General features: G+C 38.3%; 4 protein-coding genes across 4 annotated transcripts; 2 read left to right on the top strand and 2 right to left on the bottom strand.

Annotated features, from left to right (window-relative positions):
- Nucleotides 1–38,654: 38,654 nt before the first annotated feature.
- On the bottom strand, nucleotides 38,655–39,914 carry K441DRAFT_565300 (arsenical-resistance protein; the record flags this gene model as incomplete). The annotated part of the gene is made up of 4 exons (XM_067643693.1): nucleotides 38,655–39,311; nucleotides 39,363–39,449; nucleotides 39,514–39,656; nucleotides 39,710–39,914. 4 exons carry the CDS (start codon nucleotides 39,912–39,914, stop codon nucleotides 38,655–38,657), a joined length of 1,092 nt encoding a protein of 363 aa, XP_067503032.1.
- Nucleotides 39,915–40,522: 608 nt separating this feature from the next.
- On the top strand, nucleotides 40,523–41,354 carry K441DRAFT_661445 (uncharacterized protein). Its single transcript, XM_067648872.1, has 3 exons — nucleotides 40,523–40,846; nucleotides 40,900–41,014; nucleotides 41,092–41,354. Exons 1-3 carry the CDS (start codon nucleotides 40,655–40,657, stop codon nucleotides 41,271–41,273), a joined length of 489 nt encoding a protein of 162 aa, XP_067503031.1. The 5' UTR covers nucleotides 40,523–40,654; the 3' UTR covers nucleotides 41,274–41,354.
- Nucleotides 41,355–41,828: 474 nt separating this feature from the next.
- Nucleotides 41,829–43,300, top strand: K441DRAFT_661443 (arsenate resistance ArsH). The gene is made up of 3 exons (XM_067648871.1): nucleotides 41,829–42,252; nucleotides 42,338–42,536; nucleotides 42,665–43,300. Exons 1-3 carry the CDS (start codon nucleotides 41,948–41,950, stop codon nucleotides 43,001–43,003), a joined length of 843 nt encoding a protein of 280 aa, XP_067503030.1. The 5' UTR covers nucleotides 41,829–41,947; the 3' UTR covers nucleotides 43,004–43,300.
- A 3-nt stretch (nucleotides 43,301–43,303) lies between these two features.
- On the bottom strand, nucleotides 43,304–45,228 carry K441DRAFT_697101 (uncharacterized protein; the record flags this gene model as incomplete). The annotated part of the gene is made up of 3 exons (XM_067652948.1): nucleotides 43,304–44,864; nucleotides 44,915–44,988; nucleotides 45,045–45,228. 3 exons carry the CDS (start codon nucleotides 45,226–45,228, stop codon nucleotides 43,710–43,712), a joined length of 1,413 nt encoding a protein of 470 aa, XP_067503029.1. The 3' UTR covers nucleotides 43,304–43,709.
- Between the last annotated feature and the right edge of the window lie 26,861 nt (nucleotides 45,229–72,089).

Here is a 72,089-nt window from a genome sequence, read left to right as displayed (position 1 = left end):
ATATAAGGGCGTTATATATAGTGATTTTATAGAGGTAGTGTTATATAAGTTCTTTAGTAAAGAGGCGTTTATTTATTAAAATATTTATAAAGATAATTATAAAGGTGTATGTAGAAGACGATTATAAAACGCTACTTATAAAAATAATTATAGAGACTTTTATTAAGATATTTATAGAGATATTTTATAAAGGTAATTATAAAGGCGTTTACAGAGATATTTATAGAAATATTTTATATAAGCATTCTTAAAGACCCCTCTAATATACCAATTATAATATATTATAAAGGCTTTAAAGCTACTATATAAAGCTTTATAGTAGAGCTTTTTATAAGATTTAAGGACCAAGAATTTAAGTTTTTAAGGCTTTTAGATTTTAGGCTGAGTAGTTTGTGTTTAGTTGTATGTAGCCTCATATAGTATTATAAAGCGTCTGTTAGTATGACTTAAATTTTTAAAGACACTATATAATTTATACGTAATTATGATGTTATACGATTTTATTCGTATATCTTATTTTGACCATCTTTTTTTAGAGTACTTATTTGTAGGGTAGTTTATAATACCACTTATTTTTTTTATTATTATCTTATATTTAAGCCATAGGTTAAACCTCTGTTATTAATTAACAGGTATGGAGCTAATTGTATAGAAGTTTTAATTAATTTTTAGTGAAAATTATTTCTATATAGATTAGTTATAAGGTACTGAGAAGCTAGTTCCTTGTACCTACCTTTATTAATACTTTAAAGGGCACATTTAAAGAAATATATTTAGGGTTATATATACTAATTAAGGTAAATAGTAGGCTGCTTATATGATAAGCTCTAAATCTGTCTAATGTTCGGGTAGTATTATGTAGTATTGTTGAATGTTCGTGTATATCGTTATTATACGCCTTCTTAGATACCTCCTGTAAGTTAATCTATAGATATAGGCGTAGTAGTTTGTTTTATTAATGGATTTGCGTTATAGGATAAGGAGATAAATAAGTCGGAAGTTGATAAGGTAGATTGCCTGTTAGGAGAAGGCCCTAGTTAAGAAATATTAAAACGTAAAGAAGATTTAGAAGGTAGAGCTTAGTACTAATGTATATGACTAATAGGTAATATAGTTAGTTAGTTTATGTATACTAGTGCGCCTATTAATAGAGTAGGAAGAATCTGTGTGTTATTAGTATCTACTTGTTATATAATATAGAATCTGTTAGATGTATAGTAGTACATATAGTATTAGGTAATCTATTAATCTATTATAGATAGGGCTATATATTGAAGGATAAAGCGATTACTGAAGCTAATTACTACGGTACTTACTTAAACGTAGAAGTCGAATATTTCTATAGATGACTTAACTAGTAGTAGGCTTAAATGTCTTTTTCTTTAGCTTACTTCATTTTAATCTAATTAAAGCTTTTTTTTGAACTATTGAACTAGTAGCTATATACTTATTACTTTAACAGTCTAGATTATTTCGTAACTCTTAGCAACTTTTTGTACATATAGTAGTAGCTAAGCAAGAGATTTAATAAAGTGGTAAAAATGGTATTTCTTATAAGTAGGTTAATCTAAGTAGTATAGTATAGATTATAGTATATTTAGATAAAGGGAAGAATGAGATTATATAAAGCGCCGTATCTAATTAATATTATCTAACTAAGCCTATTATATATACTTGCATATCTTACAGCAGGTATATTACTTGTTAACGTCAAATTAACCCTACTTTAGTAGATATATAGGTTAGAAAGCTAGATAATAGCTTTATAGCTCTTTAACAGAGACGCTAAGATTACTATTTAATTATTTAATATTACTGTTAGTAGGGCTACTAAGTAGTAAGCTAGTAGAAGATATATTTAAAATTAAATAGTAAAGATTAATAGNCGCTTTAGAGAATAGAATAAAATTTAATAGAGTACCCTATAAAGAAGGTATTAAAGAAGATTTTATATTTAGTATANNATCTACTATAAAATAATTAGTNGTAATAATTAGNAATATAAAAGAAAGTATTACTACTTNTATNGTATTTTATACCTATTATAATATATACTAGTTTTACTACTAGTTTTACTACTATATCTAGTTTATTAAAAGCTACTATACTATTAATACTAATAGTTTTTGTCAGGTGAAACCTAAGTAAATAGCTATATAGCTGCGAGGTACAGGCAACCCGCAGGCAACTCGCCTATAAGGCACGTGCGCTGCACATGCCTATAGAAACCCCTTACCGCACCTCAGACTCCTCCTTCTCCCTTAAGGATTCGTCTACCTATACAATATACCCTATTATTCTATCATTGGACTCCCTATCCACATCCTTACCTTATATTTTTACTATTAAATATAATTAGCTAATAATTATACAACTATAATATAAGTCTCTTATTATTACTATTATTAGAAAGGAGAGCTTATTAATTAATTTATACTATAAGAATTACTTTAATAGTACTTACAGCTACCTAGAGATATATTTATATATATATCCTCCTTATTCTATAGATATTTACTATACTTAATCTTTAATAATAAAGATAGACCTAATATATTAAGTATAGCCTTTTTCTATTCTATTACGTCTAATTAACGCGCTAAATAATAGAGTTGTATTAGGTAACACTTTAATTTAAATTTAAGATAGTATATAATATTATACTTTTTATTCTTATAGTATTATTAAAGGTAGTAATAGCGTTTAGATAGTATATATAGTTATGCTATTTAGTAGTTATAAGGGATATTATTGCGGACACCTCGGGTTGCCCTCAGGACAACCCCCGGACGCCCCTCGGATAGTCGCCGGTTACGTGCTAGAGGCATATACCCGTAGTATATAGTCTTTACAATCCTAGAGGCCTTACCTCCTTAAGGATTTGTCTCTCTTACTAATCTATCCTGTTCTAATCGTGTTCTTATAGCCCCCTGTTTACAAGATCCCCTTACATTTAAATCCTTCCTACTCTTTTTTAGAAGGGTAGTCGGCTTTAAGAACCAGATTATTTATTTACATCTTTTATTTATAACCACTATTCTCCCTTAAAAATCTCGCGATAACCTAAATAGAAACCCCATGGATACCTTATAGAAAGCCGTTGCGTAAAGGCAGGAAGGTCCCTTTAATAGCAAGAGATTGCGACAATATAACCCTCTAGGTAAGACGGCTAAATAAGCCCTAATACCTAGATGCTCTAGGAGCTCAAAGACTCTTATATACCTATAATCACCGCTAAGGAAAACGCAGATACCCTCTATAATAGTTATAACGCTACTAAAAAGCAACCGGAACCCCTCTGGCCCCACCTAGGCCAATTAAAAGATTAAATGCTAAAGGTAACTTTAAGATCTTCCCCTAAGCTAGAAATGCTAAAGGAATATACTAATATATCTAACTAGGGAACCAACCGGAACCCTCCCGGAAGACCACCGGCCTATAATCGGCATAGTAGTGGTGTATAAACTGCTTACGAGCTAAGCGGGCCTACCCCTTTAGGTAATCTAAGCTAATTACTAACTTAGGACCCGAGCCTTATTAGGAAGCCCACACTAGCTACTAGTACTAACACTACCTCTATAGCAGGAGCCTCCTTAGGCCCAAGTTTAGAAGGTTAAGAGCCCTATACCAATCTCCTTTAAGACGGATATCGGGAAGCTGTCGCAAGGCTCTCGGAAGCCATGCGGGAGGAAGCTATTAATAAACATATTAGAACCCTCTAAGGGCAAATTTAGATCTAGTAGGGTCTAATCTAAGCTAGGTAAATTCTTTTATAACCTAGTTAAGGCTAAGGGCTTCCTAGGAGCTACTTAGTACCTACCTAAAGAGGTATAGAAGACTTAGAGAGTTATCTATACTATAAACGGAAAAAGGATATAAACTAACTAGCTAAGGCCTCCGGTAGTCTAGAACTCCGCTATAAACCCAACGCCTAATAGTTGGACGATTAGGTTTATAAGGTAGACAACTTCTTTAAGATACTAATAATATAAGATAATACCAAAGAGCGTACACGCTAGATTATTAGCAAGATTAAAGACCGATCACTAAACTAGATTGCACTTAATTAGCTTAATAAAGAGTAAATTACTATATAGCCACAGCTGTAAACCTTCCTAAAGAAATAGACTTAAGATCTGTATATTATATAATACAATAATATAGAGCTATTTTGGAATGGGATATAGCTAGACCGCTATAACTTCCGCTAGTTTATAAACTTTGTAAAAACTTATACTTAATAAATAAATCCAGAGCCCTTTAAAAACAAGGACGGTAGCATCCATAAAAAGAAGAAGATTGGGTTTATCTAGGCTAGAATTAAGTTAGTAATTTATAATAAAATAAAGCGCGTAGGAGCCCTATTGCGGATCACTATATATATAGATTTTAAACGAGCAGTTCTAAACGCTAAAGACGCAGTAAGGAACCAGACCTCTTCCAGTAGGAAGCTAAGGGGTCACCAGAAGCGCGGGCACTCTAATAGTAATATAGGGCAGACCTAACCTTTAAAAAAGCCGTTCTTAAAGAGAACTTTAGAAGGGTTAAAGTTAGAAACCTTAAACAACGGGAAAAACTCCTAGGGCCAACCTAATACCCGTTTGGCACCTTTACGGGAACACTCTAAGAAGTTAAGAAAAAACTCTAGAGGCAGATCTTATTAGAAAAATAAATAGGGCAATAACCGCACTAATAATCTAAAAAAAGAAAAGCCCTAGTTGCGGACCTCTCCTGGCTATAACTAGGGTAAGATATAGAAGGAGAGACTTTCCGTATTGCTATTAAGCTAGAAATAACACTCCCTATAGGTAAGGTATAACAGTTCCAAGCACTATATAACAGCGGCGCCAAAATTAATCTTATATAATATAATTTAGTAAAAGAGTATAAACTTATCCCATTATAAAGGTGGCTATTGGTACTAATTTAATGGTATAAGTAAGTCGTGTCTAGGGGCACGAAATACGTATAGTATCGTATGCTCATTTAAACGGTGGTGACTGTCTCTTATATTAAAGCAGACTACGGGGTCTATATACTGATGCGCCTCCCCTAATTAGTCAGTGCCTTATAAGCAGATAGTTGGTGCACCAACGCGTAAGCAGTAGTTAGTACACCGAACGCGTAAACGCGTACTTAGTATACCAAGCGCGTAAGCACGCGGCTCGTACAACAGGTGCTATAATTAGACACTGGCGATACTTAAAAATGGAACCACCTGTATACAGCCTCCGTAATTGCTTTAATAAAACTGTAAAACGCAAAAGAAAATACATAGGAAATCTCCCCCAAGGTGCCGTCTAGGCTGCTTTCCAAACGGTGCTTCAAGCTAGTCGTAGGTCCACTAAGTTCCACCATAGCTTTCCACCGTTTTCCACCTGTACCGTATAACGAGCCGTACAGCCCTCTAACGGGCCGTAGACGTACCGTAGGTGCGTCGTTAGTCCCGTTCCACCCATTCTATAACTTCTAGGTTAAGCTTATTCGTGTTAATTAGGGTTTTAAGGGCTTAACACGGCTTTGCCTTAGTCATAACGTCTACTAGGTTATTTCCGCCGCTAATCCATTTAACCTCCATAATCTCGCGTCGTTTGTAGGCCTAACGTAAGCACATTAGGTCGACCATAAGCCTCTTCTCTTATGTTATACCTAGCTTGACTAAGCAGTCGTAGAGGGACTTTAAATCGGTGCATAAGACTAGGGGTAACTACTCCAGTTATAGGATCTTCTGGACTATTAATTTGATTGCGGCTGCTATATTAAAGCCATAAGCTAGTATATATAGTTCGGAAGCCAGAACGCTGCGGGTTACTCGTTTACACTTAATTAAAGACTAGTGCAGTATATTTGCGTCCTAGTTACGGTCCATAAGTACAAGTATAAAACCGATTTATAATAATAGGTCCCTATTATTAGCGAAGAAAGCGTCCGTAAATACTAGTAGGCTAAGGAAGTTCAGGTCTAGTGGTACAAAAGTAAGTCCCCTTATTGCATTGTCAATTTGCCACTAAATACGCTTATTAAGCTGCTTGACATTTTCCTCTTACAGATCTACTGCCTGGGCCGCAAAGGACAAATCATAGGCAGATTTGGGTTGACAGACCGTGGCAATATAGGCACCTCTTGCGCGCTGTGCAACGTATTAGTCCTTTATATTTACGGTCTTACGGGTCTCTCTGTGGGAGCTAGTAAGGTCTACAGGCCTTACTATAATAGGCCTTAAGTTTTAAGCTTGGCGTTCCTGAGTTAGCTTAATTAGGTTACCCTTTTGGGTAATTAAGCCTCTATTAAACTTAATCGGATTTTACTTAGTTAGCTGCTCTTACGGCTTTACTAAGAACTTTACCTTTTGTAGTTTAGTCTCTTTAGCGTCCGTAAAGGTTTAGTCTACTAGGAAAAGGGTATCGTCTGTTTAGAGTCTAACGATACCAAGGCTATTTAATTGGGTGTATAGGAGGCAGGGGTCGTAGGTTAACTGTTCCATTTTAAGTCTACTAATATAGTGCTAGTAGTACGTCTTAAACCAGTGGTTCCCGGCTTCCGGTACTCCGTAAAGAGGTTTTACGACCCATAAAATTATTCCTAGTTATAGGTTAAGCTCATAGGGTGGTCGTATAAAGATGTCTCTGCTTAGGTAGGTACTAGACTGTATATAGGCTTGTGAGATATCCCGTAAGTACAAAGCTATAGGTTTAATTTGCTGTAGGCTAGGTGTAAGTACAAGTATGATCCGTTGGCTAACTCATTAAATTATAGGCAATTGCGTAAGGACTAAGTCCTTTCCTTAGTCGTTATAAGCTTATACGACAAGCCTTAACTTTTTAAAGGCTTTATTAGTACTAGGGTGCTTAATTTCATTAATAAAGCGTAAGTTAAATATATGGACGCCTTGCGGAACATCCTTTTCTACTATAACTACAAAGACGCCTTTCTTAAGTAGTCCGTTAATCTCTTTATGTCGTGAGGCCGTAAACGGGGCTTCCTATATTAGAACTAATATATCCGCATGCGGAGATTGCCTTACGGGTATACCTACGGAGCTTATGGATATGCCTGCGGAGCTTGCGGATATACCTACAGAGGTTATATGGTTCTCCATCGCAGGGTTCTTATTTATAGGGTGCTTCTGGGGGCATCCTCAACCGCGCTTTATAGTCGGCTTAACAGGTTTAGTAAGTTCCTTAGGGACTTCTAGGGTAGACGGGGGTGCTTCTAATTCGTCTGGTTTGGCGGTTGCTTCTAGTTCGTCTGGCTTAACGTCGTGGGTGTTTTCGGGCCGAAAGTAGGGTTTTACGGACGTGCTTCTAAACCTAATTAGCCCACTAGGGAGCTATACGCAGCACGTCTCGTTTTCCACAGCTAGCAAACGGTAGGGTCCGGTCCACTTGCCGCTTTTACGCCATATAAGGACTTTAGAGTTAAGCGGGAGGTCGTGTACTAAGGTCGTGTTAGGTCCGTTGCGGTAGTATAGGGCGTTATTAACAGCTTATTTAGCCCGTAGTTTAACTATCTCGGCCATTGCCTTCTGTATTGTAGCTGCTCGTTCCGTAATAGACGGGGCAGGGGGGTCTAGGTTACTTATCCTTGGGTAGGCTCCGTAGACCAAGAGGGTAGGTACCAGTCCGTTAGGGCTGGTGGTGTTATTAACGGCTTTTACGGCCATCTGTAAAGCTAGTTCCTTTTAGATATTCTTACACTCGTCTATAATAATCTGGTAAGCTCTCCGTAAAGCTAGGTAAGCTTGCTTAATAAGCCTAACGGACTAGTACGCCTTAACTAGAACGGCTTTTGTTAATATAGCTATAGCCATAGCATACTGCTAGAATTCCTTGCTAATAAAGTTCCTACCAGCGTCGTGGGTGATATACTCAGGAGGCCCAAGGTATATGTCAATCTAGTAGGTCCGTAAAATGTCCTAAGTATGTTTTGCGGATATATTTTACAACCAACGGGCGGCTTAATAGTAGGTTGCCTCGTCAATTATATATAATACTAGACTGCCGTTAATATACATAATATCTACGTACACTAAGTGGTTGAAATTAAGGTCCTTATAAAGGGTGAACTTGAATCTGCCTGGGGAACGTCCGTATTTCTGGCAGAAAGAGCAGTATTTAGTTAGGTGGTCAATTGCCTTCCTATTAACGTTATTATGTCTAGAACGTTTAAGGACTCTATATAGCTTTTCAGCTAACAGGTAGCCGAAGCGGCGGTGTAGGCGGTGGATCTCAGTACTAGTAAGGTAACACGGGTTGTAGTTAAAAGACTCTTAAATGTACGTCCGTAAGGTCTCTCCCTATATAAGAAACGGGTGTCCAAATTGTTGTGTAATTGGCAGGGTAACATGTTTACTTCCTAGGGCAGTTTCTGGGCCAATTAGGGTGTCCGTAACGTTATTATAGTACACCTATAACCTATCTATGTCTGTAAGATAAAGTAGGAAGGGGGTGTCCGCTTTTACCACGTGGAATTTAACTAGGCTAATTAGAGTCTTAACTGCAATTGATCCAATTAATGCGGTTAAGCCGATGCCAAACTGGACGTTTACGGCCCCAGTCTGCGTAGTGTCAATATCTACATTATTATTTGTGGTGGCCTTATATACAAGGTATTGCCCATAGCCTACAGTAGACTTCTTAGAGGCACCTGTATCAATTATAACGCCGTAGAATTCCTTGGGGGTATAGCGTTCTGTAGTGATATATACAAATGGGTCCTATTTATGGTCCGTAACGTCCATAACGGGGGTACTTACGGAATAGTTTTTGGGCGCAACTAAGTATATAAAGGAACGGTCGGCTAATACGGTTATAATATTAAAGGCTTAGCTGTCCGTAAAAGGTCTAAAAGTGGTTAGAAATGTCTCTAAGGTCTCTTATTCCTAAGCGTCTAATTTAAAGTTAATTATAAGGGCTTCTATTAACTTATTAGGGGGCTCTTCTGCTTCCTCTCCTTCGTATTCCAAAATAAACTAATTAATACGGTTATTAAGTCTCTTCCTAGACTTGTTACGTTCTTCCTAGGTATACCTTATAGACTAATATCCTTCCTTGCCGCATATAAAGCACTTCTGGCTGGTTTATCTGTGGGGGTATGTTTTCGTACAGGGGTTGCTGCGGGGGTTGCGGGTAGGACTTGGTCGGTACGGGTACTACTAGCAGTAGCGGCGGTCCGTAAAGTAGACGTCTAAGTCTGTTTACGGATATTGAATATCTATAGTAAAGGCTTAAGTGTTGCCTAGTAGGTTTAAGACTTTATACGTTACAATAAAGGAGCGTAGATCGTTAATAAGGCCAGCTAAGGTATCTATAGGCTTATAATAGGCGTACTTATAGGGCTCTACTTCCTAGCAGGCCGTAATGAGTTTATTATATAGGAAGTCGTCTGTTTAAAGCTTAGCGTCAAGGCCGTGCTGTAGATGCCGGAGGTCCTTAATGAGTATTTACAGACACTCTATAATCGATTTTTCGGTGTTCTTGTCAATTACGGTCCGTAGCTTAGTCGCATTCCATTAGGTAAGGATATTACGCTTATATTCTGGTCCTTTAAAGTAGTTACGTATAGCTTCGCATAGCTTATTAAAGAGAACACCGAGGGGTTTGCTCTTAAGGTTGGTATAGTAGTAGTTAAGGGCTAGGCCGCGCAGCATGGTTAAGTAGGCTTAGCTAAGTACCTATTTAGGAATATTAGCCTTCTAACAGAGGTCCGTAAAGATAGTTAGTTTAAAGTTAAAATTATCGTTTTCACTGCTATATTTAGACTTGTCAGTATAGAGCTTAGCTAGGTTAGCTAGCTCCTTGCTATAGGTCTTCACTTAGGTAGGTTGCAGATCTATAACTTACGGATTTATAGCTTGCGGATATATAGCTTACGGATTTATAGCCTACGGATATATGGCTTGCAGATCTGTAGCTTGCGGATATATAGCTTGCGGATCTATAGCTTGCGGATATATAGCTTGCGGATCTATAGCTTAAACAACGGAAGTAATCTGGTCCGTATTTTAGGTTATAGGGGTGTTATAGTCCATAGCTTGGGTATTAGGTGTATTTTAGCCAGTAAGGTTAGTTCTAAAGCCGCTTGTGTTTATAGGACAAATTTAGTTAAGTGGGTTAGGTATAAGGCTAGCAATTACATTAAGTTTGGGACAAGTAAAGAGTTCCTTAGTAGTATTATACTCGTCTAGGAGTTCTTCCTTAGTCCATTCTATTTAGTCCTCCTCATGTGTTGTGTTATATAGGGACTGTGCAACAGTAACTCATTTATTCCTTTTAACCCATACGCCTTGGTTACGTAGGAGGGTCCGTAGGTTGCGGATAGTAGTAGGGTTGCATGCTTTAAAGATAGCCTCCATAAAGTCCGCGAAGTCCTCCTAGTATTGCTCCTATAGGTCGACGTTTATAAACTTAAAGTATCCGTACTTAAGGGTTTTGAATTTAATATAGTTATTAATATTAGGTATAGACGTAAGGTCAACTCCCTACCTCCACTTATCCTAACCTTTATCGACTTGCTTTCTAATATCTGCTATACTTATATAGGGTAGTATATAGCGGGTGGAAGGGTCTTATAGTTGTCCGTAAAGGTAGTTAACAGGTCCGTAACGGTTTATAAAAGGGTAAGAGGTCTCCATAAGGGGTCAAAAAGGAGGCCAAGGTATTAAGGTAGGGTGTAGTAAGAGTCAGGGTTTAAGGTGGTCGTATTAACTACTGGTACAGTGGTTAATATATCTAATTAAGGTAGAGCGTAAACGTCTTCTAAAACCAGGGTAGATTTAGGGTAGTTCTAGATAAGGTGGAGCGTTAGACGTCTTCTAAATCTAGAGTACTTTAATTCTCTTCAACTAAAATAGGGGCTTGTAAGGTGGAGCGTAAACATCTTCTAAGCGAGTGCGTATTTCCTAATCTATACGCGCTCACTAATCAGTGTTGGTACCAATTTAATGGTATAAGTAAGTCGTGTCTAGGGGCACGAAATACGTATAGTATCGTATGCTCATTTAGACGGTGGTAACTGTCTCTTGTATTAAAGCAGACTACGGGGTCTATATACTAATGCGCCTCCCCTAATTAGTCAGTGCCTTGTAAGCAGATGGTTGGTGCACCGACGCGTAAGCAGTGGTTAGTACACCGAACGCGTAAACGCGTACTTGGTGTACCAAGCGCGTAAGCACGCGGCTCGTACAACAGGTGCTATAATCAGACAGTGGCGGAAACCTATTATAGGCTTTCTAGATAAGTATTGGATTAAGCTATATAGTGCCTATAAGCTTATAGTATTAGTGGCCGATATACATAACTGCACTAAGGCGGTCGGCCCACAACCCTTCTAGGCGGCTAACTTTGTAGGTTACAACCTTATCCTTAGATACCCTTAGCTTATAAAAGCAGATCCTAAGATACGCTTTAAAACAGGAGCCTTTAAATAGTGGAATAATAAAGATTTAAAAGGGCGTATATTACTAATAAGCCTAAAGGACATCCTAGAGAATATAGCCCTAGGCGAAATAGTATACGCTCTATACCCAAAGGAGTATTAAATCTAACCCCTATTTAATAGCAAGATAGGTATAGAGCTTAGTATAGGTAATAACCCCTCTATAATAAAGACCCTATAGGGAACTACCGGATAGGTCGTAGAGACATTATAGGGAGGCGGCGATCTTAAGGATCTTATAAGATACTTTAACCGCTATAAGTTACTTTAGCTTAAGCAATATACAGAGAGTATGCTACGGCACCTTAAACACTGCGTTAAGGAGTTCCCTACCCTCTATTAGCTACTGTATAAAACGGTTTAATATACGGTGGCAACCATATATAAGCAACTACTATAGCGTATAACGCTGCCGGTAAGTATCCTAAGAGAGCTCTAAAACCTACTTAATAATAACGCAGAGGACAAACGCAACCCTAATTTATTAAATATTCTAGTAGGCCTAAAGGACTTATTAAGGGTATTTTCGGGCAGAAGAGCTAAAGTCCTACTATAAAACTCGGAATACGATCACGTAATTAATCTAAAAGAAGGCAAATAACCGCTAAACCTTCCTATCTATAACCTCTTACGTAAAGAGCTTAAGATCCTACAGGAGTACCTTAATGGCTTACTGGAAAAGGGATAAATCTAGCCTAATAAGTCGCCGTTAGGCGCGCTAATCCTTTTTATCCCAAAACTAGATAGAACCATAAGGCTATATATAGACTATTACAGTCTTAATAAGATTATAATTAAGAACCGTTACCCACTACCACTAGTTAGTAAAATGCTAGATTAACTATTTAGGGCGAAGATCTTTACAAAGTTAGATCTATAAGACGCCTATTATAGGCTCCGTATTAAAGAAGGGGATAAGTAAAAGACCGCTTTTAAGACCTAATACGGCCACTTTAAGTATCTGGTAATGCCTTTTAGGCTAGCTAATGCGCCTATAATATTCCAATTGTATATTTACAGAGCCTTAGGGGGACTAATTAACCGCATATATATCGTTTATTTAAATAACATCTTAATCTACTTAAAAGACAAGGATTAACACAAGTAATATATCCGCAAAGTGCTAGAACGTTTAGATAATTAGGGCCTCTACACTAAAGCGTTAAAGTATATCTTTAACACCAAGTAAGTTAAGTTCCTAGGTTATATTATAACGCCTATAGGTGTAGTTATAGACCTAGTACAGGTATAGATAATCTAGAAGTGGCTAGAGCTAGAGAGCTACTGGGATATTTAAGTGTTCCTAGGCTTTGCCAATTTCTATAGGCGCTTTATCTATAACTACTTAGATATTGCCTAACACCTATTTAACTATATTACGGAAGCTTCCTAAGACCTAACCTAAGGAGTAAAAAGCTTAAAGGCGGTAAGGAAGAAAACTAAGAAGGGACTAACCAAATAGTATAAGCCATGGTTATGGCCCAGAAAGGTTTAAAAGGCCTTTTAGGAACTTCGCGTAAAGTTTACGGAAGCTCTATTACTGCGGCATTTTAACCTAGATTAGCTATTAATAATAATCACTAATATATTAAATTTTGCCCTTATTAGTATCCTACTATAACCTAATAGGCATCCGGACGCTACCTAGCTCTATTAAAGGCTAGTAGTATTTTACAGCAGAAAATTCCAGGGACCTAAAGTTAGGTATTATACCCACAATAAGGAACTGCTGGCTATAGTTAACTGCTTTAAACAGTGGCGACATTACCTTAAGCACGCGAGCTATACCACTTGTGTACTCTCAGATCACCATAATCTATGCTACTTTATAACTATAAAGGAGCTTATACCTTAATAAGCCAGATAGGTAGAAGAGCTTATATAATTTAATTTTAAGATTAAATACAAGCTAGGGGAAAATAACCCTGCTAATAAACCGTTATAACGGCCAGACTATGCCAAAGGCTTTAAAACGGGAGAAGGAAAACAGATAATAGATATCTTACTCCCTATATTACAGAACAAGCTCTAGGTATAGGATACTTAAGCACCTATAGCTCTATATACTAAGTCTTAGGCGGTATAAGCCCTATTAGTTTTTACTGACGTTCTAGCTAGTACCCAGTCCGTTGCTAATAAGGGTCCAAATATACCTAGACAGGATATCCCTAATATATTCTCGGAACCTAGTAATATACCATCCCTAATTACTAAGCTATCCCCTTAAATTAATAGCAAAGCTATAGAGCAATCGGAACTTAGAGCCCTATAATAACTAAAGGACTTTAACCTTATAGCGGCCTTCCTAATATATACGTATTAAAGAGTTACAAAATCCATAGTACTATCTAGTCTTATACTTAGAGCAGTATAGGACAAAATAGCTTTTACCTAGGAACCATCTAAAGGGTTAATAGATCTCATCTATAAGGTGTAACAGAGGGACACTTCCTATACCATTCTTAATGTAGAAGTAGACCAGAAACGTAATAGAAAAGAAGCTGCTAGGCGCTACTATTAGGAACTAGACCTAATGGGCCTACTATATAGAGGTAGTAAGGTTTAGGTGCCATAAGAAGCAAATCTATAATAGAAGATTCTTATAAAGAATTACAATAATCCTCTAGGCGGCTACTATGGTTAAGTAAAGATAGTAGAATTACTTTAGCGCAAATACTATTAGCTAAGGCTTAATTAGGAAGCAAAGGAGTATATTAGCTATTACGAGAAGTGTTAAGTATATAAGATCCGCAGGCATAAGCTATAGGGTCTACTTAAATTAGTTCCCCCCGCCAGTAAGTTATAGCAATATTACGCCATAGACTTTATTATAGATCTCCCGCTATCTAAAGATAGCCAAGGATAAACATACAATTCGGTCCTTATACTTATTAATAGGTTTTTAAAGTACGTCTAATACCTTCTTATTAATAAGACAATTAACGTACAAGAGCTCGCCAACCTAATTAAGAAGAAATGCTTTCTTAAAGTAAATTAGCCGCACTCCATTATTACTAATAGGGGTAGCGTCTTTATAAGCCAGTACTGGTCGGATCTATGCTTCTATTTAAAGATAGACTACTATTATAGTATAGCTTTCTACCTACAGACGGATAGGCAAACGAAACGCCAGAACTAGAAACTAGAGTCTTACCTATGGATATATTTAAACTACTAGCAAGACAACTAGTGCGAGCTACTTCCGTACGCGGAGTACGCTTACAATTTAAAGCAATATATATCGCATAAGTATGCACTAATCCAGATTGCCTATAGCATCCGACTATTTAGGTTTAATGGTATACCCAACAATTACTAGCTAAGGCCGTATAATTAGTTATAGGATCCTACTGGGAAGTCTAAGGACATCTACTGGAGAGTATAAGGATACCTTTAGGAATAAGAGGAGTAATAGAAGCATGTAAAGCAGAGCCTATAAGATGCCCAAAAGCAGTAGAGACTTTAGTATAACCGTAAGCACCAGAACAAGTATTTCGGAGTAGGCGATGAGGTTCTATTATGTTCAACGAATATTAAAACCCGTTAACTATTAAAGAAGCTTAATGTAAGATACCTAGGTCCCTTCTAAGTTAAGGAACGAATTAGTAAGCTAGCCTATCGTCTCCAGCTACCCCTATTTATGGCCTATATATATCTAGTATTTTACATAAACCTACTAAAGCTATAGTATAGACCACCGCCAGAAAAGAACTTCCGTCTAGGCCCAATTAAACACCCTAAGGTAGTAGGCGAGCGGTACGAGGTTAAAGCTATACTACGCCATAAGTCTATCAAGAATAAGCTTCAATTTAAAGTTAAATGGCTAGGCTAGCCCACTAAGAACTCTATATAGGAACTAAAGGATTACCTTAATTATTATAAAGATATTCTAAAAGAATATTAGGACCAAGGTCCATAATCTGCAAATCATAAAAAGCGCTCTAATACTATAGTGTTATTACAACCTATAAAGAAAGCTTATAAAAAGAGTAAATAGGTTAAATTAGATATGGAACGGACAAGCTCCGGAAACTATAAGGATTAGGGCTATATAGCCTAAGGCAGGACAGGTCCTTAGCCTTTTTACGTACATAGCATAGAGTTAATAGGGCATTTTACTAGAATTGCATTCTCATTCATTAATCTATACTAGGAACATTGTTTCTAGGGCTCCTAAGCCCTTTCTAAAAGCCTTCTAAGGCCTTCCCAAGCACCTAATTAAGGTCCTTAATTGCTACTATATATAAGAACAAATCCTAAAAGTCTAAACCACAAATGCCCAATTTAAAAAGCCACTACGCCCCATTATTATTAGGAGTAGGATTAATATTTATTGGGCCACCAAGTAATGGCTAACGAGAATAGGATTTAGATGCCTTAGTAGGCGTATAAGTAGGCATAAAAACAGGGGTAGAATAATGAGGTGTAGCTAGAGTAGAGACTCTTAAACGCTTAACACTAATATTAGGTCCAAACCAATACCAACAAAGCTCTTATGGCGTAAGCTTATAGTTAATAAAGACACGCTTAAGCCCAGAATAAACAGAGATGTTGGCTGGCTAACACAGTCCAGAACCACCAAGACCTTACTACGGCAACCGTTAGTTACCTATCCGCTAGGTACCTAAAGGGTAACCTACCTAATACCGTATTATATTATGCTCTTTTAAAACTTAACGCGTATACGCGAACTCCTTTCTATAGTAGACGGCAACCTTCTTCTTATTACCCCTATCCCTTACCCTATCCTTAGTATACCAACCTTACTTTTATATTAGGCGTTACTAGCTAGCTTACTAGGAATTATAGGCAGTATAGATGGCCGTAGCATAGTCTTAAATTCAGCTAAGTTATTTAGCATTTACGCTAGAATAAAAGAGAGCCCGGGCAATATAGTAGTTAAGGACATTAAAGGAACGTCGCCACTTAGGCCTAGGCTATTATTAAAGCTTAAAGTCAGTAATAGAAATCTATTAAGGATAGAAAAACTCACCTTAATATAACTGCCGCTCTTAATACGCATGCATTAATTATAAGGACTAAAGGTATTGGATCTAACGTAGTACGTCTTATTACAAGCCTCTAGAATCCTGTTATTAGATTTCTAGTCTTTTAAAGACATGCAGGCAAAATCATTTAGGTAGGACCAGCACTAGTTATAGGTTAGCAGAGATTAGGGTTTTATATGCAAAGGTAGAGCTAGGATACGCTATAGAATTTACTTAAAAAAAGTAGTTAGCAGAAGAATAAAGAGGCATATTAAATTATTAATAAAAAAGAAGAAAATCTTAATAATATATTAAAGATACGTCCAAAATTAGACAATAGTTAATAGCGAGAAGTAAGGTGTTTAAGAAAAGGAGCAGCTCAATAAGCAAGGTGTCTTTATACTTCACCTTCTAATACCCTTTCGGTAAATAGCCGTAACCTTACTAATATAACTCCGTTATAATAGCGCTATTTAAAAGGAAGGAAACACGCGTATAAGTCATTTAACCATCACTTTCTTATAAAAACTAACTACGCGGCCGGGGGAAGGCAATTAAGATATTAAATTAAAGACGCATATAGGTTAAATTAGACCTAAAATAATACCACAGTATTAAAGAATAACGTTATAGACGTTCTTAACAATCGCACAATAGCTACAATTGCTATCGCGAAATGTCCCTATTTGCTAGGCAGTAGAGCTACGCCAAATATACGGCATAGGACTACCAGATTTAAAACCACATGCACCAAATCTTAAGAGATAAGTCTCTTTAACTAACTAATTAATACCTTAACCGCATCTAATAACCTAAGGGCAAATGTGGGAGTAATGCGTTAGTAACGCAGGGGATTATAAAAAAAGATTATAGATTATATCTTAGCAGTTAAAGACGACGGCAAGCCAAGGCTCCGTACGTTAAATCCTATACTAAAGGTTCTACGGAACTATACTAGAACACTAAATTGCCTATAATACTCGTAATTGATTATAGACCGGTATAAAGGCTTAGAAGCAGAGTTGCATAAAAATCCCTATATTAGCCTAGGTAGTTACTAGTATACTTCCGGTAGGCTTCTAATAGGTTTTCTAGCAATCCTCGCGTCTTTTCTCTAGTCATGTTTTTTCCTTATTAAGGTTTTTTAGGAGTTTAAAGCAGGGGTTAGATAGATAGATGATATATAGCGGCATACCAATACCTCTCTAATATCTCTCTAAACCTCTTCCAGGATAAGCCCTTATAATCTCCCTACCGCAAGGTAATAGCAATTAGGGGCCAACCGCAAGAAGGGGGGGGGGTAATGTAAGGGATATTATTACGAACACCTTAGGTTGCCCTTAGGACAACCCCCGGACGCCCCTTAGATGGTCGCCAGTTACGTGCTAGAGGCACGTGCCCGTAGTATATAGTCTCCATAATCCCAGAGGCCTTACCTCCTTAAGGATTCGTCTCTCTCACTAATTTATCCTATTCCAATCGTGTCCTTATAGCCCCCTGTCTACAAGATCCCCTTACAGTAGTCTCTTTTTATATTTTAGTAGTAGTTAATACCTTCTTTTTACTAATAGCTTCCTTACTATATACCTTTATAATCCTTACTAAAGAACTCTACCTCTTTATTAACTACTACTTTAGTTAAAGTACCTACTATTTAAAGTGCCGCTTAAATAGCTATAGTAATTTTAATAATTTTAGTATTAGTAGACGTATTAATAGGCATAGTAGTAGCCTTATATTTAATCACAAGATTAACTTTCTAAGTCTTTTTTATATATATTAACTATAAAAAAACTTATAAACCTTAACAAAATTAATTAATCTCCCCATAATATATTTTAAGGTAAAAATTATATTAAATTACTCCACCAAAAGGAGCTCGTGCTACACCCGGCCTAAAAAGACTAAAACCAACCAAAAGAACCCTAAAAAATACCTAGAGAATCCCCCTAAGATATATACATCGCAGGGGAGGCACACGTTAAACAACGGTAGTTCGCACTTACGCGCGTCCACCAGAACTACGCCTAGCAATAGCCCTCCACAATAAGAACGGGCGAATACCACACTATAAAGCAGAAAGACCTCTATTAAGAAGGCATCTAATAAAATATAAAGCCTATTAGACGNNTNTAGTATCTATAGTTANNGGGGAGTAACCGTTANCTATAACGAACTAATATAGCTAGCAGAATGGCTTCGCTAGTTTAGTAAACCTTAGGCGCCCCTCTAGCAAACCCTTAATTAAATCCTTTAACGGCTAAGCAAAATTAAAAATAAATAAAATCCCTTTTTACCGGCGAACCGCACCTAGGTTACTATAGCTGTATATCTATAGTATAGGGAACCTACCCCCCTAAAGATAACATTTAGGTATATAATTATAATATAACTAAATATAGAAAAAGCAGAGGGGCTTAGGGGATAATTAGAAACAGAAGTCCTTATAAAGATTTATAAAGAGGTTTATAACGCTATTATAGTCCAATACCTTAAAAGTAGAGATATTAGAGTTACCCTAAGGGACTAATAGGTAAAGGAACGAGCCATTAGGGTAGGGGATAGGCTAGGAAAACATATTAGTATAAAAGTACTCCGCGAAGATTACCTAGTCAAAGTCCTAGCGGTGCCCCTAAGCCTTAGAGTAGAAAAGGGATACTAGGTAGATAATATAGTAACTATATAGAAGATAGTAAAATAAATAGAACGCCTTATACTAGAATTTGAGATTACTTAAATCTAATAGCTTTAATAGGAAAATATAAACTAAGTATATAATAAGAATAATAAAAGAATATAAGGGTCGCTAGAGACTCGCTAGGGAAACGCTAGTTAAACGTATAGCTCCCTTATTATTAGCATATATACACTAGAAATGCAAAAACTCCTTATTTAAAAGGGTATTATTATAAATAGCCTTATATATAACGTAAGGCTTTATAACTATAGACTCCGCCTAAAATAATGCTATCGCTATATATAATAGGGATATACCTAATCCACATACGCAGTATAGGTGTGCTGCGGCTACTATATAGGCCCCTATAATATAAGACACTACTTAAATTAAGACTAAATAAAATGCGTAAACTGCTACTAAAGTATATATAAGGCGTGGGAGAGAGTAAACTATATTAAATACAGGAGACGGAAGGTAAGGGCTTAATAGCTATAGGAATAACTGCACGCTAGGTTATATAAATAGAAATAATAGGCGATAAGCTAAGGGGGCGTAGGTGCCTTTTTAGCGTTTCCTACCTTTAATATAGGGGGGCTAGGCTAGCTATCCCAAGCCTTAACGGGCCAGAAGCGACGCCGCGTAATATTACTAGACCGTATAGGGATATAAGGGTTATAGGGGACACAAGGGAGAGAATGCCCTATAAAAAGACCCTTATAGACAGCTATAGTAAGCTTAAGATTAGGATAATTAAGAATTAGACTTAACGCGGTAAATATAATATTTATAGCTAACTCTTAAAGGGTATATAGCTAACTAGTAAGATTAGGGGAAAAACTAGAGATAATAACAGATTTAGATATAGAAGCGCTAGTAGGAATATAAGATATAGGAATAGAAAGCTCTATATAAAATAAGTAGTAACTAGGGTATAGATATAAGAGATAGAAGTTTTAAATATCCTAAAGAAAATAGAAATAGAAAAAGTAAGGAATAAAGAAAAGACAAAGGACCCTTGCCGGGGGTCCGCTACCTATCTATTATATAGTATAACTACGGCAATATAAACTACTATCTTGTAAGGCCCTTACTAAATAGCCTAGACCTAAAAAGATACTATATCCTTACTATATAAGAGCCGTATTATAATACCTATATATAATTAATATACTGCCCCTAAAGATTCTAGCTCCTATATAAACTAAAAGCAGCTATATACGTGTGCTTTATAATTAGCAAGGCTATTAGCCTATCCTTATAGTTATAGCAGGCAGTTAACTTAGATATTATAGTTATAATAATCTAAACATATAGGGGACTAGTATAGATTATTAATATATATAACCCTAGGGTTAAAAGGGTCCTATAAATAGAGAATATTATATTAGTAATAAGCTTACTAAAAACTAAAGGCAGAGTTTATCCTATTAGGAGATATAAACCTCTACTACCCGCAGTAGGGGGGTATTTATATTACTACTAAATAATAGGCAGAGTGCCTACTAAGAGCTATAGATACCTAGGGCCTTAAGCTAGCCACCCCCCTAGGAGCAATTATATAGTAATAAGGCACTGCTAAAAGTATAATTAACCTTATATTTATAGACGAAGGCCTATACTAGAGACTTAAAAGATATAACCCCAAAGAAGAATAGGTACTTACTTTAAACTATATCCCTATCTAAATATAGCTAGATTTAGATATTAAGGCGTAACTAAATAGCAAAAGATACGTAATAAGAAAGCTTAAGATAAACAGCTTCCTTAATATAGTTAAATAATAACTTTAAGACCTAGAAGAAATCTACCTAATACCAAACAAGCGAGGCTTATTGGCTACCCCTAAGGAAATCGACTAAAGACTAGAAAAGATTTAGGTAGCAATTAAAAATAGGCTAAAAGAGTACTGCCCAGTCTTAAACCCGGGCCCCTATACGCAACATATATAGTCCGCACAATATGTAGTTCTTATCGCCAGCCAATAATAAGTAAGAAGAAAATATATAAGTAGCTATAATCCTAAAAACAAGAGATAATATAAAGATATAAGAAACCAGCTAAAGAATACCCTAGAAAAAGAAGTAAGAAATAGCTAGAGACGGTTTATAAATAAGCATACTATTAACCTAAGCCTTCCCTATAATAAAGGTCTCTAGAGGATAACAAAATAAGTAAAGAAAAAGGCGGGATGTCTAGTAGAAGACCTATACCTTCCGCCCCTATTAAAACTAGGTAAATTACTAGCCACAAGCAATAATAATAAAAAGGTAAAGATCCTTATAAAAAGATTTTTCCCTTAACTAGCTTTAGTAGACCTTAGTAATATTATGGGTAAAGCACTAGTAACTTACCTAAGAGTTAATAGCGATATAATAACTAAAGAAATAGCTAGAACTATTAGCCGCCTTTTAAATAATACAGCACTAGGACTAGATAGGATCCTAAATAAAGCCCTAAAGACCTGCGGACTACTAATAGCACCTTAGCTTGCAGATATAGCTAAAGTATACTTTATAATAGGCTACTACCTAAGACTTAGAAGAGCTATAATAATATTTATCCTATATAAAGAAGGTAAAGCAGACTACTTATTTCCAAGAAGCTACCACCCTATTGCCTTAGAGAATACCCTTAGTAAGATCTTAGAAAGGGTAATAGCGGACCATATAGTAGATATAGCTAAGAAACACGCCCTACTACTATAAAGCTAAATAGGGGCAAGAAAGAACCGCTTAACACTATTAGCACTAACGCTACTCGCTACCACCATTAAATCTGCATAGGTAATGCGAAAGGACTTTATAATATTAATACTTAGCCTAGATATTAGTAGCGCCTATAATAACATACCCTATAAGCGTCTCCTATACATCCTTAGGGCAAAAGGCTTCCTAAAATAGATTATATAATTTATTTAAGGGTTTACAAATTAAAAAGAAATATTATTAATCTTCAGCAGATACCAAAGCCACCCTATTATAGTTGCAACAGGAATACCATAAAAATCACCCCTCTCGCCTATATTCTTCCTTTTCTTTATAAGCAACCTACTTAACTTTTTTAAGGAAGGGGCGACCTAGGGGATAGGCTTTATTAATAATATAAACCTAATTATATACGGGCCAATAGCCGCAAATAATTATAGAACACTAGAGAAAGCTTATAATATCTATATAAAATAGGTAAGATAATATAGTCTAATTCTTACTAGAGAAATACCAGCTAATCTATTTTATAAGAAAATGTAACTAATCTGTAGATCTCTAGTATATAAAATTCGCATCTAAGGCTTTAGGGGTTAACTAGTTTAGGGCCTAAGAGTATTAGGAGTATAGATAGATAGTAAGCTCTAATAGAGCGTATATATGGCGTAAGCGGTCTATAAGGGCTAAGTATAGTATATTACATTATCTAGGATTATTAACTCTATATAAGGTCTATACTTCTAGAGGTTACGCCTACTATATATAGCAGTCGTCCAGCCAACCATAATGTATAGGTCCAGTATTTAGGCTACTAGAGAATCTAAAAAAGGCCCCCCTAAATCGCTCCTTAAACCACTCTAAAAGGTCTAAATAGCCTACCTCTAGAGTATAATAGGCGGATATAAGCAAACGGCTATAGTACTGCTTAAGAAGGAAGCTAATATTCCCCCCCTACAACTATATATTAAAGCCGCTGCAATATAAAGGGCGTAAAAAAAACGTAACTCTAACGTTATAAAGTATATTAAGACACGCCTAAATAAACTATAGAGGGACCTTAGGGCGCCTTATAGGAGAATAAACCAATAACCCTAAAGTAGGGAAAATATATTAGAGAAACAGGTAAAAAAAGTAGAAGAAAAATAGTACTGCTTTAGGGCCTAGGCCCATATAGAGAAGAAAGGGAGGTGCGTAAGAGGCCAGTAAAGATAATAGTAAGAGAGAAAAAGGAGCTAAAGTAGAGTATAAAAGAACGCTAGGAAACTATCTACCGTAATATAATACTAGCTAGACTAACGCTAAAGAGGTATATAGGAGTTAAAGGTATAGAGGCTAACTAAGGTAAGAGGAACCTAAGCTATAGCATAGTTAATACTATAGGGGGTAAATACTCTAGGGCTCCGAGAAGGCCTAATAAAGGCAGAAAATATAATAGTAACACTCTTAAGAATAGGAATAATAGGACTAAAAGACTAGCTCTACTAGGTGGGTGTTTTAGTAGGTAGCCTAAGATATAAATATAGCTAGCTAAGACAGACACTAAAATATATAATACTGTTATTATTACAGAGTAAGTATAAGCGACGATAATATATAGCAAGGTAGATATTATTAAGCTATATATATAAACTATATAAGGAGGTCAAGACGTTACGTAAGGAAAGAAGGTAGGAAAACGAGAAGAGAGGGCATATATTATTAACTTAGTTACTTAGTTAACACGTATATAGGCAGAATAGGGTTTAGGTCGTGGTCCTAGCAGAACTTAGTAAAATTCGGTAGAACTTAGCAGAATATAGCAGAATGCCATAGATTGCCGTTAACTTGCTATTAGATTGCTATTAGATTGCCATTTCACGGTTAGTCTCTAATTGCTAAGTTGGTAGAAACAGGTAGACGTATGCAAGGTATTACGGGGGTGTCCTATAATAGTACCCCCCCCTTTAAACTCAAGCTTCTGTAAGATAGAGCTATAGTAGTTCTAGGTAGAGTTTATAAAAGTCTTCTGCAGCTTATATAAGTCCTATAGAGTTAATAGGTTCCCATAAGGTCTTGGTAAAGCCTCTCCATTTTATAAGATATATATATTAGCATTTCCGTTTATCGTACTTAATATTATTAATTCTTTTAATAAAGTACTTATTCTCACCATCCACTTTAACTAGTGGGGGAGGGTCTTATATCTATTTAGGCAGGGCGTTTAATATAGGGGTAGTAGGGTAAAGGACCGATATATAGAATACAGGGTGGATTTTAACCGTATTAGGGAGCTTCAGTCGGTAGGTATAAGGAGAGATAACCTTTTTAACCTTATAAGGGCCAGCATTCTTCCAATTAAGTTTCTTAGTAGGTCGTTTTGTGTTTAGATTTCTTATATCTAGCCAGACAAAATTACTAATTTAGTAGGCCGGTGCTAGGGTTTATTTCTTATTTACTATAGCTTTATAGACAGATTAAGCCCATATTATCTTATTAGTAAGGAACTGTTATAGTTCCTCTATCTTCTCTATAAATTTATTTGCTTTTATAACTTATAAGGCGTAATAAGCGGGGTAAGGAACATTACTAAAGGGTTTAAAACCCATTTATAGGTGCTAGCCGTAATTGGCCAAAAATAGGGAGACTTTTGTGGTTTCTAAGACGGAGTTATTTATAGTAAACTCGGCGAATACGAGCTAGTTAATCTAGTTATCCTATAAATACAACGTATATATCTAAATATACTATTCCATTATAGCATTTATATATTTTATTTGGCTATCTATTTCTAGGTAATACGCGGTAGACAATAGTACTTTAATATAGAGTTAAGTAGTTAGTTCTTTCCAAAATGCTAAGATAAACTAGCTGCCTTTATTGGAGATAATCGTTTCGGGGAGTCTATAGAGTTTCTATACGTAATCTAGAAATAGTTAGGCAATGGTAGGTGTTAATATATCGGGGCAGGCGATTAAGTGTCTTATTTTAGATAGCTGGTCTATAACTACTATAATATTTATACAGCCTTTACTCTTAGGAAGGTTAACAATAAAGTTAATTAAAATATCCTTCTATCTTTAGTCCGGAACAGGCAGTGGCTTTAAAAGACCGTTATACGTCTTATGCGAGGCTTTAGCTTATTAGTAGGTATGGCAGCTAAAGACATACCTTCATATCGTATTATATATATTCAGCTAATAATACTCCCGTTAGAGTAGTTCTAGGGTCTTTCCTTAGCCCGGGTGGCTGGCGACAGGTAGATTATATACGTGTTTAAGGAGTTTAAGCTTAAGCTTATTATAATTAGGGATAACTAGACGGTTNTNGTANTANAAGNGGTTTCCGCNNNNTTTATATTTACTTAGAGAAATCTTTTTAGAGCGTCTAATACTATCTTATATTAGCTTAAGCGTCTCTTAAATAAACTTATTATTTAGATATTTATCAACTATAATCTGTTTAATTAATTAATTAGTTATTTTAAGGACGTATACCGTAAGATCTTTAGTAAAAGGGTTAAATAGTTTAGGGCGAAGCAGGGTCTAATTTTAGTAAGAGCGCGCTTCTTCTAGGGCTGGCGCGTCTTACAAGCGTTGGGTTAGGGTATTAGGCTTCTAGCCTTGGACGCCTAGGCGGTATATAATTAAGAATTAGAAATAAGACAGATATTCTAACTAGCGGGCCTAATAATAACTTAGCTGTTTCGTGGTTGTAAAGTACTATAGGTTCTTATAGTTACTAAAGACCTTAATTAGAAATCTAGCGCCTTCTAGTTTGGGTTGCCATTATTTAAAACATCTAATAATAGCTAATAATTCCTTATTATAGATCTCGTAGTTATATTTAGCTAGGCTTAGTCGTTTTAAAAAGTATACTATAGAGTATAATACTCCATCCTCGTTATATTAAGACAGGATGCCTCCAGTAACGTAGTTAGATAAGTCGGCTTCTATAACACTTATTTAGTTTAGGTTAAAGTATTAGAGTATAGGCGCAATAGTAAATATAACCTTTAGGTAGGCAAAGGCCTTTTTATATTCCTTATTAAAGATAAAGACTTTATCCTTTTAGGTTAGAGCTATAAGGGATAAAACTAGGGCGGAGAAGTTATTAATAAACCGTTAGTAGAAATTAGTAAATCCTATAAAAGCTCTTACGTCCTTAACGTTCTTAGGTTCTTACCAGTTTATAATTACTTCAACTTTCTTTAGGTCTATTTATATACCATTTATAGAAATAAGGAGTCCAAGGTATAGGACTTCCGTTTTATAGAACTCGCATTTATCTATATCCAATTATAGACTAGCTCCGTATAGGGCTTATAGAATAAGATTAACATATTTCCGATATTTAGTTAGGTTATTACTATATATTAGGATATCGTTAATATAAGCAGTATAGAAGATATCTAGGTAGGGACGTAGGGTATCATTTATATAGTGCTAAAACGAGCTTAGAGCGTTTATAAGGCTAAAGGGTATTACTAAGTACTTAAATAGTCCATATCGGGTACGAAATATAGTAAGCTATTTATCCCCTTTTATAATACGGAGACGGTTAAATGCAGAGATAATATTAAGCTTCGTGTAGTAACGAGCCTTACTTAGTTAGTTTAGCGTCTCTTATATTAACGGGATCAGATATTAGTTCTTAATAGTAATGGCGTTAAGAGCTTAGTAGTCTACACAGAAGCGTAGACCGCCGCTAGGTTTCTTAACGAAGATTACTAGTACGGCTATAGGCGATGAGCTTGCTCTAATAAATCCTTTACTTAGGTTCTCATCTAAATACTTTTATAGCACTTAGAGTTCATTTTAGGACATCCCATATAAGGGTCTAAATTTAAGCTACTTTCCTTCTTTAAGTATAATCTTATAGTTATATAGTTGGTATTCTAGTAGCTTATCGGCTTCCTTTTATAAGAATGCATCTAGGCGATAATAATACTCTATTAGTACCTTTATAGTAGGGTTAGTATGCTTCTTTAGTACTAAGGCCTTCTTAATATTAGCCATTGTAATAGCAAAGATTATATACTCAGGTTTCTTAACAAGTTGCGCTAGCGGGGTAGCTCCAATCATGCGGATATCTAGGGTGCTAAGCTTACTTAGATTGTCCATAGTTTCTTATTTAGGTTTAGGTTCAGTATTAGGTACGGAGTTAGTATTAAATTTAGGTTTAGGTTCTTCAAAAATCCTTTTTATAGTGGAATACTAGTCCTTCTAGTATTTTTGTATATAGAGCTTAAGCTTTTACTTAGCTCGGGGCGGTATAGTACTTAATACTAACTTATAGAATTTAGTAGAGTTCCTAGGTTAGTAGAATCTAGTAAATTCCTTAGGTATAAGGTAGACAGTCATAGAAATTTTAGACTGGTAGATTATAGTAGATTTTTCAGATTTTAGTTCTAGGTCTAAGCAGCAAGTAGTAAGGCACTTCTGTTTACAACAGGAGGCAGTAAATAGAAGCTTAAGGTTGTTCTAATTAATAGTTACTTTATATAGCTTTATCTAGGGTTATCTAAGGATTACAAAGTAACCTAGGGTGGTAACGAAAAGTTTAATTAATTCTTTATAGTTTAGGTATTAGAGTCTTAGGAATACTATATAGGTAATACGGCCTAAGATAGTACGTTTGCCATTAAATCCAAATATATTAATATACCGGTCAAGGGGGGTTAGAGTAAAACTATTATCTTATACAAAGATCTTATTAATAAATTCTATACCGCTAGCTCCTATATTAATTAGAATTCAAGCGTTAGCCTATTAACTATTCTGCTAAAGACGGCAGTTAATAGTTATGCTATAGTCTTAAGAGTTGGAGTTTATAACATTAAATGCGTTTAACAAGATCCTATAGTAGAGCCGTCCCGGAAAGCGACTTAGCTCTAAAACCTTCCTTTTAGAGGTAATTAGGGTAGGGTTCTTATAGGACGTCGGCTGTAGCTTTATCCTTATAAATAGTGCTTACTAAATACAGGGCTAGAACTAAGTAGAGATTAGGGATAGTAACCAGAAGATTAATACGGTAAACAGCTGCTAGTATTAGCCGTTTATAATTCGTGTTTAGGTATAGGGACAGAGCAGTAGTTAGAGAGGTAAGAGCTACTTCTATATTTAAAGCAGAGGCCTAGCTTAATACGTCGTTCTCATTTAGAGGACCCTAGTAGGGCGTACCCTAAGGTCTTAGTGTTAATATCCATAGCGTTAGGGTGCTTAGGCTAAGATAATAACTTAGTAGATATTCGCGGGGTTGCCGTATTATATCGTAGAGCGGGTTTCGGTATCAGGCGTAGTATATCATTATATTATTTATTAATAATATTTACGTAGGTATTAAGGGCTCCTAGTAGGTCTATGCCTATTAGGGAGGTTTTTAGTTTAAGGCTTAGGGATTTAATAAGGCTGTTAATTAGTGCAAAGTTATTTTAGCCTATTTCCTTTATATAATGGTTAAATTTGGAGAAGTATACTAGGAAACTTTTCGTCCCTTAAGTCATGTAGTTTATCTTTCTTTAAGTAGTAGCTTAGCGGTTTAGGTTACTATATATAGCTTTAAGAAGTATAACTAGGCTTTATACTAAGTTTGGCTAAAGCGGTTTAATAAGGTTAGCTATATCTCCTCCTAGTTAACTTAGGGCATAATAGAGTCAGTTGGCTTTAGTTAGGTAACAGTTAGCGTTACTAGTTAGCTTATTTTTAAGCTAGCTTAGGAATAATTAGAGCTCTTATTATTTACTAGTAAATACTAGGGGATCTAGTAGTTGTTTAGATCGTTTTAGTGTAGTAGTTAGCTTAGGGTAAGTAGCTACTGCGGGTTTGGGGCTTGCGTTCCACGTGTTTATCTCCAGAAATAGCGTTTAGTCTTAAGGTCCTAGCGTAGGCATCTTAAGAGCGCGGACTTCTTCTTAGAGGTCCTTAATTAATTGCTAGTATCGTGCTTCTTATTCGGCTTATTATTAATTTAAAGTAGCTTAGTTCTGTTTAAGGGCGTCTATAAAAGACTTCTATATCCCTACCAATTATTCTTAGAGTGCGGATATAATACCAGCGGCCGTTATAGGGGCTTTAGGTTCGTTCTACATGTTAACGGTAGTATAAGTAGTTAACGCAACATAGTATTATGGAGTAAGTATAAGCGACAATAATATATAGCAAGGTAGATATTATTAAGCTATATACATAAACTATATAAGGAGGTTAAGACGTTACGTAAGGAAAGAAGGTAGGAAAACGGGAAGAGAGGGTATATATTATTAACTCGGTTGCTTAGTTAATACGTGCATAGGCAAAATAGGGTTTAGGTTATAGTCCTAGCAGAACTTGGTAGAATTTAGTAGAACTTAGCAGAATATGGCAGAATACCATAGATTGCCGTTAGATTGCCATTAGATTGCCGTTAGATTGCCATTTCGCGGTTAGTCTCTAATTGCTAAGTTAGTAGAAACGGGTAGACGTGTGCAAGGTGTCACGGGGGTATCCCGTGATAGTTATGCCCCTTACGCACTAACTAAGAAGTAATACTCTTAGTAGCTGGCATAAAGAACTATAAGATACTGCTCTTAATATAAAAAGGCCTTAAGGCGGTTACCTAGTAGCTTATTAGCTAAAATATACTAAACCAGTTCTGGGTTATAAAGGAAATAATAATAAAGGGTAAGGGAGTAAGCAACGGGCGCCCCCTAATAACTCTATAGTAGTAGAGTAAAGTTTATAATACTAGCGCGTCTATAGGCTTATTATAGCAGCAGTGGTTCCTAAAAAGGTTAAAAAGTAAGGTAGTAGGAGCACTACAGGTAACTTGTAGGCGCCTTATAGGCGAGTCCTAAAAGGCAGAGAGATAGATTACGGGGTTTTCTTAAATAGAGTTTTCTCCCCACATATATATAAGGAGTAGTCCGCGTAGGCCTAATAGGGATCTAAATCGGACGTTAAGCAATGAATTATTATTATATATTAACTATATCTCTATTATTTCCTCTACTTTATACTATTTATCTATATTATTTACTTCTTTAAGTATTATAAGATTCTTTAAACTTTATAATATAATAGTAGTAGTTAATTAATTAAGCTAAAACGAATAAAGGCTATAATATTTATTAACTTAATATATATTTTAGATAATAAACCTTTAATATTTAAAGACTTTAAATAGGACACCTAGAATATTAATAAATATCTTTATAGTATTAGTATATATAGTTATATATAGAATAAAATATTTAAAACCCTTTAGGTTATTCTATAATAGTAAAGGGTATTTATATAGATAGTATAGGCTTAATAGTAAGGTCTACTTCTTTAGGCGCTTTATAAGTGTTTTTTATAATATTTTAAAGGACTTTAGCTCCCCTCTTATATATTATAGCGCTAACTAAAATAAGAAAAAGTATAGGCTTTAAATAGATTTTTAAAAAAATAGAAGATAGTAATATAGTATAGAGGATAAGTAGTATTATACATAAGTATTGAAAAATAGTTTAAATAGGCAAGGATTTAGTAAATTGCTATTATTAATTATAATTTCTAATATTTAATTATCCTTTTCTAAAGCGACTATATATAGAGCTTTACGTAGAGCTTTATACGGAGGCTCTATATAAGGCTCTACGCGGGGCTCTATATTAGGGACTTTATATAAGGAGGCTTTATATATTAAGGCTCTACGTATAGAGGCTCTGTGTATAAGGCTCTATATATAAAGGCTCTGTATATAAAGGCTCTACATATAGGCTCTATATAACGCTCTATATTAAAGACTCTGCGTATAAAAAGATTTTATAAATGAAGGCTTTACGTATAGAGGCTCTATATACGGAGGCTCTGCATAATACTCTACACAACACTCTGCACAACGCTCTATATTAAAGACTCTATATATAGAGGCTCTGCGTTTAGAGGCTCTGCGTATGAGACTCTACGTATAGAGGCTCTATATATAGAGGCTTTATATATAAAGGCTCTGCATATAGAGGCTCTGCGTATATAGGCTCTGCGTATAGAGGTGTCACGGGACAGGGCAGTGGCTACAAGACGTATGTATTCGAGGAGTCTACAAAACGTTGCGCGATCGATCGTAAGGGTCGAGGGCGTAAGGAGGTAATATACCTACGCGTAGCTGACATAAGCTGTACGCGAGGTGTACGCGAGAGCACGGGGCTCTCCTATAGAGGCCCCTGCGGTGGGGTTCCGTAACACTACCCCCCCTCCTATAGAGGCGGAGCTCCGGCGACGCTGTGGTTACTATATATATATAGAAGGGACACTTAGGGTATAGAAAAGAAGAAAAGGGGGGTATCGCTAAAGGCTTAAAACAACGTTATGTAATAAGGCTTGGCATCTGAGAATCCGACTAATTAGATAACTTTAACCGCCGGTCGAAGTTCCTGGATATCTTAACGATATTCCGGTTATATGATCGCACTTTACCGCAATCTAATGGCAATCTAACGGTAATTTGCCCCTATGTGGTAATGTATAACGGTTTAACTCTATAAGGGCTCCTATAGAGGATTAGGTATAAAATCTCTGCTTAGGCCCGGTTTCTATAGGTTCGCGTAGTAAAAGTCGCTAATTAGATCCTTTGCATTTTTGAAGTCTTCCTATAGTTGCTATTCTGGCTGGTCTATGTTGAATCCTATATATATAGCTCTATAGTAGAGCCGTTGTCCTCTGCCTTTGCCAAAGTATTTAGAGTTAATAATTCGTTTAACGGTCCACTCCTCGTGGTTCTCGTCTTCGTTCTTATCTTGGATTAGTACTAGTAGGGGTTTAGGCTGTATCTGCCCCGGTAAAAGGTTAGGCTGGTAAAGGTGTAGTAGCTATAGGTGAAATACAGGCCATATCCCGCGGGTGGCTAGGGCAGGCGGGAGCTCTAGCTCGTATACGGCTCCCCTATTAATAACTTGTTTAATTAGGTAGGGGCTAAGGTTCTTATAATTAAGTGACTTTATAGGCCTCTGCGTAAAGATATTGCGTGTATCTAGCTATACCTAGTCACCAACACGTATCTCCGGTGGTGGCGTTCTATAACAGTTAGCGAAGTAGGCCTACTTTACTTAAGCCCAGGCCATTTCTCCCTTGTAGTAGTCGAGTAGATTTTTCATACGGTCTATATACTGGTTAGCAAGTAGCATCTTAAGGCATTTTCCATATAGTAGTTTCTTATTAATAGGTTCTAGTGGTTCTATGCCGGATTAGGGGTAATATTTTTTGTTTGCGAAGAACGGGGTAAGTCCTATAGTAGTTAAGATATAGTTATTCGCTATAAATTCACCTAGTAGGAGGTAATCTACCCAATTATCTTAACTATAGGCGACTACCTGTCGTAGGTACGCTTTTATGCTAGCATTAGCGTTTTCTAGTTGCCTAGTAGTTTCGTAATAGAAGGATATAGATATCTTAACGGAGATGCTAAGGCGTTGGCAGATTCGTCTCCATACATCAGAGCCGAACTATATACCTTAGTTGGACGTAATTAAGTTAGGTAACCCATGTAATTAGTAGATTTCGCGGAGGAAGGCGTTAGTAACGTTACTAACGGCTACGCCTTTAGTTGGGACGTAGTGGCGCTCTTTTATAAGTCGGTATATTATTATAAGGATGTTCTTATAGGTACGGCCATATCGCTTATAGGGTGGTAGGTTAATAACGAAATCTATGGCGATATCTGCCTATTATCGTATAGGTACTAGTAGAGGGTGCAGTAGTCCTTAGTACTTTATATTAAAGGCCTTAGCGTACTTATAACTATAGTAGGCGCCTATAAAGCGTTTAACTAAGTCTATTATTTTAAGCTAGAAGTAGTATCGGCTAAGAAGCTTATAGGTTCCTCCTTTGCCTGGGTAGCCGCTTAATTGGAGGTCGTGGGCCATTTAGATTAGTTGCTGTTATAGATTTTCTAAGTTAGGGATAAATAGACGGCCTCTATAATAGAGCCTGTTTTCTTTTACTTTTAAGGCTGCTATATTAATCTAGCCTAAGCTTTAGAGTTTAGTTAGCAGCGTACAGGCGCCGGCAGTCTTTGCGGTAATAAGTTAATGTAGTAATAGGTCAACAGAGGTATTATATGCCGTAGTAATAAGCTTGTTAATTTCAGGAGGTAATTCTAGTTCTATAGTGTGGAGCTAAGGTATAGTTGGCTCTATTATAGGTAGTATACCTAGGGCTAAATTCCGTGCTTTTAGGATTATTTATTATTGGAACTGGTTATAGGGGTCATCTTTAGACTAAGGAAGGTCTTATAAGCGGCGTGTTAGGCTATTAGGCTTAGTACCTTATACTCCTAGCCTATATGCGATTTTAAAGTTAAAACTAGAGAGGAACTCGTTCCAGCGTACTTAGCGTCAGTTTAGCTGTTTTATAGTTATAAAGTACTCAAGGTTGCGATAATCCATAAGGACTTTAGTTGGCTAGTTAGGTTCTGCTAAGGAGAGTTCCGGTTAGAATTCCTTAAACGCTTATATAATCGCGAGAAGTTCCTTATTATAGATCTCGTAGTTATATTCTTATAGTATAAGCTTAGATAAATAGAATGTAACTAGGTAGAGGAGACCGTTATTACCTATTTGGGAGAGGACGCCTGCGTTAACGTAGTCTAAGGAGTTAGTCTTAAGATAGAGTTGTTATCCTGGTATAAAGTAAGCTAGGATAGGTGCTTTAGTAAAAGCATCTTTAAGGTCTTAGAACGCCTTCTCGCATTTAGGCGTCCAGATAAAACATAGATATATTTTTCTTCCTTTTGCGGAAAGGCCCTTCGTTCGCATTATTGCTATAAGTAGTGCTATAATACCCGAGAAGTTGTATATAAATTTTTAATAGAAGTTGGCGAAACTAAGGAAAGCTTGTATATCTTTAATGCAGTTAGGGGTTTGCTATTTGGTAATTATGCGTACCTTCTCGGGGTCCATACGGACACCCTTAGTAGTAATAATTAGTCTAAGGTATTTTACTTCTGTAACTAAGAATTCGTACTTCTTTAAATTAATATAAAGTCCTGCGTCCCTAAGGCGCTGTAAGACCTTTTAAACGTGCTTAGTATGCTTAGAAGGGTCATTATTATAAATAAGTATATTATCCAGGTACGCAGAGCAGAAGTCATTAAGGTAGTCCCGTAAGGCGTTATTAATATAGCTTTAGAAGCTGCCTGGGCCGTTATATACACTAAAGGGCATAACGGTATATTTAAATTGGCTAAAGCGCGATGCGAATGCGGTTTTCTATTCGTTACCTTCTTATATTCGGAGGCGGTTAAAGGCAGCGATAATATTAAGCTTGGTATAGATTTTAGCTTAGCTAAGCCGCTTAAGAGTCTCACGTATAAGCGGTATAGGGTATTAGTTCTTAATCGTAATAGCGTTAAGTCCTCTATAGTTAATATAGAATTAAATACCTCCTTCTGGCTTCTTAGTAAGGAGGATAGGGGCGGTTGCTAGGGATATACTGGGGCGAATAAACCCTTTGTTAAGGTGTTCGTTAATATACTTTTTAACAACTAAAAGTTTGTCTTTTAACATTAGGTAGGGTCTCTTGTAGGGTAGCGTTTTTCCTTATTTAATATTAATGGCATAGTTATTAGGTTAATATGGGGGGAGTATATCTACGCTCTTTTNTAAGCANANNTTAATAAAGTTATNGTACCTNTTAGGNAGGAGCTTNCGGAGTTCCTTATTNGTAAGTCCTTTTTTAAGCTTTATAAACTTCTTAAAGTCTAAAAGTAAAAGTCCGTAGAGTTCTACGGGGGCATCGTTTTTTAGGAGGTTAACTATATCTATCCTATTACTATAGAGGACGTAGTCCTGTTCTTTATTAAGCTTATATAGTTGTAATTAGGAGGCTACAGTAACGGTCCAGCCTTTTCTATGTGCTATGCGGTAGAAGGCCGCGGCACTTATATAGTAGCAGTTAGTTATAGGTAGGGTAATAAGGGGTTCCTTAGGTTAGTATCCTAGGGAGTAGATAAAGGTGGCTAGGCTATATCCTAGGCAGGTCTCTCTATAGTATTTAGAGTTAAAGGTTGCTTCTCTCTTTTTCCAGTTAATAGCGGGGTTGTATTATTTAAGCTAGTTTATTTTAAGGATAATAGGGTAGTTAGTAAGTGGTATAATATAGGCCCAGAGTTCTTCCTGGTGCCTATTTATGTCTAGGTGGAGTTGTACTATATAGGTAATCTTCTATACGGTACAACTACTATTAGCGAGTTATAGGGCGCGGGCTTTAGTAAGGGGTAAGGTAGATAGGTTATAAGTGCGTACGAATTAAGTATCTATAAATTTATTAGTAGCTCCGTAATCAATCATGGAACGGCTTTTATATTATTTTTTGGCAGTAGTTCCTATTATAGGTAAAACTATCTATTTCCGTCTATTTATCTTTACTAAGTTATCTATTAAGCAGGCCGATATATAGATTCCCTTATTATTAGGGCGTCCTAACCTGCGACTTAGGGCTAGGACTTGGCGTTTTCCATTTCCGTATCTAACTCTACCGCTATTACTACGTCTTCGTCTTATACAGTAGTGGTACGTAGCGACATATTTAGTGTTTAAGGTACTAGGTTAGGTATTAGGCGGCAGCTGCTAAACCTAGCTATTAGATAGTTTAGGCTATAGCTATAACAGCCTTCTTAACGACATCTATAGTAACGCTTTAGCTTCTAGAGTAGCTTGCGTTCTCTATCTAGTAGCTTTTACGGAAAGGTTAGTATAGAAAGGTTAATATTAGGACTAGTAGTATTACTTAGGGTAGTAGGTGTCGGTGGTTTAGTAGGTCCGGAGGGCTTCTATAGGGAGGTCTTTAGGTAGGGGTTTATAGTAGCAATCTAATTTAGTCGTCGTTTAATCTTCTATATGGCTGCTACCATATTATAAACATTATTATAATTATGGCTGGCGGCTGCGTAACTAAGGCGATAAGTGACTTTTTTAAGGAGATCTTCCTGGTCTTTAGTATCGTCTTAGGTAAGGGCTCTAGTATATTCCTAGAATTTAATATAGAACTCGTTAAATAATTCAGTAGGGCTTATCTTTAGGGCATATAGTTTAGCTTGGTTGGTGGCTAGTAGGTTATAGTCGCGGTATATTAGGTTAAGATTATTAAGGACTTCTTAGTAGGACTACTACTTCTAGGGGCTATTAGTCTCCTATTAGGCGAAGAGTCTGTTAAATAGTATACCCTTTATTCGCCCAATAATATAGCCAATCTTAGTGTCTTCCATAGGAAAAAGGCAGGCGCTCTAAGTTAGTTTCTTACAGATTTACATCTTCTAGTGGCTATATTCTTTGCGGTCTCCCTAAAAAACTAGGGGATTAGGGTAACGTACATTAAACCCTACGGTGGCAGCTTAGGTTTAGTCGTTATAGCTTTCGTCATTGCTTTAGTAGGGGTTCCTATTAGGTAAGGCTGCTTGGCGCTAACTCTCCATTAAGCGTTAAGTAGGTAAAGTTGCCGGGGGCGTAGAGACTTAAGTGGCGTTATATGCAGTAGAGAGGTGTCTAGCGTTGTTACAAATATGCTCATTAAGCTAAGATTATAGGTATTTAATTGTGCCTTCTCTTTTAGTAACCGTAGCAATAAGTATAATTTCAGCCTTCTTTAACTGTTGGACGTCGCGTTTAGACACGCGGAGGTTATCTTTAGTTTCTTAACGCGTATTATCGGCGAGCGCCTCGCGAGCTTATAGGTCTTAGATAATATCGCGATCTTAGGCAGCACGCATCTCGGCTCGTATAAGCTTTAGGTGGTAGTTCTGTAGAAGGCGGTAGTATTTATTAGGTTCTCGTGCTACCATTTTTACAAACGTCTCGGCGTCTCGTATTTTAATTTTAATAGGTAGTAGCCCTTCCGCTTGCTTGTCCGTAGTTATATAGTCAATAAAAGATAAGACATTATCGGTGTCTATCTCCTTAGGGGTTAAGGCTAGAGCTGATAAATCGAATTCTCCTGGGATTAATTGGCGTCGTAGGTTAAGTATAGGTATTGGATTGTTCTTTGGGTTTAATATAGTGGCTAGTAAGAAATATCATCTTACTATTATGGGTTCCTTAGAAGTATAAAGTGAGGTAACTCGTAGGCACGCTGCTTCTGGCAGCGCCTGTAGTATTGCAGAGACGTAGAATTGGGTTGTAGGCTGGGTGTCGGTGGTAAAAAGGCGCAAACGTAATGTCACGGGACGGGGCAGTGGCTACAAGACGTATGTATTCGAGGAGTCTACAAGACGTTGCGCGATCGATCGTAAGGGTCGAGGGCGTAAGGAGGTGATATACCTACGCGTAGCTGACATAAGCTGTACGCGAGGTGTACGCGAGAGCACGGGGCTCTCCTATGGAGGCCCCTGCGGTGGGGTTCCGTGACAAGAGGCTCTGCATACAAAGGCTCTGCATACAAAGGCTCTGCGTATAGAGACTCTGCGTACGGAGGCTCGGCATACGGAGGCTCTGCATATAGAGGCTCTGCACGAAGCTACGTACGCGGAGCCTTCGTATGCAGAGTCTTTATATGTAGAGTGTCGTGCGGAGCGTCGTGAAGAGTCTCCGCAGGTAGAGCCTCCATACGCAGAGCCTTCGCACGAAGAGTCTTCGATACAGTCTTCGATGCAGAGCATCGTGCAGAGCGTCGTACAGAGCTTCCGTACGTAGAGCCTCCATACGCAGAGCCTTCGTACGCAGTCTTCGATGCAGAGTCTTCGATGCAGAGCATCGTGCAGAGCGTCGTGCAGGGCCTCCGTACGTAGAGCCTCCATACGCAAAGCCTTCGTACGCAGAGCCTCCTTTAACCCCCCCTTTATAAGAGCTTTGTGCAGGCGTCTGTTTATTGAGGTGTTCGTAAAGACGACCGCAAAGGCGTTCGTAGAGGCGTTCGTACAGACGTTCGTACAGGCGTTCGTACAGGCCGTTCGTACAGGCGTTCGTACAGGCGTTCGTACAGGCGTTCGTACAGGCGTTCGTACAGGCGTTCGTACAGGCGTTCGTACAGGCGTTCGTGCGAGCGTTCTCAGAGACTTCCTAGTATATTAATACTGTATATTAAAAGAGCCTTAGAGCTCCGTATAAAGCTTCAAGTAGAGCTTTGCATAGAGCTTGAGGTAGAGCTTTTGCAAGATCAAGACTAAGAATTTGATGTTCTAAAATTTTCGGATTTCGGGCGTTGGCGGTTTGGTGCGTATGGCCCACCATAAACTAGCTAAGGTTCGGGGTTGGTTTAGCGATTCAGCGCTGGCTAGTTGACTTAGTAACCGCGTCACGCTAGACCGCCAAGCACAGGCATTTAGTGGGGACTGCGGCCAGTGGCAATGCCTTACTGCCACAACGCCACAACCATAACAGTTCCAAGGCCAACCAGAGTTGCCCATTTTCTCTACTTTCTCTATCCTTCATCCTCAAAGTAGATCCTCACAAGGGTGTGGCCAGTACGGGTCGGCCGCCCTCCCTGCTTGTGGGGGCAACATCCTGTGCCAAACCGCTTTAATTACCGTTACATATAAATCATAGCCATGCTTACGTAGCCGGCCAGCTCTGCATTCGTACTAGCTCATACTATTGTAATTCTAGTCCCTGTTTTAGACCCGCTGCCGCTAATCCCCCAATACAATGCACCGTCTACCCATCCAACCTTGTACTTGATTCGCTAAAACTAGCACCGTCCAACGTTTGCTTCTATAAAATGTTACATCGTCTTTACTGTTACATCTCAAATGGTAGCGATCGACCGTGCAAGAATACATTAAGAGGTTATGGAAGGTCGAATAGCACAATGGAGTAGTATTAGCGTGAGACACTTCGGTACAAGTCTATACAGACATTCGAAGATGGTAATTGAATGCTACTATCAGGTTACTAAAACAACATCGATGTAATCCGGTCCTCTAATTCTTCCAATGCCATCTATTGCCGATCCATTTCACAAGATACACTAGCGCAAGAAGTACAGGTACTTCAATCAGAGGCCCAACGGTCGATGCAAGGGCCTGATCGCTGTCGGCGCCAAAAGTAGCAACGGCAACAGCAATGGCAAGTTCGAAATTGTTGCTGGCAGCTGTAAAGCTCTGTGTAGCAGAGATCTTATATCCAAATCCCAGCCGATGCGTGAGCCACAGTGTGAAAAAGAAGACGATGATGAAGTAGATGATTAAGGGTGCAGCAACTCGAACGACCGATACGATTTGATGAACCACTTGGTGGCCTTGCGAAGCGAAGAGAACAAGAATGGTGTAGAGGAGACCTATAAGTGACCAAGGCGCTGCCCATTTGAGGAATACGTTGTCGTACCAGGAAGGGCTGATGAGTTTGCGAACGGTGAATCTGGTCAAGATAGCCGCCCCTAGAGGTATTCCGAGAAAGACAGCAACGCTTATTGCTACGGTTGAGTATGAGACCGTTATGCGGCCGCTAGAATGGCTAATGACTCGAATGAAGAAGATTGCAAGCGGCGCATAGAGCACCATCTGCAAGATGGAGTTTACGGCCACTAAGATGGCGCAATATTCGCTGTCACCACCCGCTAGGCCAGTCCAGATCAATACCTGCCTATACCTTTAGTGCTCTGTTATTCGAAAGGAAAGAGGATAACGAACCATTGCGATGCACCTAGCTAATCCCACTAAGATCAGACCTTCGCGGAGCTCAGGTTTGTCTGGCAAGAAGGCCCAAGCAAGAGCAAGCTACATTTATTAGCTTCACGTTCATCTCTCATGATTACATCAAGGTAGGCTAGGAGCGACTTACCATTAAGAAAGGAGCAATAATCCAGTTCATGAAGATACTAAATCCAATCTGTATCCATAGTGCCCGGTGTTGGAAGACAAGGTGTAGAGTCTCGTATTTAACTTTACATAAAATGGGGTACATCATGACAAGCAAACCGATAGCTGCGCTTCCATTTAGCAGCCGTCTCGGGAGTGGAATGAATATCAAGACTCACCAATGGGAATTGAGACACCAACAAACTTGCCCTTCTGCAATGCCGGACCGGTGCTGGGGACGAAGTTACCTAGTAGAACGCCAATGATCATTGCCAGAAGAATCCATACAGCCAGAAAGCGATCCAGCCATCCCAAGCCGTTGAAAGCTGATACTTTATCGGGTACGATGGCCTTTTCAATTTGCTGTTTCTCGGAGTCTGGCATTAATGCGGAAGGAGGAGTGGTTTCTTTACCCCCTTGCCGAAGAGAATCCTCAGTGTCCGCTTTGTGTTCGTCCTTCGTTTTGAGCAGCTGCATGTTTGGGCGTCTGAGGATTGGTTACAAGGTGCAAGTAGACAAACCCCCGGGAGTGAGAGATGGAGAGCGATGATCAAAGAGAATGGCGAAAACGGTAGTTCAGGAGTTGGTAAAATCTCAGAAAAGTACGAGAAAAATATTGATGAACAGTAATGATGTGTTGAGGTAAAAGGTGACGCTGGATTAATACTATCCAAGGGCACGAATCCAGCCAATCACAGCTACCCAGTGACATTCCGTCGTACGCGTGGTCGTGCACCCCGTACCTTCCATAGGTTGTCTCCTGAGCATCCTTAAAAATATTTAGTCTCTTCTGGAAGGTTCATGATTGTTTGAAAATACAAAGACACTAGTGCTGTACCCAGCCAAATGGCGTTCGCCAGGGACCGTCGGCCAGATGTGAGAGATGACAGGGGATACCGCCACTCAGGCTTGAGCAGTGACATTCTCTCAGTTGCCCAGCTTTCGGTGTCACATTTCAAAGTCACAGACTTAAAAGCCCTTTGAATTGAAAGCTAGATCATAGATCATTCCGAATATTAATAATTTGTTCCAACCTTAGCAGATCAATACTCTCGACCAGTTTGTCGAAACCCCAACGATCACGCATCCTCTGCAGGAACGCACCCTCTTTGTCTTCAGTGAACATGACGCAAAATGGGCCAGGAGCTAGCAATCCGCCAATCCGTCCTGAACCTCCCTGGTATGCCGCCTATCCTGCGGCAAGGAATAAGGATCCTGCAACCATTTCCAGATTAGACCTTTTGGCTCTGATTAAACAGGGCAAGAAGCCTGGGAAGGACTTTATTCTTGTTGATTTACGCCGAACAGACCATGAGGTACCTTAAGTCCGCTCCTTTGGCGAGATGAGTAGCTTTCTAAATGCAAATAGGGAGGTACAATCCGTGGCTCAGTCAACCTACCCGCTCAGAGCTTATTCCCTACGATCCCTACACTATATACTTTGTTCAAGACCGCGAACGTCAGTACAGTAATCTGGTATTGCGGTACGCTCTCTAGTTTCGCTGTTTCCTACCCGATCTGCAGACTGCCAAATGAGCTGACAGGAAGATTCTTGCGGTAGGGTCATCTCGCGGTCGCGGAAATCGTGCTGCCGCGTGGTTCGATGATCACATTAAAGATCAAGGGGACTTGAACATGAAGAGTTTTGTCCTTGTGGAAGGCATCAAGGGATGGGCTGGCGCAGGGACGGACTACGTAGAACTTATGGACGAATATAATGAAGAAGCATGGCGAAAACAGTAATACATTTATTTAGAGGTAGCACGAGCATGCTGAGACTGAAAGTATTAATGCGTACTATAACGTCGCAATATATAAAGCGCTAGGGTTATCTTTACAATTGCATTTTATCTCCTTCTACGCCCAATGACAGATCAAGCGGAGCAATGCGCGAGACAACCACAATTCTTGCACATGCAAACACAGCCGTTTGCAGCAATAGTAGAAAGCCCCACAAAAATCTGGGATCAGGTATCAACCGTGCCCAAGGGTCGCCTCATAATCGCAGAAGGCTCATCCAGTTTCACGAAGATGTTTAGGTGGCTGAATGGTAAAAAGCGGGTCCTTGCGAAATAGAGGATTTCATTGATCTGCGCTGGCCGATATGTCACTGTTCGCCTGCTAGTGCAGATCTCAGCCACCCCGCAGAAATGGACCCTTGCACATCCACCGTATTTCTATTGGTTGACTATATATTTCTAGGCAACCTCCGACCGCGAATCAGGACCCGGCAGTGACAGATATACGTTGCTGTGGTTATCCATGACCTTACTCTCTGGTCCCTGCTTGTTCTTCTATCAGCCTTAATGAGTTTTCTCTGCTTCCAGCGTAATCTACCTGTTCGTTCCTTACTTCAGCATTGCTCGCGACGTTTATATAATTCCACATTTCCTCGTTCTGACTTTAGGTGCTTCACCATGACTGCGAATGGCTTTTACTCTTCGACCGGCGACCTTAACAACACGCAAGCAGCTCGAGCACCCATCGAGATTAAGCCAGATCTCTCGTTCGTTGAACGCACTTTTGCAATTTCAGCGTCAGAGGATATTCCAGAAGTTCGGGAAGCATATCGACCGTTCTTGATGAATGATAAGGTCGCCAGCAGCGATTGGATAGCAAAATTGGAGCTCAGTACCGCAATGAAGATGGTAGAGGAAGACCTCAAGAGGACTGGTGGAGACAGGCTGAAAGTGTTGGTGCTGTTTGGGAGCATGAGATGCCGGTCAGAGGCCCCTTTGCATACGAAAGAGCAATCCCTGGGCCCGACCCCTAGCAGACCAATAAAGCTCAAAGCTGACAGCATGCAGTTCATATTCGCGTCTCCTCGCTTTTGAAGCCGCCCGCATACTTTTCCGGCTCGGTTGCGACGTCCGCGTGTATGACCCCACAGGTTTGCCCGTCAAGGACGACGTACAGCATTCGCATGCAAAGGTACAAGAGCTCAGAAACCTGAGCAAATGGAGTGACGGACATGTCTGGGTGTCGCCTGAACAGCATGGAAATCTCGTAAGCCATCATCCTCTCCAACCAAACCCACCATTATACCCACTTTATTAGCGCTATCCCTCGGCCAACCATTGACGTGCCAAAAAACTAACTTAGTTCCTGTATATACTGCTGTTTTCAAAAACCAGATTGACTGGATCCCGCTATCCACTGGCTCCGTCCGCCCCACGCAAGGCCGCACCCTAGCAATCGCCCAGGTATCCGGCGGTTCCCAATCTTTCAACACCGTTAACTCGCTACGGATCCTTGGCCGATGGATGCGCATGTTCACCATTCCCAACCAGAGCTCCATACCAAATGCATACACGCAGTTCACTGACGAGACTGCGGAGGAAGGCGGAAGCAGACTCATGCCAAGTAGCAACAGAGACCGCCTCGTGGATTGTATGGAGGAGTTTGTGAAGTATACTATCATTATGCGGCCGCATTTTGATCTCTTCGGAGACCGGTTCAGCGAGAGAACTTAGAGGATGGTAGTGAGAGAAAAACGTAAGCAGCAGGATTTGGCAGCTGCTGCGGCCACGAAATCTGCTTCAACGACCAAGGATAGGAGGAATACGGCTAATGGAGTGGATATCCACGGCATTTAGATGTATGCGGCGGAAGGAGGTCGTTCTCGATAAAGAGAATGTTCGCACACGTTTATTATCTGCATAGCTTGGCATTAGAAGGATAGGATGGGAATTAAAATATTGGATCCTATAGAGGGCAATACAATTTTTTATGGACTATCTTTTACACAAAGGCACGAGTGTTTATTGGCCCTGGCCCGTTCGTCATTTCATTAATAAAGTACTTGAGAAGTTGGCGAGAATTGCGCTCTAGATTACATGCACGCGCCATTGACACGCGCCATTGACACATGTCGTAGCGGAACGAACGATGAACATTTTTTCACTCGACATAATATTACGCTGGGTTGAGGTCGCTGAACGCCTCTTGGGTCATGACCTCAGTTCCGCAACTACAGACACATCCGAGCATGCATTAAAACATGCACAACGGAGTCGGACATCGTTAATTGGCCATGATCAACTCCTGACTCCAGATCCAGAAGAACTCAATTACTCGCTCCAGCTTGATATATTGGAGATTGATGCGTCAAGGATTCATATGTTGGCAAGATCTACATCTTCTGTTGTCAGCAAAACCATAATGACGGTGTGCAGGATATTATACGTCATATTGGGCAAGGAGGGTTGTGACCCCTAAACAAGGGCCGGAATCTTGTGGTGGTGTCGAATGCATGTCGACATGTCGCGTCGAGGATAAATGAACCACCTGGAGGGGAACTTCGAAATCGGCTCGCTTGGTACAGACTCCGGCTATGTCTACTCGAAGCAACACTGAATATGACCTGGCAACTAACTTGCTGCAGAAAGTTGGGAGTAATGTCTGCGAAGGCGAAATAGGGATACGAACGGATGAACGCCAGATGCTACTCGCATTTTGGACTGTGGAATCTGACGACCTCGATACCCGCCTCCAAAGTCCAACTTTTCCAGTTGAACTCACGGAGCTACGAGAACCACTGTTGTAATTCGCTTGACTCATTAAGGCCTCATACCTTGGTGGGCTATCCTGTTGAACGTTTTGGGGGACATATTGCCACTCAAGGTTCTGAAATTTTCGCCGTTCGAGCTTGAGTACACTATCGTGGAGTCGCAAAGTCCCTGTCTGGGTCAAGTGGGTCTGCTTGGGAATGCAAGGAATTTTCTCAGCCGAATAAAATGTTTTGGTCCGAATCACCGGCTTGATCTCTAAAGATAGAGTCCGCAAGCGCTGGATTGCATCTGGGGGGGCATCGACTGATAGGGTGAGCACGCACTCGGTGCAGTCAATAGACGTAGCGGATATATAGGCGAGCGGAAGCGGCTCGTTGGTAGTTATAGTAACAGTCCCAAGACGGGCACCAAGCAGATGCTTCCAGACAGGCGAAGCAACATGCATGACGAATTCACCCGGGAAGCTTGCGGTATTCGTTGGGGGTTGGACTTCATTATACGGAAGAATTCCAACTCGCTTAGTGTCCTCGATGGTCTTCGGCGTCTCTGTATCTGTAGCATTCGCCTTGCGGTAATCAATGGACGCGCGCAGGTTATAGGCGACTGCCGCGCGAGGGCGCGTTTTCTGGTCGTAGCAGCTCATGAAGCATTCGGCCACTCCAAGAGAAGGAGGGAGCAACTGGCACTGTGGGGGAAGCTCGCCAAGGAAATCTGCTCCTTGAGGAATGACAAATGAGAAGTCGAGACTGTAGATGCGCAGTCCATCTTGGCATTCTGTTTTGCGGATAGACTCGAGGGTTGGTTTATATGCGATGTCAAGGAACTGGTCGGAGATTAGCGACGTGTGTACAATATTATGGAAGGCCCGCCTACTCTTTCTGTAGAATTGAGCGTGACGATGTCCTTGGAATTGGACTTGTAAGCGACAACAACAGTCGACTGCGAGCCTTCGCTTCGTTACACCATTTCTCCGACAGGTCCGCACTTGCCAATCACAGCTTACCTTGAAAGGAAACCTCAACATGCGAGAGATGCAACTCGGCCTTGCTTGACAGGCGGATTCGACCTTCGAGCGAGTTGAGAGGCCGCCGGTAGCTTAGGTCTTCGACTTTCGAACCGCATGCCTCACACTCAAACACCTCGATGTCTAGCACAGGACTGCTCTCCGCCGTGAGCTGTGTGGTCATTGCGTGAACGCGGCGAATGTCTCTCCCTGACTTTGAAGTTTTTTTAATTTTTGTTAAAAATGCAGGAACGTAACCGAAGCTGTTGTTGCGCGTTGCCTTAGCTTTCATCCTTTGCGATATATCATATGGACCAATAAGACGGTGCGAGTGAGTCACCGCACCTTGTCTCCTCAACTATTCACCCAGCATTACTGTTCTGGACGTTCTGGTCACTTCCTGGCTTCACTCTGCCGCAGCTGTGTCTTCTAGTGGAGCTCTGATTGGCAGAAGAGTTACAAGGTGCGACGGTTATATCATCTACATGCTGAGCCTATCCCTGGCAAACACACCTAGGCTGTGCACAGGCGTTATTACTCATATTCACTATTCCGACGGCACAATCCAAGTATAGTACAAGGTTGGATGGGTAGACGGTGCATCATATTGGGGGATTAGCGGCAGAGGGTCTAAAACAGGGACTAGAATTACAGTAGTATAAGCTAATACGAATGCGGAGCTGGTCGGCTACGTAAGCATGGCTATAATTTCTATGTAACGGTAATTAAAGCGGTTTAGCACAGGATGGTCGCCCCCACAAGTAGGGAGGGCGGCCGACCCGCACCGGCCACACCCTTGTTAAGGGTCTACGACCCTTGTTGAGTTGGAGAGAAAGGAGGACGGTCTATTGGAAGAAGAACTTTTGAAAGAGGAGGATATTCATCTCGGACATTCTTTTAATCGAATCCTGGTCTTTCGTTTAGCTAGTTCCCGCTATAAGGCGGCCCCTGCAGCCTACCGAACGAAGCCCCAGAGCCCTAATGGCTGCTTCGACCCCTGAACGCGTATTAGTAACACCACCTCTAGAACCGCTAGTAGCTCCACTAAGACGTATAAAGAAACCGAGCGCGAAGGTATAAGAGGCCCAGCAGTCACTAAGGACATAATCCTAAAGATTAGTATAGTTTAAATAGCAGATAACCGCACTATAAACCGGACTATAAGCTATACAGCATATACTGCCCCTATTCCCTATAGTAAGAGCCTCTACCTTACCTAAATATAAAGGAGGAGGTATTAATTGTAACGAATTTTATTAACTTATTAAAAGCCTTAAAGAAACTATAGTATAGTAGAGCAATATTATTATAAACCAGAATAGCATTATTAAGAGCATTAGAAATGACCTAGTAAATATTAAATTAAAATAGTAAAGCCTTAAAAAGCAAAACGCTAAACTCTAAAAGGCTATCTGGTCCTTATAAGCGCAACTAAATATTCCCTTAGCTTTAACACAATTATAGGCGTTAGTAGCGGCTAGTAGAGGCATAGTAGGGGTAAAGGTAACTTAGCTATAAATAACAAACGCTAGGAACTCTAAAGAACCTAATTAATAGCTAGTAATAGACGTTAGCTAAGCGGGTAAGGAAATAATAGAGAAGGTAGCTACTACTAAAGTAGTAAAATAAACCATTATATAAGGTATAAAGGATGTTAACAGGCTTACGGGAGCTATACTTAAAAACTTCCGCGTATAGCGAATAAGAGACAGCGTGAGCATTATTAGATTCTCGGTAGAAAAAGATAAAGAAGCTGCGTTTAGGCAGATAACTACTTAATAGCTTAAACTATACATCCCTAGGGCGAGGCTTATTAGACCTAAGTAGTATATAATTAAGGCGGACTAGGTTAAAGTACCTTTAGTAATAGATATTAATAGCGGAAAAGTAAGTAAGTTAGCTATAGAGCGCTTTAGGGTAGAGAATGGGGAAGAGGTATATATAATAAGATAGCTTAGATAACTAAGGCCGTACGGCTAGTATACATCGGTAATTATTAAAGTGGTAATAAAAGAGGATATAGAAAAGCTGCTTATATTAAACAATGTATTATTTAGGGGAGGTGCAATTATTATATCGCCATTTAAGGAATAATATACCCCTATAGATACTATAAATGTAAAAGGTTTAGATATAGGGCTAGAGACTATATATAACCTAATATATACGAAATATATAGGCGGGAAGGCCATCTCTAGTATAAGACGGTTAATCTATACTGCGTAAACTGTTAGGGTCCTTATTAAGCCTTATACCGTAAATACCTAGTATATAGGAAAGAAATAAATTGGATTTTTATATAATAGTATTATAAATAGAGAACTTTAGATCCTTTAGGCGAATATAAAGAAGTATAGGAAAGCATAGTATACGCTATATAATAATAAAGCGCTGCCCGCGAAGCCCTACTGCACGCGTCCACGTCGCCGCGGGTGGAAACATCATTAGGAATCAATTCCTTTTAATAGCCAAGTGCAGAGGCGATGGTAGAGAGCCGCCGCAGCGCGTGTAGCGCGCTGTTGTCGCGGTTCTGTGGTGTTGAGCTCGTGACGCGTACGATGTATCGTACAAAGCTTCGCACAAAGCATCGCCCTTAACAACACTAGGAGCCTTACTGCCTCCGCTTAAGGCTCCTACTCTACCACCTAGGGAGGCCTATTAAGGGAAACTGGGATACGAAAACCACCCGATATACAACTACCTGGCTTATAGCCAGGCCCAAAACTGGCCTTATTAGCCAGTCAACGTAGACACGTCCTAGGCGTATAACAGGACACCCTTGGGCTTGCACTAGCTCTGAGACCGTAGGGACACGGCAAGGGCGTAGGGAACCTCTTTTTATAAGAACTTATTAAGGTTAACGCGTCGCAGATACCTTGTATGAAACTTGTTAAGGCCCTAAGGCCACCGCGAAGAACTTATTAAGGCCCCTACCTAAAGAACTCGTTAAGGCCCCTCTATAAGGGCCTATCTGGTATCTAGTACTCCTAGGTGACTTAGAAGAGGGTCTTAATAGGCGTAGTGCGCGCGACCTAGACGCGACAGCGACGCGATAGTGATGTGATAGTAACGCGACGGCGACCAGACGGCTTAACGAGGTGGAAACACGGGTAAAGCTCTAGGCAGCGGAAATATAGGCCAGCTTTGACAGCCCTATGGCGACCAGGTGACTTATAGGAGGGTCTTAATAGGCGTAGTGTACGCAACCTGCGCATATATATATGGGGGAGGCTCTAAGGAAACACAGGCTAGTTGTATAAGGTCTTAACAGTTAGAGATATAGGCTAGCTTATAAAAAGGGGGGATATAAGCTTAGTTAGTAGGAGAGGGTAGAGTAGGTTGCCTAGCGCGGGACTAAGTATCTACGACCCCTCCTATAAGACACGGTCGGCCTATTATAAGGAGACTTTTATAGGCAACGTAAAACGGAGACTAGTAGTATATAGGGTGTTGCGCCCCTATACTACTACTAGCCCCTATGGGGCGTAGTGCGTAGTAGCCACTGCTGGCTCTAGGGACCTTACCCCTTAGCTAGGCTCTAACCCCTAGTGCACCTAGTAGGCAGGTAGGATTATATCCTAGCTAAAAAGACTACTACGTGGCTTGAGAGAACGGATATATATGTTAGTGTACTAATAGATAGGACTGCTTGCTAGGGTAGTACGCTAGTAAGGTACGCTTAAGGAGTAAATAGGAGTTACTTAGGCGGGAGAGGTTTAGCAGGCCTTAACTGTAGAAGGTGCACCTACTCTATACTATAGGATGCAGCCACGACGCCCTTGTAGGATTACGCTAGTAGGTGCGTAAGATAGGAGTTACAACCCCTGCAAATGGTAGCTTATGCCCGTGCCGGTGGAAATAATAAAGAGAGGCGTAAAACTAGAGGCTATAGAAGGCTCCTAAGCTGTATAAAAGCGTACTAACTCTAGGAGGAAACTCTTATATAGACTGCTAGGGGGTAGACTGGTACTTAGGCTAACCCCATTATAAGATATCCGTAAGAACTGGTGAGAATCCCTATGCGATTGGTGGTAGTAGCTAACTGCTTGTGGCTGGGATAAAGCACTAGAAAACTGAGGTAGAGGCCTAGATAAGTAGGCATAGTAAACTCTACTGTATTATTAGTACTACTAGTATATATAACTACCTGCCCTATTAAACTGCCTAGGAAAGACTTTAGAGAAGATCTTCGCTACTAGATTAGGATATCTAGCTAGTACTACTAGCTTACTTTAAGATTTATAACTAAGAGGAAGAAGATAGCAGTCCGTAATAGACGTAGTTCTACTACTTCTAAACAATATCTAATCTAAAAATAGTAGGAAAAAAGCTAGACAAAGGATAGCTACTACGTTATTCCTAGACGTAAAGGGGGCTTTTGACCATGTCTCTAAAAACNAGCTTCTATCTATCTGTAAGGAACTAGGACTACCTATAGCATTTACTTAATGGGTGGCTACTTTCCTAAGTAATAGAAAGATACAGCTCTCCTTTAACGGGCAAATATAAGAAAAAGTAGAATTAGAAATAGGGATACCACAGGGATCGCCTATATCCCCTATCTTATTTCTATTATATCTACGCAATATCTATAGGCTAGAGATAGAAGGAGCCCATTCCCTTAGCTATATAGATGATTTTGCAATTATAGTTACGTCAAACTCTGCTAAATCTAACTGTAAAAAGCTAGAGAGGATTGCGTAAGAGCTAATGTCTAAAGCTAAGGAAGCCGCTATTAGCTTTAATATTGGCAAAACAGAGCTTATACACTTCTATAATAAGCGTACTACTATAGAGGAAGGGCTAAAGCTAGGAGACGTGGAAATATCCCCTAAGCCCCTAGTTAGGTAGTTAGGAGTATTCCTAGACTCTAAGCTTACTTTTAAATAATATATAGAAATAAAAATCTCTAAAGCAAAAGCAGCCTTCTATTTAATTAGAAGACTAGGCAATATATAAAGAGGTCTATCCCTATAAGCCCTTCGACAGCTCTATATAGCCTACGTTACTACTATAGCAGACTACGGAGTATAATGCTGGTGGAAAAGCAAATCTAGAGACTACCTACTAGCTAGGTACCAGTCTCTATAAAATAAGGCCCTAAAACTAGTTCTAAAAGCGTTTAGAGGATCTCTAAGCTAAGCTATAGAGATCGAAGCTTCTACTCCTCCCCCTAGAATTAGATTTAAAAAGCTTTGCAATAACTACGCATTAAGAATCCTAAAATTCAAGGAAAATCACGCAATCAAAAAGCCTATATAAGAAGAGGTTAATAAAGATAGGGACCGAACTAGCAGCTAGTTCTAGCTCTAATTCTAGCCCTAAAAACTCTACTATAAAGCACCTCTTATAGCCAAAAACACAGCTACTATCTCTAACTACTAGAGTTCAGAAGCTAATCCAAAATTGGAATATAGAGAGAGTCCTCTCTAAACTGGCAAAACCGTAGTCTCCTCCTATTCCCGCTTTCTTTTCTATCTCTAAGGGTAGTAAAGAAGAAGCTGCACAAGAACATCTAAGACTAGTAGAAAATTTACAAGAATCCCTAAAGTGGGGGACCTAGTAGAATATATACTATACAGATGGCTCCTAAAGACAATAAAATCAAATGTAAGCAGCCGTATGTAAAATAGGAGAGAGAAATAGGAATTAAATATGCAACAAACTGGAATCTATAGGGCCCTATATGGAATTATGACGCAGAGCTTTATACAGTTATAGGGCCCCTAGAAACCCTAAACCAACAAAGACTAGAAGAGAAACGGTTTATATCTTTATAGATAGCCAAGCGGCTATTAAGAGATTACAGCTTAATTCTTCCTTTATAGGAGGGCCAAGAACTAGTCTTTAAAATATACGCAAAGCTGTTTCCTATCTAAGCTAGTAGGAATATCTCTATTAACTTTCTATTGGGTCCCTAGCCACCTAGGAATCTATGGAAATAAAATGCAGATAAAACTAGGCTAAAAAGGGGCCTCTCTAGAAGAAAAATAAATCTTCTTATTCTTCCTAGCCTACCTAAGGGAAACAAGCAAGAGAAAAGACACTAGAATAGTGGAAAAATAATTGGCCAACAGAACAAAAGCAAAGGAAAACTATACTAGAATCTGTAAAGGAAACTACTCCTTTCTCTTTTAAAAGCTAACTAAGGATAAATATCCTAAAAAGCTATAATTAGCTTTCTTTCAACTAAAACAAGAAAGGCTTCTTTAAATCCTTCTTCTAAAACAATAGGGAAGGATAAAGAAGGTAGATACTTTAAGGACTGTACCGCGGTACAAACCCCTACGCACCTCTTACTAGAATGCAGACTAACATTAGGAAGATAGAAAGGAAATGCAAAGACAAATAGGCTCTTCTCTCTCCTTAGAGAAGCTTTTTTGTACAAAGAAAAGGAAGAAGGGCGCTTTTTCTATTCTTAAGTAGGACAAAAATAGCTACTGGGAAGTGGCTAAGAGCAGAAGGATCTCTAGAAGGAGGCAACTCCTACTAAAAGCCTAGTAGATAGACCATAGAAAGCAAAAGGATAGAAATAAACTATAAAAAGGATAGGGACAGGCGTTAGGATTATTTAGGATTTTATTCCAATTTTTTCTATTATTTTCCTATCGTTTTCTCACTACCTAATAGTTATTAGCAACCTAGTATCTTACGAGGAAGCGGTAAATCCCTAGTTTAGGGATTTAATAAACTACTAGGACATAGCTACTAGTACATGTTAAGCTGCCTAGAAAGGAGTTTTATATATATAAAGAACTATAGCGCCAATAGCCTAAAGGCTTGCATGCGCAGTATTGTACGTAGTATAATACAACGGATATAAAAAAAAAAAAAAAAAAAAAATAATAAAGCGCTAGCAGACTTCCACTTTATTCTAGGCTAGGAGCCTTACTACTTTCTCTTAAATAGGGAAGTAGTACTAGCTAGCTTAAACCCCTAGTAGATAAGGTTTATCCTAATAGGTAGGCAGTAGTAAGTATTCTCTAATTAGGTTATATATCTAGGCGTTTAAAGAGCTAGCAGCTATATAGCTACAGGTAGATTTAGCAGACATTATAGTAGTAATTATCAGATAATCTGTATTCTCGGAGGCGTAGGACGTGCACGAGTCACGTATACGGGTCACGTGTATTATAAATATCTTCGTCTAAGCCTAGGGGCCCTAGGTTAAGTAACTATTAAGATATAATTAAGATTATTAATTAATTAACCCATTTTATTAATAAATAGCTCTATATAAGTTATCTAACAGTTATAAGCCCGGTCCGCCGACATAAGAAGCTATTCAGCTATTACTTAATTATTTAAAGAAATTCTACCTTATTGTTAGACTTTAACAACTTATCGTCATAAGACGACCCTAATTGAAATCCTACCTTAATTATCACAGGATAAGATACCACGAGATTCCACGAGATTCCACCTTAATCATTATAGGACGATCCTGATAATAAGGACGATCCTAACGATAAGGACAATCCTAATGACGAGGACGATCCTAACAACAATTTCCATCTCAATTCCCATCTGCCTATTAGTCAAATGACTTTACCGAGGTTAAGGTCGTCTACTACGATCATCCTCAATAAGCTAGAAGACTGGGAGCAATAGCTATAGCAACTCCGAGCCCTTATAGATTAGTAAATTTAGGCCTACGTTAACCTAGCTATAGAAGCACCTTAAGAAGGTCTACTTAAAAAACTACCTTATCTAAAGGTTATAGATTTTAATGAGAATGCAACCTTATATGTATAGCTCTCGTCAAATTAATAGAAAGCGTACAAGAATAGCAAACGATACTACGACTAGGATATAAAGTATTTCCTAAGATAGGAAGATTATCTTCGATAGATCCGCACCTAGATTACGTCTATAGTATTAATTTAGAAGAAGCTACTGCTTAACCCTTCCCTTATAGTTAAAGAATGGCTATTTTAATTAAAGGAGAATATAGAACTTACCTTATTGTTTATTAAGAAGAAGGTATAACACTAGTACACAGAAGCCCTTTAGGGGTTTATATACTTATTAAAATTAAATTAGTGGCTAGATTAATAGGAACACGTAATAGTACTAGGAGAGAAGTATAAAATACCCCAAATGTCTAATAAAATCTAGCTTTAAGATCTAGCAGAAGTTATTTAACCTTTTAGTAATACCTACTGTATAAAGTATATAACTAAGTTAAATAACCTATAAAAGTTAAGATCTTCTAAATACCGCAGAGTAGTAAAGGAGCTATAAGAAGGACTTAGAAGACCCTTAAAGAAAGCTAATACTACTATAAGAGGGAGTACCTTTAACACAGACTTCGCAGAGTAAGCCATTAAGGATCACTCTAATACTACTAAAGGTTTATAGAGAGGAAACACCTTAGCATGTATTAGCCGCTTAAAGAGAGCTAGGTTACTAGTTAAGGAGACGTCTTAAAAGAAGCCAATACCCAAGTGCTTAGCGTGCAAAAGACGAGGATATTTACTTCGGGACTGTTAGTGTTTATTTAAAGATAGGAGACCTATAGGAGTTATAATTAGAGATAATTGTATTAAAAAGGCACTAAGGAAGGTAGAATAGAATAAGGATTTTACTAATCTAGTTGCTAAAATTAAACTTAAATAAGAAGACGAAGCTTAATAACGATAAGACGAGAGCAAGGGAGTCCTATCCTATATTAAATAGAAGAATGTTATAGACAATAGACTATCAAATACATCCGACTAGAAAGTCTATTAGCTTTTAATTTAAGCCAACTGCTAAGCCGTTAACGGAAGCGCAGAATCTCGTTAAGAGACGTTCGTCTAGACTTAAAAGGTAATATACGACTATAGTATCTGCGTCTAGGTTATCTAGGACCTATAGCCTTCATTATCTAGGCATTAACGCTTAAGGAGTTAAGCTTTAAGGCCCTAAGACGACAGAATGTTAATACTATAGTCTCGCCAAAATTAAGCGTTAGGTCTTACAAAGGTTCTTAGATTGGAATATTAATAAACCCTATCTTAACGTCTATATTAACTGGACTGACCTTAAGAAAGCGTATATAAAAGACCTTAAAGAAAGCTTAAGAAGTAATTAAGGAGCTAAGCAAGGAATACTAGATAAGTACCCTTGGAGAGCTAAAATAGTTCCTAGGAATCTATATGCTACATAATCGTAGCTAGAGGCTTCTGTGGCTATCCTAGGAAGCCTATATCAAGAAGATAGCTAACCAATATAAGATAGATTTTAAAGGGCGTCTTCTAGACTCCTATGGCAGAATCGGAACTCCTCCCTACCGATTACTAATTAATCCGTCCAATGCTTCCGTCCCCCAATATAGACCTACTAGTCCGTCCTATATCCCTACTAAGAGAAGTAGCTTCTATAATGCTATGTTAGAGTATTTAAGTACCTATATAGCACGAGGAGTAGAGCAATCTACTATAGAGAAGATAAGGAAGGAATAAACGGGAAAGGGAGAGATAAAGGAATAAGTAACAAAGGACGAGACGACGGAAGAGACGGTAGAGGTAAAGCGTAATCATTTATCTATGCTAGCGATGCATTATTTACGAACAACTCCGTCAATAGAAAGAGCTCGCAAGGATACATTATAAAGCTATTTAGGGGACCGATTGCCTGGAGACCAAATAAGCAGGATATAGTAACGACGTTAAGTATAGAAGCTAAGTTGTTAGCCCTATTACAGATAGTAAAGGAAGCTATCTTTATTAGTAGGTTGTTTAAAGCAATAAAGCTAAACGAGCCTTTAATTATTAACTGCGATAATACTTAGATACTCCGACTGATTATAGAAAACACGGCAAAGCTAATCACGAAGCTCCGACACGTTAATATCTATCGACACTAGCTACGTTAGGAATACGCAAAGAGACGAGTATGATTTCGATGGACAGCAACGAAGGAAATAATCGCCGATGGATTTACGAAGGCCCTGCCTAAGCAGAGGTTCAAGAGCTTCGTTAATATGATCGGAATGGTGGATATTAAGGAGTAGCTAAATGAGGAGAAGCAACTGGAGGACCTAAGGGAGAATATTAGAGCGAGACGGAAGGATTTAGATGAGATTATAGTTCAATTAACGCATTAACGGACACGAGAAGGTGGCTAGCTTCGTCCTCGACTAGGTCGAAGCTAAGGGGGTATATTAGATAATCTGTATTCTCGGAGGCGTAGGACGTGCACGAGTCACGTGCACGGGTCACGTGCATTGTAAATATCTTCGTCTAAGCCTAGGGGCCCTAGGTTAAGCAACCATCAAGACACAATCAAGATCATTAATCAATTAACCCATTTTATCAATGAATAGCTCTATATGAGTTATCTGACAGTAATAGCGCATATCGGCTAAAGGAGACTTATAATTGTATTAGTATACATTCTAGATAGATATTTAAGGAGAACTAAGAAAGAGAACCTAGAGAAGCTCTCTAGTAGGCTAAAGATAATTAATAATCTAATCTAAGGTAAACTATTGCGCGACCTATACACCGAGGTGGTAATTATAGGCGACTTTAATTGGTATAATCCGCTATAGGGAGGAAGTTATATTAGTACTATATTAACGTAGGAAGAAAGCGCACTAATTATTAACTTTATAGCAGACTAGTTACTCTAGAGCCTACTTTTAGTAGAAGTACTTATATTTAAGAGCGATACAGGGCGAACATTAATAATTAACCTTATACTTATAACCCCGGGCCTAGTAAGTAAATTAATAAAGTACGCTATTTAGGAATATAAGTATAGGTTAAACTATAAAGCTATTTATACTAGCTTCTAGGTTAATATAAACACATAAGAAAGCTAGAAGAGGCTACTTATTAAAAATATAAACTAGGATAGGATTTAAGAAAATATAGAGTAATAGAAAAAGATAGGATTCCCTATAGAAGATATAGATAAAATAGTTAACTACCTTAATAAGTAGGTTAATAAAGCCCTTAAAGCACACTGCTAGCGGGCTAAGCTATTACTATATATAAAAAGATAGTGGAATAAAGACCTTATAACGCTAAGGAAGTTATATATATACTAAAGGAATAGGAATAGTGTAATACAGAGGTAAGAAAGGGACGACCCTAAACTATATAATGTCGCAGTAAAAGTAAAGAAGCTCTTTTATAGAACTATTTAGCAATATAGAAAGCTCTATTAAGACGAATTCTTTAGTAATAGTAATAATATATAAAAAGCGTCGAAATACCTTAATTCGTGGGCTATATCCGCGTTCACTAGAATACTATTAATTAAAAAGGCTAGAGGATAGAGAGAGGTTATTATAGAGAACTATAATATTATAAGAGAACTACTCTAGGCATTCTTTTTAGTTCTACCGCTATATAAACAAAAGGAGGATACTATGGCTAGCTATAACTAATTACTATAGGAGCCTATTGCTAAATATAAGGTTAAGGCAGCTGTGTTTAGGGCTAACCTAGACAAGGCTCCTAAAAGGGACGGCCTACTAACTAGGGTATAGCGAGAGTTGTGGCCCATACTAAGCGGTAAAATTACTACTCTTTTTACCAAATTACTTAAGATAGGGAAAGTACTATAGAAATAGAAGGTAGTAAAGATTATACTACTATAGAAGCTAAAGAGGGGGGACTATACGGTAGTAAACAACTATAGGCCGATCTCCCTCCTCCTGGTGCTAGGGAAAGCACTTAAATTACTAGTAGTAGAGAGGATAGTATACCTAGTAGAGAGGATAGTATACCTAGTAGAGGAACACAGCCTACTATCTAAGATATACTTTAGAGCTAGGAAGCAAAGGTTAATAATATATACGCTATCGTATCTTTATAAGGACGTATTTAAAGCATAAAAAGGAAAGAAGACGCTGTCCCTAGTATTATTTAATATTAAGGGTGCGTATAATAATATAGCTATAGAGCCGGAAATTAGGAGACTATAGCAGTATTAGATACCTTAAACGATTATATAATAGGTATAGAACTTCTATATAAACTATTAAGCTTATATCCTAGTTAATGGATACACATTAGAGGTATAGGCGCTCCTATAAGCGGGTCTTCTATAGGGATTAGCACTGGCCCTAATACTCTTTCTATTCTTTAACGCGGATCTTATATAAAGTACACCTAGAAATAGCAGCTCTATAGCCTTCGTTAATAACTACTCGGTATAGGTTATAGGCCCTATAGCAGAGGAAAACACGCAGATTATCTAGGGCGAGATTATACTAATACTTAAGAAATAGGAGAGAACTAATAGAGCCCAATTTAAAGTAAAGAAAACGTTATTTATCTACCTTACTAGATATAAAGAAGTAGGTAGGGATACTACCACGCCGCTCTAATTTAAAGGAAAAGGAATCCCCCCAACTTAGGAAGTTAAAATCCTTAGGGTAATTCTTAATAAGGAGCTATGGTTTAAGTTATACCTAGAAGATAAGGTAGGCAAGGCTACTAAGGTAACGCTAGCGTTATATAGATTAAAGGGACTGCAGTTTAAGAGCGTTAAGTAGCTAGCTAAAAGCTTAGTCCTACTAGTAGTAGACTACGCGTCGCTGATATAGTACCTGCTTGCGATATAAGAGTTAATATAGCTCCTCTAGCAGGCGCAGAGGATTACGGTATAAGCTATTATTAGGGGGTTTAGTACCGTTACTCTACTAATAGCGAAGGTAAAAGTAGGCTTGCTCCCTCTTAAGTAAAGGCTGCGTAACCAGGCTATTACATTCTAGGTATTAATCTATAAACTAGGCAAATTACACCCTTATTAAATAATTCGAAGACAGAGGCTCTATAAATAGCACTAATCGCCGCTTTAGAGGACAGTAGAGATATATAAGGATATCTAGGTAAATAGGGTGCTAGAGGTTAAACTATATATATACCCGCCGTAGGTAGCTAAGCCTAATATAGTAATATATAAGGATAAAAAGCATACTTAAGCTATTATTAAAGACTATAAGCTAGGGTAGGTTAACATATATGTTAATATATTAGTGCGTAATAGTAGGGCAGGAGTTAGCGTGTATACTACGCCATCTAAAGCAACGCTTTTAAAAACGGTAGTAAGCTTTAATTAGGCCAACGCCTACCTTATAGAGCTTCTAATAATTAGTAAAGCAGCCAACTAGCTATAGAACCCTATGTATATAGCTATTAACTAAGTAGGTTTTTTAATACCTGCTTCTAGTATAAGAATATTCTCTAACTTGTAATTAGCGTTACTATTAGTATAAAGCTAGAGGGCTAGAGCCTACTAGGAAATAGTTATAGAGATCTTAAAGAAGCTTTAGCTAAATAATATTACGCTATACTAGATTCTAGGCCATTTAGGATTTATAGGAAATAAGAAGGCTAACAAGCTGGCTAAAGCGGCAATAAGACTAGAGAGCGAGGAGCTACTATAAAGAGACGGCCTCCTATAGTACCTTATAACGCAAGCCTTAAAAAGAGCTAAGATAATAATAAAACCGCTTCTATTAGGAAGATCTAATACGGGTAAATTTATAAGGAAAATTAACGTAACACTCTACCTTGGAAAGGCTATAGGATTATACTAGTAGCTAATTAGCTTAGAAGCTGCTATCCTTACGCAGCTATAGACTGGCAAGTCATTTCTAAAGGAATATCTCTATAAAATTAATGTATTAGAGACGGCGCTATATAACTATAGGTTTATAGAATTAATATAGCACTTCCTCTTCTCTTATAGGAGGTGGGTATAGTAGAGAATTAAACTAAGAGAGTAGTATAGAGATTAATTTAGGGATCTATTATATATATTAGGAGGCTACTTATGCAGATAAGAAGGAGGTAGGAATATTAACGGCCCAATTAAGCGCTAGAAGCTAGATATTAGCGTAGTTAAAGCTATAATTAAATTTATAAAGGAAACCGGATGTTTGTACTTAAGTGTATAAAATATAAAGAGTATAAAAGCTAATATTAATAAGTAAAAACCCTTAAAAATTCCTCTAATTATCTAACTATATATACTATAAGCCTCTTCTATACGTGCCTTTACTAGTACGTCGCTAATTAAGAAGCGTATAATGCTAGAATAGCCTTATGGATATAAGGCGTTAAAAACTATCTAGGCTTACCTCTAAACTTTAACTTTTTTCTAATAGTAATACATTACTTTCCTTTATTTTTTCCTTAGTTAAGTATAGTGTTAGGTAATAGATATATAGTTCTTATAGTTAGCTTCTAAACTAGAGCAAGCATATTAATAGCAGGAAGTATTTAGTTAGCGCTTTATAACGGCCTATACCCTAGATAGTGTATAGCTATAATAGAATATATATACATATATATATACGTTAAGGGTCTACGTACCTTAGACGTAAAAATACTAAGATCTTTTAAAAGAGGAGGATATTTATCTTAGATATTCTTTTAATCGAATCCTAGTCTTTTATTTAGCTAGTTCCTATTATAAGGCGGCCCCTATAGCCTATTAAATAAAGCCTAGAGCCCTAATGGCTGCTTCTACCCCTAAACGCGTAATAGTAACACTACCTCTAGATTTACTAGCAGCTCTACTAAGACGTATAAAGAAACTAAGCGCGAAGGTACTAGAGACCCAGCAGTTGCTAAGGACATGCTCTTAACAATTAGTATAATTTAAATAGTAGATAACCGTACTATAAATTAGACTATAAGCTACGCAGTATATACTACCTTTATTCCCTATAGTAAGAGTCTCTACCTTACCTAAATATAAAGAAGGAGGCATTAATTATAATAAATTTTATTAACTTATTAAAAGCCTTAAAGAAACTATAATATAGTAAAGTAACATTATTATAAGCTAAAATAGCATTATTAAGAGCATTAGAAATAACCTAGTAGATATTAAATCAGAATAGTAAAGCCTTAAAAAATAAAATATTAAACTCTAAAAGGCTATCTAGTCCTTATAAGTATAACTAAATACTTCTTTAGCTCTAATATAATTATAGGCGTTAGTAGCGGCTAGTAGAGGCACGGTAAGTGGAGGTATAGTAGGGTTAGAGATAACTTTACTATAAATAATAAGCGTTAGGAACTCTAAGGAACCTAACTAGTAGCTAGTAATAGACGTTAGCTATATAGGTTTAGAGGTAATAGAGAAGGTAGCTACTACTAAAGTAGTAAAATAAACCATTATATAAGGTATAAAGGATGTTAATAGGCTTATAGGAGCTATATTTAAGGACTTCCGCGTATAGCGAATAAGTAATAGCGCAAGCATTATTAAATTCTTAGTAAAAAAAGATAAAGAAGCTACGTTTAGGCAGATAACTACTTAATGGCTTAAACTATATATTCCTAGGGCGAGGCTTATTAGACTTAAGTAGTATATAGTTAAGGTGGACTAGGTTAAAGTACCTCTAGTAATAAATATTAATAGCGGGAAAGTAAGTAAGTCAGCTATAAAGCGCTTTAGGATAGAGAATAGTGTAGAGGTATATATAATAAGATAGCTTAGGCAACTAAGGCCGCACAGCTAGCACATATCGGTAATTATTAAAGTGATAATAAAGGAGGATGCTAAGAAGCTACTTACGTTAAATAACGTGTTATTTAGGGGAGGCGCGATTATTATATCACTATTTAAGGAGCGACGTACCCCTATAGTATACTATAAATATAAAAGGTTTAGATATAGGGCTAGAAACTATATATAACCTAATATATACAAAATATATTATATTATTTATTATTATTATTCATTTATTGCTTAACGTCTAATACGGATCCTATGCGGCCCACGCAGACTACTCCATACACAGGGGAAACTTGTAAATTTACAGGAAGAAAAACCCCTGATATATTAGGGGAGGAAAAACCCTATAAGCCACCTCAGTAGGATGAAAAACCCCAATTTACTATGTCTGTCCATAGCAGCGGCCCTACGGGCCTACAGCTACGTCCTATCCTCCTTAGATGTTCGAACTCCTTGGGAACTACTGCTTCCTTCCTTAGCTTATCTAAGCTAGGGTTTACTACGCCCTAGCTAGGCCTTGCCAATTGATTGCTGTATGCTTTGTGTTCTATATCTTGACCATCCCCTGTATGCTATCTCCTGTAGACCATTGCCATATACGCCTTGCCTCCCCCCCCCTAGAGCCATTGAAGGCGTAAGGGGGATTCATCCATTAACTACTGTAATACCAAGCGCGCGGGATATTGTATTTTGGGTATCTTTGTGCCTAGGCCCCAGCTAGGCCCTTTCTAAGGGTTACCACTCCGTCGAAAGGAGATAGGGAAAACCGTGGGTCGCAATCCAGGCTGCTAAATACTCGGTAGATGATGGCGAGTGACCGCATGCTCCGCGGGCGATCGCCCTGGGGGTTAGGAGGGGCCGTATATTTGCTTATTCGTTCGTTTGCGTCCGTTTGTTCGTCGATATGAGGTCGTTGATGCTTTCAATTAGGGGTTAGGGGGATGTTATCGAATGCCGTGCATCTATGTTGGATCGTACAGGTGCCCTAGGTAGGAGAACAGCGTAGTAGCCGTTTTGTAGAGGGCCAACAGTAGTGGTTTTCGAGATCTCACCATCTGAAAATTTCTTACCACCGCCCACAACGCACAACCACTACTAGGTCCTGCCCGCACGCTATACGACGTCTCTGCGTTAGCTCTAAGTCTGAACTTTGAAGACTTAGGTTCGTAGCCGTCACCACGTACAGGTGCAGAGTCCGTTTTCGCAGGTAGTTATATATTAGCTAGTAATACAGTAGAGTTTAATATACCTACTTATCTAGGCCTCTACCCCAGTTTTCTAGTGCTTTGGTCCCAAACTATAAGCAGTTGGCTGCCACCACCAATTGCGGGGAATTTTACCAGTTCTTTTGGATATCTTATAACGGTATTACCCGAGTACCAGTCTACCCCCCAGTAGTCTATATAAGAGTTTCCTCCTAAAGTTGGTATGCTTTCGCACGGCTTAGGAGCCTTTTATAGCCTCTAGTTTTACGCCTTTTTTATTATTTCTGCTGGTATAGGTATAAGCTACCGTTTCCAGGGGTCGTAACTCCCATCTTCGCGCCTACTAACGTAATCCTACGGAGGCGTCGTAGCTGCATCCTATAATATAGTTAGGTATACCTTCTACGGACGAGGCCGAGCCACTGCCTTTCCCGCCTAAGTAACTCCTATTTACTTCTTAAGTATATCTTACCGGCGAGCCGCCCTAGAGGCGAACGGTTCCGTCTATTAATATACTAATACGCGCATCCGTTCTCTTAAGCCATATAGTAGTCTCTCTAACTAGGGTATAATCCTACCTGCCTACTAGGTGCACTAAAGGTTAGAGCCTAGTTAAGGGATAAGGTCCTTAGAGCCAGCAGTAGCTATTATATACTACGCCCTATAGGAAGCTAGTAGTAATATAGGGGCGCAACACCCTATATACTACTAGTTCCCGTTTCGCGTTGCCTATAAAAGTCTCCTTATAACAGGCCGACCGTGTTTTATAGGAGGGGGGCTATAGAGACTAGGTCCCGCACTGGGCGACCTGCTCTCCCCCCTCCTACTAACCAAGCTTGTGTCCCCCCTTTTTATAAGCTGGCCTGTATCTCTAACTGTCAAGTCCTTGTCCGACTGGCCTATGTTTCCCCTGCAGCCTCCCCTATATATATGCATTAGGTTGCGTGCACTACGCCTATTAAGACCCTCCTGTAAGTCGCCTTGTGCATATACGTATTAGTATACAAAATATATAGGCGGGAAGGCCATCTCTAGTATAAGACGGTTAATTTATACGGCGTAAACTATTAGGGTCCTTACTAAGCCTTATACCGTAAATGCCTAGTATATAGGAAAGAGATGGATAGGATTCTTATATAATAGCGCTATAAATAGAGAACTCTAGATTATCTAAGCGAACTTAAGAAAGTATAGGGAAGTATAGCATACGCTATATAATAATAAAACGCTAGCAGACTTCCACTTTATTCTAGGCCAAGAGCCTTACTACTTTCTCCTAGATAGGGAAGTGGTGCTAGCTAGCTTAAACCCCTAGTAGATAAGGTTTGTCCTAATAGGCAAAAAGCAGCGGTATCCCTTAGTTAGGTTATATATCTAGGCATCTAAAGAGCTGGCAGCTATATAGCTATAGGTAGATTTAGCAAATATTATAGTAGTAGTAGCGCACGTCGGCTAAAGGAGACTTATAATTGTGTTAGTATATATTCCAGATAGATACTTAAGGAGAACTAAAAAGAAGAATCTAAAAGAGCTCTTTAGTAAGCTAGAGATAATTAACAGGCTAATCTAGGGTAAACTATTACGCGACCTATATACTAAGGTAGTAATTATAGGCGACTTTAATCGGCACAATCTACTATAGGGAGGAAGTTATATTAGTACTACATTAACGTAGGAAGAAAGCGCGCTAATTATTAACTTTATAGCGGACCGGTTACTCTAGAGCCTACTTTTAGTAGAAGTACCTATATTTAAGAGCAACGCGGGGCAAATATTAATAATTAACCTTATACTTATAACCCTAGGCCTAGTAAATAAACTAATAAAGTGCGCTATTTAAAAGTATAAGTATAGGTTAAACTATAAAGCTATTTATACTAGCTTTTAGGTTAATATAGGCACATAGAAGAGCCAGAAGAGGCTACTTATTAAAAATATAAACTAGGACAAAATTTAAGAAGATATAAAGCAATAAAAAGAGATAGGATTCCCTATAGAAGATATAGACGAAATAGTTAACTACCTTAATAGGTAGGTTAATAAAGCCCTTAAAGCACACTGCTAGAGGGTTAAGCTATTACTATATATAAAAAGATGGTGGAACAAAGACCTTATAACGCTAAGAAAGTTATATATATACTAAAGAAATAGGAATAGTGCGATACGAAGGTAAGGAAAGGATAACCCTAAGCTATATAATATTGCAGTAAGAGTAAAGAAGCTCTTTTATAAAACTATTTAGCAATATAAGAAGCTCTATTAGGACAAATTCCTTAGTAATAGTAACAATATATAAAAAGCATTAAAATACCTCAACCTATAGGCTATATCCGCGTTTACTAGAATACCGCTAATTAAGAAGGCTAGAGGATAGGGAGAGGTTATTATAGAAAACTATAATATTATAAAAGAACTACTTTAGGCATTCTTTCTAGTCCTACCGCCATATAAATAAGAAGAGGAAGCTATAACTAGCTATAACTAATTACTATAGGAGTCTATCGCTAAATATAAGGTTAAGGCAGCTATATTTAGGGCTAGCCCAGATAAGGCTCTAGGAAGGGACAGCCTACTAGCTAGGGTATAGCGAGAGCTATAGCCTATACTAAGTAGTAAGATTACTACTCTTTTTACCAAATTACTTAAGATAGGGAAAGTACTATAGAAATAGAAGGTAGTAAAGATTATACTACTATAGAAGCTAAAGTAGGGGGACTATATAGTAGCAAACAACTATAAGCTAATCTCCCTCCTCCTAACGCTAAGAAAAGCACTTAAATTGCTAGTAGTAAAGAGGATAGTATACCTAGTAGAGGAACACAGCCTATTACCTAAGATATACTTTAGAGCTAAGAAATAAAGGTTAATAATATATACGCTATTATATCTCTATAAGGACGTATTTAGAGCGTAAAGAGGAAAAAAGACGCTATCTCTAATATTATTTAATATTAAGGGCGCGTATAATAATATAGCTATAAAGCCGGAAATCAGGAGATTACGGCAGTAATAGATACCTTAGACGATTATATAATAGGTATAGGACTTTTATATAAACCGTTAAGCCTATATCCTAGTTAATAGATATATATTAGAGGCATAGGCACTCCTATAAGCAGGTTTCCTATAGGGATTAGCACTAGCCCTAATACTCTTTCTATTCTTTAACGCGGATCTTATATAAAGCGCACCTAAAAATAGCAGCTCTATAGCCTTTATTAACAACTATTTAGTATAGGTTATAGGCCCTACAGTAGAGGAAAACACGTAGATTATTTAGGGCGAGATTATACTAATACTTAAGAAATAGGAAAGGACTAGTAGAGCTTAATTTAAAGTAAAGAAAACGTTATTTATCTACCTTACTAAATATAAAGAAGCGGGTAAGGATACTACTACGCCGCTCTAATTTAAAGGAAAAGGAATCCCCCTAATATAGGAAGTTAAAATCCTTAGGGTAATTCTTAATAAGGAGCTATGGTTTAAGGCATACCTAGTAAATAAGATAGGCAAAGCTACTAAGGTAGCGCTAGCGTTACGTAGATTAAAGGGACTATAGTCTAAAAGCGTTAAGTAGCTAGCTAAGAGCTTAGTCCTACTAATAGCAGACTATATATTACTAATATAGTACCCGCTTGCGATATAAGAGTTAAAGCAACTCCTCTAATAGGCGCAGCGGATTATAGTATAAGCTATTATTAAGGGGTTCCGCACTATTACTCTGCTAATAGTGGAGGTAGAAGTAGGCTTACTCCCTCTTAAATAAAGGCTGTGTAACTAGGCTATCGCGTTCTAAGTATTAATCTATAAACTAGGCAAATTACATCCTTATTAGATAATTTAAAGATAGAGGCTTTATAAATGGCACCAGCCGCCGCTCTAAAGGATAGTAAAGATATATAAGGATATCTAGGTAAATAGGGTGCTAGAGGTTAAACCATATATATACCCGCCGTAGGTGGCTAAGCCTAATATAATAATATGCAAGAATGAAAAGTATACTTAAGCTATTATTAAAGACTATAACATCGGGAAAATATTCGCAGGATGAGATTTAAGTAGACTTTGATTTTCGCGTTTCGCGTAATTAATATGCAATTTAACCAACTCGACACGCAATTAACTAACTTGACACGCATTTAACTAACTTAACACGCAATTTAACTAACTTAACACGCAATTAACCAACTTAACACGCAATTCGACTAACTTAATACGCAATTAACTAACTTAACATGCAATTAACACGTAATTAACTAACTTAATATATTTAAAAGTTAAATAATACGCAGTTAACCTACTTAGCAACTTTAAAAGGTAACTATATATTTCTTAATATGCAATTAAGGTAAAGTTATATGCTATATATTTAACTATTATATATTATCTAATATAATCTTATACAATCTTATATAGTCTTATTACTTAGAGGCTCTGCACGAGGCTCTGCACGAGGCTCTACACGAAGCTCTACACGAAGCTCTGCGTATAGAGGCTCTGCACGAAGCTCTGCGCATAGAGGCTCTGCACGAAGCTCTGCGCATAGAGGCTCTGCACGAAGCTCTGCACGAGGCTCTGCGCGAGGCTCTGCGTACGGAGGCTCTGCACGAAGCTCTGCACGAAGCTCTGCACGAGGCTCTGCGCGAAGCTCTGCGTACGGAGGCTCTACACGAAGCTCTGCACGAGGCTCTACGCAAAGCTCTGCATACGGAGGCTCTACACGAAGCTCTACACGAAGCTCTATACGAAGCTCTACGTATAGAGGCTCTGCACAAGGCTCTGCGCGAAGCTCTACGTGAAGCTCTGCGTACGGAGGCTCTACACGAAGCTCTGCATTGGGTCCCGCTATATTCCCGATAGCCTGCCTATATAGCCGCCTTATTTTTTACCCTTCCTTCCTTCCTTACATCCTCCCTACCTAGGGAGGCACTAGAACGGCAGCTAGTAGAGGACCGTTGCTAGAACTAGATGACTATCGCTAGAACTAGACGACCGTCGCCAGAACTAGACGACCGTTACCAGAACTAGACGACCGTTACTAGAACTAGACGACCGTCGCCAGAGCTAGACGACCGTCACCAGAACTAGACGACCGTTGTTAGAGCCAGATAACTATCGCCAGAGCCAGATAACTGTTGCTAGAACTAGACGACCGTCGCTAGAACTAGATAACCGTTGTTAGAACTAGACGACCGTTGCCAGAACTAGACGACCGTTGCCAGAACTAGACGACCGTCGCTAGAACTAGACGACCGTCGCTAGAACTAGACGACTATCGCTAGAACTAGACGACCGTTGACAGAACTAGACGACTATCGCCAGAGCTAGATAACTGTCGCTAGAACCAGATGACCGTCGCTAGAACTAGACGACCGTTACTAGAACTAGACGACCGTTACCAGAACTAGACGACCGTTATTAGAACCAGACGACCGTCTCTAAAGTTAGACGACTGTCGCCAAAACTAGACGACTGTCGCCAGAGCTAGACGACCGTCGCTAGAACCAGACGACCGTTTCTAGAGTTAGACGACCATCGCCAGAACCAGACAATAACGACTAGCCAGCGAACACTATAAACGATTCGATCGATTGATCGAATTAAGGTAGCACAGACAGGTAGGCACAAACAGGGAGATACTAACGGGTAGGTAGATGTAGATAGGTAGGTAGATATAGACAGGTAAGCAGATGCAGATAGGCAAGTAGATGTAGATAGGTAGGTAGATATAGATAGGTAAGCAGATATAGATAGGTAAGCAGATGCAGATAGGTAGGTAGATATAGATAGGTAAGCAGATATAGACAGGCAAGCAGATGCAGATAGGTAGGCAATGTAGATAGGTAGGTAATGCAGATAGGTAGGTAGACATAGACAGGTAAGCAGATATAGATAGGTAAGTAGATGCAAACAGGCAAGTAGATGCAGATAGGTAGGCGATACAGACAGGTAGGCAATGTAGGCAGGTAGGTAAGTTAATAGGTAAATAGGTAGAAGAGAACCATCGCTATATTATATTAAATTATCTAAAATAATAATATTTATTTTGCTAGCCTTATAAATAGCTTTAAAGTAGCTTTTATTTATTTAAAATATGCTATTAGTATAAAAGAGGTAAATATAATTATGGTTGCCAAATGCGCAGATTGCTGGTAGGTTGCGTGTCAAAAAAACACGACATAGGCTAGTCGGTCGAGTTGCTAAATAACCTCAACTGCGCGCCAATTGCGTCAACCACCAGCCATTGAGGCCATTGAAAGGGTACTATATTTTCCCGATGAAGCTAGGGTAGATTAATATATATATTAATATATTAGTACGTAATAGTAGGGTAGGAGTTAGCGTATATACTATACTATCTAAAATAACGCTTTTAAAAACAGTAGTAAGCTTTAATTAGGCTAATACCTACCTTATAAAGCTTCTAGCAATTAGCAAGGCAGCTAACTGGCCGTAGGACCCTACGTATATAGCTATTAACTAAGTAGGTTTTCTAATACCTACCTCTAGTATAAGAATATTCTCTAACTTATAATTAGCGTTACTATTAGTATAAAGCTAGAGGGCTAGAGCCTACTAGGAAATAATTATAGAGATTTTAAAGAAGCTTTAACTAAATAATATTACGCTATACTAGATTTTAGGCTATTTAGGATTTATAGAAAATAAAAAGGCTAATAAGTGTCATGGAACGAGGGCAGTGGCTATAAGCGTATATATTTAAGGAGTCTACAAAACGTTACGCGATCGATCGTAAGGGTTAAGGGCGTAAGGAGGTAATATACCTACGCGTAGCTGATATAAGCTATACGCGAGGTGTACGTAAGAGCACGGGGCTCTCCTATAGAGGCCCCTGCGGTGGGGTTCCGTAACACTACCCCCCCTCCTATAGAGGCGGAGCTCCGGCGACGCTGTGGTTACTATATATATATAAAAGGGACACTTAAGGTATAGAAAAGAAGAAAGGGGGGTATTACTAAAGGCTTAAAATAATATTATATAATAGGGCTTAGTATCTAAGAATTTAACTAATTAGATAACTTTAACCGCCGGTTAAAGTTCCTAAACATCTTAATAATATTCCGGTTATGTAATTGCACTTTACCGCAATTTAACGGCAATTTGCCCTTATATAGTAATATATAACGGTTTAACTCTATAAAGGCTCCTATAGAGGATTAGGTATAAAATCTCTACTTAGGCCTAGTTTCTATGGGTTCGCGTAGTAAAAGTCTTCCTATAGTTGCCATTCTGGCTAATCTATATTAAATCCTATATATATAGCTCTGTAGTAGAGCCGTTATCCTCTGCCTTTACTAAAGTATTTAGAGTTAATAATTTGTTTAACGGTCTACTCCTTATAGTTCTTATCTTTATTCTTGTCTTAGATTAGTACTAGTAGGGGTTAGGCTAATAGAGGTATAGTAGCTATAGGTAAAATATAGGCTATATCCCGCGGGTAGCTAGGGTAGGTAGGAGTTCTAGCTTATATACGGCTCCCTTATTAATAACTTGTTTAATTAGATAGGGGCCGAGGTTCTTATAATCGAGTAACTTTATAGGCCTTTGCGTAGAGATATTATATATATCTAGCTATACCTAGTCGCCAACACACATCTCTGGTGGTGGCGTTCTATAGCGGTTAGCGAAGTAGGCCTACTTTACTTAAGCCTAGGCCATTTCTCCCTTATAGTAGTTAAGTAGATTTTTTATATAGTCTGCATACTAGTTGGTAAGCAGTATCTTAAGGCGTTTTCTATATAGCAGTTTCTTATTAATAGGTTCTGGTAGCTTTATACCGGATTAGGGGTAATAACCCTTGTTCGCGAAGAACGGGGTAAGTTCTATGGTGGTTAAGACGTAGTTATTTACTATAAATTCACCTAGTAGGAGATGATCTATCTAGTTATCTTAACTATAGGCGACTACCTATTATAGGTACGCTTTTATACTAGTATTAGCGTTTTCCGGTTACCTAGTAGTTTTATAGTAGAAGAATATAGACATCTTAATGGAGATATTAAGGCGTTAATAGATTCGTCTCTATATATCGGAGTTAAATTATATGCCTCGGTTAGATGTAATTAAGTTAGGTAACCTATATAGTCAGTAAACTTTACAGAGGAAGGCGTTAGTAACGTTGCTAATGGCTACGCCTTCGGTTAGGACGTAGTGGCGCTCTTTTATAAGTCGGTATATTATTATAAGGATGTTCTTATAGGTACGGCTATGTTGTTTATGGGGTAGTAGGTTAATAACAAAATCTATGGCAATATCCGCCTATTATTATATAGGTACTAGTAGGGGGTATAGTAGTCCTTAATACTTTATATTAAAGGCCTTAGTGCGCTTATAACCGTAGTAGGTACCTATAAAGCGTTTAACTAAGTCTGTTATTTTAGGCTAAAAGTAGTATTGGCTAAGGAGCTTATAGGTTCCTCCTTTACCTAGGTAGCCGCTTAACTAGAGGTTATAGGCCATTTAGATTAGTTGCTATTATAAGTTTTCTAAGTTAGGGATAAATAGGCGGCCTCTATAGTAGAGTCTGTTCTCTTTTACTTCTAAGGCTGCTATATTAATCTGGCCTAGGCTTTAGAGGTTAGTAGGTAGTATACAGGCGCTAGCAGTCTTTGCGGCAATAAGTTAATATAATAATAGGTTAATAGAGGTGTTATATACCGTAGTAATAAGCTTATTAATCTTAGGAGGTAACTCTAGTTCTATAGTACAAAGCTAAGGTGTTATTAGCTCTATTATAGGTAATATACCTAAGGCTAAATTCCGTGCTTTTAGGATCGTTTGTTGCTAGAACTAATTTTAGGGGTCTTTTTTTAACTAAGGGAGGTCTTATAAGCGGCGTGTTAGGCTATCTAGCTTAGTACTTTATACTCCCAGTCTATATATAATTTTAAAGTTAAAACTAGAGAGGAACTCGTTCTAGCGTACTTAGCGTTAGTTTAGCTACTTTATAGTTATAAAGTATTTAAGGTTACAATGGTCCGTAAGGACTTTAGTTAGCTAATTAGGTTCTACTAAGGAGAGTTCTAGTTAGAATTCCTTAAACGCTTATATAATTATAAGAAGTTCCTTATTATAGATCTTATAGTTATACTTTTATAGTATAAGCTTAGACGAGTAGAATGCGACTAAGTAGAGGAGGCCGTCGTTGCCTATCTAGGAAAGGATACCTGCGTTAACGTGGTCTAAGGAGTTAGTTTTAAGGTAGAGTTATTGTCCTAATATAAAGTAAGCTAGGATAGGTACTTTAGTAAAAGTATTTTTAAGGTCTTAAAACGCCTTCTTATATTTAGGCGTCTAGGTAAAATATAAGTACGTTTTTCTTCCTTTTATAAAAAGGCCCTTTGTTCGCATTATTGCTATAAGTAGTACTACTACGCCTAAGAAGTTATATATAAATTTCTAATAGAAGTTAGCAAAACTAAGGAAGGCCTATACGTCCTTAATGCAGTTAAGGGCTTGCCATTTAGTAATTATATATACTTTCTTAGGGTCCATACGGACACCCTTAGTAGTAATAATTAGTCTGAGGTATTTTACTTCTATAACTAAGAATTTACACTTTTTTAAATTAATATAAAGTCCTACGTCCCTAAGGCGCTCTAGGACTTTTTAAACGTGCTTAGTATATTTAGAAGGGTTGTCGCTATAGATAAATATATTATCTAGGTACGCAGAGTAGAAGTCATTAAGGTAGTCCTGTAAGGCGTTATTAATATAGCTTTAAAAGGTGCCTAGGCTGTTATATACGCTAAAGGGTATAACGGTATATTTAAATTAGCTAAAGCATAATGTAAATACGGTTTTCTATTCGTTACCTTCCTATATTTGGAGATAGTTAAAGGCGGCGATAATATTAAGCTTAGTATAGATTTTGGCTTAACTAAGCCGCTTAAGAGTCTTATATATAAGCAGTATAGGGTATTAGTTTTTAATCGTAATAGTATTAAGTCCTCTATAGTTAACGTAGAATTAAATACCTCCTTTTAGCTTCTTAGTAAGAAGAATAGGGGCAGCTATTAGGGATATGCTAGGACGAATAAATCCTTTATTAAGGTGTTTGTTAATATACTTTTTTATAACTAAAAGTTCGTCTTTAGATATTAGGTAGGGTCTCTTATAAGGTAGCATTTTTCCTTATTTAATATTAATAGTATAGTTATTAGGTTAATGTGGGGGGAGTATATCTACGCTCTTTTATAAGCATATATCGATAAAGTTATAGTACTTCTTAGGGAGGAGCTTGCGGAGTTCTTTGTTAGTAAATCCTTTTTTAAGTTTTATAAACTTCTTAAAGTATAAAGGTAAAAGTTTATAGAGTTCCGCAGGGACGTCGTCTTCTAAAAGGTCG

This window comes from Cenococcum geophilum (assembly GCF_001692895.1).
Source record: "Cenococcum geophilum 1.58 unplaced genomic scaffold K441scaffold_26, whole genome shotgun sequence".
Lineage (NCBI taxonomy): Eukaryota > Fungi > Ascomycota > Dothideomycetes > Gloniales > Gloniaceae > Cenococcum > Cenococcum geophilum.
The sequence above is the reverse complement of the archived record's forward strand: the minus strand, read 5'-3'. Positions and strand labels throughout refer to the sequence as shown.

Excerpts from the sequence above, each read along its gene's own strand:
- K441DRAFT_661445 (XM_067648872.1), top strand. The coding sequence starts at position 40,655 with ATGACGCAAAATGGGCCAGGAGCTAGCAATCCGCCAATCCGTCCTGAA. Across the intron at positions 40,847-40,899 it reads TACGCCGAACAGACCATGAG|GGAGGTACAATCCGTGGCTC; the intron begins GTACCTTAAGTC and ends AAATGCAAATAG. Across the intron at positions 41,015-41,091 it reads TACAGTAATCTGGTATTGCG|GGTCATCTCGCGGTCGCGGA; the intron begins GTACGCTCTCTA and ends TTCTTGCGGTAG.
- K441DRAFT_661443 (XM_067648871.1), top strand. The coding sequence starts at position 41,948 with ATGACTGCGAATGGCTTTTACTCTTCGACCGGCGACCTTAACAACACG. Across the intron at positions 42,253-42,337 it reads TTTGGGAGCATGAGATGCCG|TTCATATTCGCGTCTCCTCG; the intron begins GTCAGAGGCCCC and ends GACAGCATGCAG. Across the intron at positions 42,537-42,664 it reads CTGAACAGCATGGAAATCTC|ATTGACTGGATCCCGCTATC; the intron begins GTAAGCCATCAT and ends TTCAAAAACCAG.